The sequence below is a fragment of the Dysidea avara genome, chromosome 6 (assembly GCF_963678975.1).
Source record: "Dysidea avara chromosome 6, odDysAvar1.4, whole genome shotgun sequence".
In the NCBI taxonomy this organism is placed as follows: Eukaryota; Metazoa; Porifera; class Demospongiae; order Dictyoceratida; family Dysideidae; genus Dysidea; species Dysidea avara.
The window spans coordinates 11,635,861-11,707,949 of NC_089277.1; the positions used below are offsets into that span (position 1 = coordinate 11,635,861).

The 72,089-nt window shown below is 36.7% G+C and overlaps 2 protein-coding genes across 2 annotated transcripts; both read right to left on the reverse strand.

The window, feature by feature from the left end:
- Positions 1-9,975: 9,975 nt before the first annotated feature.
- Positions 9,976-26,980, reverse strand: LOC136257712 (protein dachsous-like). Its single transcript, XM_066051003.1, has 10 exons — positions 26,765-26,980; positions 23,356-23,518; positions 22,808-22,968; positions 21,719-22,035; positions 18,011-18,168; positions 17,476-17,665; positions 17,207-17,411; positions 13,400-15,744; positions 10,804-11,202; positions 9,976-10,202 (listed from the first exon to the last, which is right to left on the reverse strand). The coding sequence occupies exons 3-10, from the start codon at positions 22,844-22,846 to the stop codon at positions 10,124-10,126; spliced, it is 3,732 nt and encodes a 1,243-aa protein (XP_065907075.1). The 5' UTR covers positions 22,847-22,968; positions 23,356-23,518; positions 26,765-26,980; the 3' UTR covers positions 9,976-10,123.
- LOC136259237 (protocadherin-like wing polarity protein stan) lies at positions 23,339-54,840 on the reverse strand. The gene is made up of 10 exons (XM_066052725.1): positions 54,778-54,840; positions 41,798-42,000; positions 41,646-41,735; positions 40,992-41,062; positions 40,887-40,935; positions 40,548-40,660; positions 37,824-38,013; positions 37,268-37,499; positions 26,765-27,890; positions 23,339-23,518 (listed from the first exon to the last, which is right to left on the reverse strand). The coding sequence occupies exons 3-10, from the start codon at positions 41,719-41,721 to the stop codon at positions 23,339-23,341; spliced, it is 2,037 nt and encodes a 678-aa protein (XP_065908797.1). The 5' UTR covers positions 41,722-41,735; positions 41,798-42,000; positions 54,778-54,840.
- Between the last annotated feature and the right edge of the window lie 17,249 nt (positions 54,841-72,089).

A 72,089-nucleotide genomic window follows, 5' to 3' on the forward strand; every position in this document is an offset into this window, starting at 1 on the left:
GTTAGTAACAGTACTTCAGATTGTTTCAATACAGAAATATTTCTATTTGTATCCTTTGCAGTTGCCATTCATTGAAACACTTAATCAACTTGCAGTTGATTAAATTATTATCATTATTATAACCAGTATTAGGTACTCCTGGACCACATGCTATTTACAGAGTGAAAGCACAACAGGCAGCTGGCAGTTAGCTGCCTATATAAAAGACTTCTCTACATTTGCATTGCTACGTATACTTGTTTTGCAATTCACATGCTCTTGTGATTGACATGCATTTTATAGTATCCCACTGTCATGCGTGCACTAAAAGGCAAATAATTTGCATCAGTACTGTTCAATTTTCATGCATGCACAAATGTTAAATAACCAATATACTGCATAGTGTGTTTATTTAGGTATTTTACAAGCTAGTATATATATATGGGGATTATTAAAAAGTGCTTTAAAAAGATAATTATCTATCACCCTAAATGTAATATCCATGCTATGAAATACCTATGAATAGTATAGTAATTTCATGCCACTGACAAATTATTTCATAGTACAGGAAAATTTCATGGGTGCAGTGTATATGTACTAGTAATAGCATGGGTAGCAGTGAAATTTGGGATAAATACCATGAGTGTTGTATTGGAAATGGGGATAAATTTCACGAGACGAAGCCGAGTGAAATTTACCATTTCCAATACAACACTCGTGGTATTTATCCCAAATTTCACTGCTACCCATACTATTCCCAGTTAATACCATACTCACTGCATATACGCATGCTATGTATGCAATTTGTCACTATGTACTAAACATGCATCAACACTAATTGGTGCTACATTGTTAACATAAATTCTAGCCAATGAAATTGCAATTACAACTTTTTCACTACTGTCAGTGAAATACGGGATAAATTTCACTGCTACTATTGAGACTTTTGTATGGGCAGTGAAACAGGTATGGTATTAATACTTAAATTACACAGATATAAATAGAATATAATAGGAAGTTATATAGTGCATGTATGCGCATGAAAACTAAGTATTTTATGGCATATAGCTACCTTTTACATGCTTGCAGTTGTTGCATGTGCTAGGCTATTCTTGGCTGAAACTGTCAATTATTTGCCATGCAGGTTGAAGGAAACATGGCTGATAGGGGTAGCTACCGTGCATGTTAGTAAATGCAACGTGTTGCACAAAACAAGCTATAGGGCACACATCATCACATGCATGCATCAGTGCGCACAATAATTAGCTATTTAGCTACGTATATTAAGCTTACACAAGAATTATGCTTGGCGGTCTATACAACTACATATAATTGATCTACAAAATGACCTTAGGCAAATATAGCCATGCCTAAAAGAGGCAATGTGGGCAGAACTGATAAAGCCTTATTGGACGGGCATACGCCCCATTTGAAAAAAACTGATATACGGGACCTGAAAAGACCACATCAGATTCTGCGTGGTTATCTGAAAGTTATCTTTCCGCACGTAATCTAACTGTCGACAAATTAACTTTACTACAACAACTGAGCGGGCATAATACCGACTAAACCCGGCCCGGAACCTCGCCCGGAACGCCCTCCTCAACTACGGAGCGAACAAAAAGAGAGTAAACCTCAGGATCTCCATATAACAGTACTAATATTTCACAAACCTGTTTGCTTTAGCTATCCACAACTGTGATCCACTCGATGCAGGGCTGCTGGTAAACTGCTGATCTGTTCTGCGACCCGGGGCTCGCGCAATTAATGGCACTGTGTAGCCGCACGTGCCATTAATTAGCAAGGCGAGTCATAGTACAGTGGAACCTCGGTTATCCGAACCCCTTGGGACCAGAGGTGGTTCATAAGTCTGAAAAGTTATCTCTGAAACTGTGCATAAATAACCTTAAAATAGCATGAAGGAAATTTTTGAAAATATCAGTCAGATTTTCAACTACTCTAATAAAACAGTCACTACTCTAATAGAGCAGTCATTTCCGTGGTTCGGTTAACCGAGAATTCGGATAAGTGGGGTCCGGATAACCATAGGCGGATCTGAGGGGGGGCTAAGGGGTGCTATGCCCCCCCTGGCCCTTCTCTTGCCCCCCTTGGACTCACAGTACTATATTGATACTATGCAGAAACTGGAATCATGCATTCATACTGTATTCAGAAGTATAGAAAGCCAATGGGCAAATAGAAGACAATAGTTATAAATGTACTTTACAGTTATACTGTACATTGTAAAGAAAGTGAGGCAAATATGTTTAAATTTTTGTGCCAAGATCGAGATACTCTAATAGAGCAGTCACTACTCTAATAGAACAGTCATATTTCTAATGCCATTATAACACCTTTATATTTTCATTTAGTACACTTTACCATCAAACAGGTTTGCCCTAAGGCTAACTAATATTTATATGCATTGCAAGCATACACTTTTTACAGCTATCAAAAATGTCCCAAATTCAAACCTAGGAGGTCTAATTTTAAAAATTTTTCTCTAACTACAGTCGTAAACTGTATGTCTATCATTCATCCAGCTATACTGAATAAAGTTATGCAACTGAATATATATATAACTTGTGTAGCTACTAGAATTCCTCTTAGTGGAGTAAACTTGTACACTAAAACTTCTTGCCCCCCCCCCTTGCAAAGGGTCCGACACCTTCGCAAATCTGTACGTGATTTGAAATTATGATTATGATTATGATTATGATTATATACTGGGTCGAGACAGCACAGCTGATAATTGACCCAGGTAATTACAGACAAAAAAAAAACATTTAACATATACATGCATACATAAAATTATTTATTGTGTGATGACAAGGTGGTTGGTAAAAAATTCTGTGGATTGCTCTTCAATAAAGTTGTTAGGTAAAGTGTTCCATTCTCTTAAAGTATTCGGAAAGAAGCTTTTCTGATACGATACAGTGGAACTGACTGGGATTATAAATCGATGTTGATGGAGCTGTCTAGTTGGATACTGAGTTGGTAAGAAATAAGATGGTAGCTGTATGGAAGGAGTAAGCTGATGAACGATTTTGTGAAATTGGCTTAACCTATTAATGTGTCTTCTCTCTTGTAGAAATCATTTTGTGATTTGAAACTTGATTTGTGATTTGAAATTGGATTTGTGATTTGAAACTTGATTGAAACGTCACGCGTGATTGCCATAGTGTGATTTCTAAGGCTATTACTGGGTTCTGAAGGACATTAGTTCTTGATTAAGACTAGTATTGTATCACTGTATTGTTTATAAATATATTTTCGAGACTAGTTTTCAAGTAGCATTAATTACTTGCGTGGGCGAATCGCTGCAGATTTGTGATTTGGAACTGAAGGGCATACGTGATTTGTAGAGGTGTCGTACCCCTTGCCCCCTTGGCCCCCCCTGACTATGCCTCCTAGATCCGCCTATGCGGATAGCTGAGGTTCCACTGACAATTCAGGGGCGTAGGGAGGGGGGGGGGGGGGTTCCGGCTGAACCCCTGTAAAATTTAGACTTCTGCAAGCAGGATCCTAACACACCATTTAGTGTGGCAGGACAAAATGAGTGAGCAATATAGTGCCCGGTAATGGCACAGCACAACAATTGATAAAACTTACATTCATCTCTCAGGGAAGGATTTACATTTACAGAGGTAACATGAGCCCTCTTCAAAACTTGTTTAAAAGATTGATATACTCTAATAGAGCAGTCAGGTATATACTCTAATAGAGCAGTCAGGTATATACTCTAATAGAGCAGTCAGGTATACTCTAGTAGAACATGATGTAAATATCCATGTCCATATGAAGTTTTTTAGACATTCCAACATTAAATGCAAAACTTAGCATGACCTTATACTGCTATAGCTTTGGTGTGCAGTGTTTAAAGATATAGAGCTCCAGTAATTTATCACTCATGTTATGCAAAATGAATTCATGCTATGCATATTTGTATAGTTATATTGTTTTGATTGTCATTTGTATCAGTGGATTCATGGCTCCTATACCACAGTGAGATATAACCATCACTTACAGATTACTATATGTGTGTCTATGTGTTATGCTGTCTGTTTCCACTATAGGTGACTTTATCTAGTACTACCTTCATCCCAGGGGCACTTAATGCATCATAATTAATGTACTTTTTGCATAAAATATAGCAATTTGCTGAGTTTTGATTTATTAAAATATTGAAAGTCTCTCAGTGGCTGGGGGCTGTGCCCCCAGACCCCTGCTTCTAGTAACTCAATGCTGGTGCTGGAACCCCCCTTCAAAAAATCCTGGCTACGCCCCTGACTGTAGCTCGCATAGTAGTGAAGCTTGTGGCAAAGCGAGTCATAGTAAGCTGCCACCTTTATATAGCTACCTATATAAGCTAAGGTAACAATTTTATAGAAAAATGATGCAGAATCAATACACATTTTGATTAGGTTTTGTAAGTAGCGGCCGGTAGTTGCGACTGCTAGAGTAGTTGTTGTTTGTATCCGCGTAATTTAGACTAGTTACTTGTAATTAGTTTGGTAGCTTGTAATTGGTCTTTTATTCTTAAGTGTTGAACCGTTCCTTTAGGTTTTATTCAATGAGTCAGTAATTTTAACCAGGACTCGCCTTGCTCAGTTCTTCCATCTCATTTGCTTGACTGTTTTTATTCCGGCTGTGGGCAGTACGCCGGTCCATGCAGGGCCGCCGATTGGGGGGTGCAATTTGCCTGGGTCCCAGGTCCCAAAGCTACATTAACTATAGTTATAGGGCCCCACATTCTTGATTTACCTCGCGGCGGAGTCGGTCCCTACATTTTCTTGGAGAGTCTCTTGGTGGCCCTGAGCCGGCATAGATATGCCCTGAGACTGTACCATGCAGTACTACTTTACATAATAGTCCTAACAGTGATTTAATGAATGATTCCCTTTTTATGGTAGTTACTTTAAACTGTCAAAGCATTTACAAGAAAGACTGAAGGCTATTTTGGATAACTTGATACACACCTGACATAATCATATAGGCACAGAATCATGGCTAAATCCCACCATATCATCCACTGAGATATTCTCACCTAATTTTGTAGTATTTAGACAAAACAGATTGGATGGGCATGGTAGAGTCTTTTTGGCATGTTGTACATCTTACAATTGGGAGAACTTACCCCTGGTTAATAATGTGGAGGCATTAGCTTTTAAGTTGCAGTTGAAAAATAATGTGCTCACAATAATAGCTGTATATAGACCACCCAATAGTGACTTTACCTTATTGTTAGCTATAGGTCAAGTACTGTTCTTAGGTTTCCAGTTTCAGTTTGCTAGGTTAGGTAACTGATCCAAAGACTGCAGCACATGTTGTTGTCAGACCTTCAGTGCTGGTCACTGTAAAGCTTTAATAGCAATAACTATAATGTACCTCCAATCAATGTGCCAACTTATTGAAGGGGTGGTCCATAGTAACCCCAATGCTATACAATCTGGGTTGGAGGAGACCTAAATTTACCCAACATATACTGGACAACTAACTCACTTTCATGCAGGGAACGATTATCCATTATCATTTTGTAACTTAGTACTAGACTTATTCTCTTATATTAATTTTACTCAACTGGTAACCTTTCCTACCAGAGAATCAAACACATTGGATATATTTGCCACTTATAGACCTATCCTCATTCATAAATGCACCCCTGTACCTGGAATAAGTGATCATGATGCTGTTTACATAGAATCTTACATTAGAGCCAGGTACAAGAAACCAGTCAAATGTAAAATATACTTATGGAAAAAAACATATCTTAACCTTCTTGCTCGAGTTTTGTCAGAATTTTGTCAGTGATTTTATTGCTGTGAACACTACGTCATCTTCTATTCAGCAGATGTGGGATGACTTTAAGAATACATGTATCAATTGTTTAGAGCTGGTCCCAAACAAATATTCTAGTAAAACATTTCCCAGCCCTGGGTTACCTCCAACACAAAAAGAATATGGAAAAGGTTATATACCAAAGCCTGCTCCTCTGGATTAGCAGTTGGCCGGAATAATTATAAAGAAGTCAAAAAATTAGCTCAATGTCAGTGCCGTAATGCCTATTACGATTATGTTTCTCGACTATTCGATTCTCACTCTAACAGCAAGAAGGTCTGGTCCTTTATTAAAGGGTGCCGCAAAGATGATACAGGAGTTTCATCACTATTTGTTGGAGGTACCACAGTCACTGATGATATAAATAAGGCTAATGCTCTGAACAACCAGTTTGCGTCAGTATTCACAAAGGAAAATGTATCCACTATACCAGTTGTAAGTGGTCCTTCATTTCCTGACATGAGTGACATACAGATTGATGTTAATGGTGTGGCCCAACTACTAGATCCACAAAAGGCTACAGGCCCAGATAGAATTCCAACAAGGTTTCTTAAAATGTTTGCAATGGAATTAAATTAGCTCCTTGCCTCACATTACTGTACCAAGTGTCATTGAATCAGGGCATAGTGACTGTTGATTGAAAGAAAGTTTTTGTGGTTCCTGTTTACAAGAAGGGAGATCGCTCATTACCAGTAAACTATTGCCCAATATCACTTATGTGTGTCGTATGCAAATCACTTGAGCATATTATCTCAACTAATATTCACTCAAATCTTAATAGACATGACATCCTTATTGACCAGCAACACGGTTTTAGAAGTGGAAGATCATGTGAGACTCAGTTAATTGGCACTATCAATGACTTGGCAGAAACTTTAAATCATTCAGGCCAAATTGATGCAATTTTTTAGATATGTCAAAAGCCTTTGACTCTGTACCATTAAAGAGATTAAGTTGTAAACTTTCTCACCATGGTATTCGTGGATGTACCCTCAAGTGGATAGAAAATTTGCTTACTGGTAGATCTCAACAAGTAGTTGTAAATGGCGAATACAGTGATTCAACTACAGTGATTTCTGGAGTTGCACAGGGTTCAGTATCTGGCCCATTATTGTTCCTTTGCTATATCAACGACATTACCCAAAACCTTACATCTAAAGTTTGACTATATGCTGATGACATGTTAATCTATTGTAACATTTTGAATGAACAGGACATTGTTGCTCTTCAGAATGATTTGAATACAATAATGAAGTGGTCTATAGACTGGCAAATGTCATTCAACCCTGAATTTCTAAGAATTACGAACAAAGTCAACTGCATTTCATCTGATTCCTATTTGAGAAATTGCCTAATACCCTTAGTTAATCATGCAAAATATCTGGATGTTAGTGTTTTTCTAGTATACTAGAACTAGAACTAAAAGTAGTTTTAGTACAGCCTTTTCCTTTTTAGTTCTAGGAACTAGAATTAACTAAACTATAATTCCATTACAATCTATTTTAAAAAACTGAACTATACTAGAAAAGTGTTGTTTTTAAGTTTTTGAACAAAAACTAAACTAAATTTTTGAACAAAATTTAAACTAAAATTAATAGCTTTACAGTACCAATACTAGAACTAAAACTTTTAGTACTGCAATTACTCTATACTGCAACTGTTGTTTGAGGTTAGTAGGAACCTGACTAGTAAACTGACTAACTGGCACATTAAAGCCTGACTTTGAAGTACATATATATAACATGTGTAGAAAGAATATTTTCCTCTGGTGGAGAAGTGACAAGGGGAAAACAAAACCGTGTGACAGACAAAACTTAGAGAGGTCTTCTTACGTACAAACAAAAAGTATAATATTGTTCAGGTAGGATTATTTTTTATATATCTTTGATTAGGTTCTACTTCCCAAAGCCGTATAGGATGGTAGTTCTAATACACCTAGTTAGTGATAATTTTTTTGTAAAAGCAATGAATAAGTATGACAACATCAGTACTGTATTATAACTAACACTTACTAAATTGCAGGTACTATAATACTAACTAAAATTGTTTCAGCCATGGATACCAGAACTAATACTAACTATTATTGTTTCTAACAAGGAATAACTAATACTAACTAAAATTGTTTTAAACAATAAATATACTAGAACTAATATTAGTTTGAAATATTTCTGGCAACTGAACTAGAACTAGAACTGTACTAGAACATTATACCTGTATTAGAAAAACACTAGTGGGTGTGATTATTGACAAGCATTTAAACTGGGCTGAACACGTTAATATGATAACAGCTAAGGCTAACTCTGTAAGAGGGTTTCTACAACATAACTTATGTAAATGTCCTAGTCGTGTTAAAAGCTCCTCCTATACTACTTATTTTCATCTCATATTGGACTACACCTGCAGTGTATGGTCACCATACCAACAACACAAAATATCTAAAATTGAGATGGTACAGGGAAGGGCAGCACGTTTTGCTGATAATTATGACTGGAATGTTAGTGTGACAGATATGTTACAACATCTGCAGTGGGAGCCCTTACAAGATAGATGAAATAGCTTTCGTGCCATCACAATGTATAAAATAGTTAACAATTTGATTGACATTAATCCACCTGAAGGATGCTTACAGCTAACTAACAGTATTACCAGGACTCCGATTCGCACAGATGCAAACCAATGTAGACTGTTATAAATATTCATTTTATCCTCATGCTATTAGACTCTGGAACAGCTTGACAACTAATGCAGTAACATCAACTAGCCTTGAAACTTTTAAAGTAAATTGAACATGTATAACTACTTTAATTACTTAACTACTTTTCCCTTTTTCTTTAATCATACTCAATTTTGAGTTTGTACAGTAACGATAATAAATAAATAATGAATTCAATACAGCTGTTAGTACAGATCACTAGCAGACCTGAGTATGTAGCTACATGCACTAATATTAGCTTGTCATTGCTTGAACTTTGGCCAGAACTGCCATTTGTTGTATTTTACATTCTAAAAGCTCAAAAAAAATAAATAAACAAAATATAGAGCAGTTTGGCTGGTGAGACTATGGTCTCACATGCCCTAACTATACCACCATGTCACAGAAATGATCATCATATTGCAGCTGTCTTACGTATTTTAAAGATCTGCTGCAAAATACTGAAAACAAGATTTAGCTACCAAACTGACCTACACGTATAACTATATAAGTTGCTAGCTATATTGTGGATGCAGATGACTACATGTACCATGTTGCATGTATTATATGTACTTCTGAATTTACAGTATGCATGCCCGGTTGTGCATAATAGTGACATTGATGATTGTGACAGTTGTAACTTTACAATCACTGTATATAGTGGACTCTCTTTTTAATGTCTATGCATAGATAACTGGTTGCTATAGTACTAGTGAACGCAGGTGGAATTATGGTAGTCCTGTGATACCTACACACACAATAAGTAATCTGGTCATGCACAAAGTGATGACTTATCAACTTTGTCCAGTTTATTGGAGTCTTATATACACCAATACTGTAGATAGAACAGCAAAATGGTATAATTATATAATTTTGCTGCTGACTTGGATGAACATATCTTGTGTTAGGATGCATAGTACCATACAAAGATACGTACTGTTTAAACCTCTTAATAGTTAAGAAGAATAGTACACTGGAGATTCATTGTTGATCACATGTCAGGAAATATATTACAATATTTAAACTCAAATATGATGTATATAGATAACTACTCTTTATGCATAAAGCCCAAGAGATAACTGATAACTCCTCAACAAAATAAAGAAGTTGTTACTGTTGCACAATCCTAAAACAAACAGGCAATGCAAAGTTGAAAAGTCCACCCACATATTCTGCATTCAATTAGTTGCCCAACTGAAATGTGACTGAATTTTAGAACATCATCCATATGGATGTATGTGAAACAATTAGAATTTTTATATTTAGTTGGTTGCTGATAAGAGCAGGGCATAATTTAAAAGAGTTCTGGTAATTTAAGAATGTCTTATGATCATTAACAAGTAAGATTTGCACTACAGAGTTTGTTGTTTGATCAATAAATAATAGCTATTAACTTTTAAGTGTCAAATGTGCCATTTTCCAAAATTTAGTCACAGATATGCTAAACAGAAAAAAACTGAAATCCATACAGTTATTCATACAACCTGTTGTGACTTACTCTTAACACAATAAAAATGTGTGTTTTAATTGTATCACAAAATACATTGACAAATTAGTTAAAAAAACATAGAACAAGCAGGAGGGTGTGACTATATACTTGCCGTGTGCACTGTTTTACGCTGGCTGGAAATCAATTAATTCTATTTCTTCAGGATTGTCTTTGTTACCTTGAGGATGAATCTTCATCTGTGAACTGTAAAAAATAAAAATCATAAAATTAATATCAGTGTGCCACGGTGTGCAGTAAAATAAGGCAACCTTTATATTCCAAAGCATTGAAGATATATATATCTAATAAACGTACGTATATATATTTGGAGTCTACTGATATGACCATCATAGCAGGGGCATACTGAGGGGTTTTCCAGGGGTTTCAGGAAACCCCTTTGGATTTTACACACTATTTGAAATTGAAACTTCAGATTCCAGAATCTGGAATCTATCATGGAACAGGACACATTGTAAATTTTTATCTTAGTTAAATAATAATTTCTCATATGATAGCAACACTTACTGCTTATGATTTTGGTGAAAAGATCAAGATATTCTAACAAAGCAGTCAAGCAATGCAATTAAACTACTCTAATATAACAGTCACTTAACTGTAGTGGAAACCCCTTTTCAAAATTCCCGTGTATGCCCCTGATAAGGTCTTATGAAGTGTCTGCTAAACAAGAGTTATAGTATTAACAAAACAATTAAGAACAAAAAATTTAAAAACAAAGCAGTTGACCACATCCCAAATAATTATATCCTACATGTAAATTGTACATTAAAAGACCTTTAGATCTTACCTAGCCCAACATTTCCAAACCAAAGCCAATATGATCAGCAACACAGTAACAATAACTAGTAAGTTAACAATGGTAATAGCAATCAGGATAATGCCCCAAGTAGGTATATCATCATTATCTGATGATGGTGGTGGTGGTGAGTTGGTACGTAATGTTGAGGTAGTGGATAGTGTAGGGCTAGTTAGTGTTGTGGTAGTTATTGCTGCTGTAGTTAATGGTGTTGGTGATGATATTGAAGTAGGTACTGATGATGGAGACACATTGTTATTTGTCACTTGCTCAATGCCATAGTTTAATTGATCACTCAGAGTTTCATTAATTGATTCAATCAACATTTGCAGATCATTTGGAAAGTAAAAATCACCACCTTGTAGTGCATATATTGTCACAATAGTAGTTCTGTATAGAAATTGTAAAAAAATAATATATATCACTGTACAACTTTACATCACATGACAATAACCAACCCATGCATGTATGGTGCTCAATATTAGAGTCTTTTAGACTTTAATGGATATTCACTCCCTGCATGCTTTTACCTTTCACCTGTAATTCTTACTGTATAAAAATTTACTCTTTTTTTGCATGTACACCATGCAGTATTACATTACCTGTAAACTAAGTTGATGGCTGGACATATAATAATTGCTTTTACTGCAGAAACAGAACACTAGACTTTGAACCTTAATGTATCATGTGATAGCTCCAGTAGAGGCTCATCAATCTGCTGATGTAAACAGTAACATTGATGATTTTTTTTAGGCAGTGATCCTTGCAGGAAAATTTAGTGCAATGCACCATTAAAAATAGAATTTCTCATCAAGTGAACTGCAGTTTACAACTTGTACTTTATTAACAATTCAGGTTTTTATTTTTCTGCTTTTTGATATAGCATATATCAAGACACACGATAGTGTGTCATGCGGCCCAAGAAGCCGGCGCGCCACACCGTGGGTATATTGACAAGAAGAAAGAAAATATCATTTTCACACTTCTGTATCTCGGTGATCCATTATCCTATTGGAACCAAATTTGCTACAGAGTTGCCCGCTATCCAGGGGAGTCTACATACCAAATTGGAAGGAAAAGAGCTCAGCTATAAACAAGTCATGCACCCAATAGAGAGTTCAGCTACAAACAATTTACTCTGTAGAAGTTCTGCTTCAAACATGTCTTCATTCAGAGAGTTTAACAACCAAAATATACCATGTAAAGACTTCAGCTAGACTAACAAGTTACTCTGTAGAGAGATCAACTAGAAATAAGAGATAGCTCAGCTAAAAAATGTCACCTTGTAGAGAGTTCAGCTACAAACAAATCACACTGTAGAGAGATCAGATAGAAGAAGCCACCTTGTAGAGGGTTCAGCTGTGAAGTGATCACCCTAGAGAGAGTTCAGCTACAAAGAAACCATCCTGTAGAGAGATCAGCTAGAAACAAGTCACCTAGAGTGACATCAGCTACAAAGAAACCATCCTGTAGAGAGTTCAACTACAAAAAAATCATCCTGCAGAGAGTTTGGCTACAAAAATTCACTCTGTAGAGTATTCAGCTACAAACAAATCACCTTGTAGAGTGTACAACTAGACACGAGTCACCCAGTAGAGAGATCAGCTACAAGAAGTTACATTGTAGAGAGATCAGCTAGAAGAAATTAGAGTTCAGCTACAAAGAAACTATCCTGTGGAAAGTTCAGCTACAAACAAATCACCCTGTAGAGATATCAGCTAGATACAAGTTACCTTATAGGATCAGCTACAAACAAATAACCCTGTAGAAATATGTGTTGGAAACAAATCACCATGTAGAGAGTTCAGCTAGAAACAAGTCACTCTGAAAAGAGTTCAGTTACAAACAATGGGAGTTTCAGCTACAGTTCAGTTATGTATATAAGAAGTCACCTTATTACCTACAGTATGATTATCTTTTATTGCTAAATATACAAATATTTTTAATTAAAAAAAACTGTACACAACATTTCTTCCTTTGTTCCACAATTCCTGCAGAAAAGAAAAAAAAACAAGTTAGAAGGAAGTCCTAAAGCCAGCCATAGGCTGGCTTTGGGGTATACAAATACAAAAAGAAGTGAAATCTAATCCAAAACAGCCAAGCTGTAAAAAAAGAGTGTGATCCTCAAAAAGGCTATAGTGAAAAAAGATGTGAAATCCAAGGTGACGGCCAAGAAATGGCTGTGATGGTAGGTTAATGGCAAAAATTTTAATTACGACAATTCAGGTGAATTTGCTTGGATTAGATATATATATATATATATATATATATATATATATATATATATATATATATATATATAGCTATGATGTATGTGACTATTGTATTAGAATACCATATATGGCTGCTGTATTAGCTATTTATAGACTATTAGAACATCTCAGAAAGGCAAAAGGCATCCTAACATCTCCTTTGCTTTGCAGCCTGACACAGACAGTGAAGTGATACAGTAGCTATACAAATTCTTGCTTTGAACCACAACTATATATTTCCACATAGAGCTATATTGTGATATCATAAAGTGCCTTGTTTTGCATTTTAGTGTATGGATATTTAAAACTGAAAATACTTTTTAAAAATAACTGACCTCTCTTTCTCTTCTCCTGGCGTGATGTTAACTACAACAACTGATGCATTCAGCTCCTGTGTAAGAATGCGTTGAAAGGTTTCCTCCACAAAGAGGTTGGTGGCAACTTGCAGGACAAGCCTAACTGTGTTATTTAAATCATAATTGCTAACATCAATCACTAACACTGTTGCAATATCTGATCTTATACTCTGATTAATAGAGTCTACGGCAACTACTTGAAATGATCTCTGACTCATTTGGTGAAAATCTAGTGGATTATTCACTGTCACTGCACCAGTCATATTGTCAACAGCAAATACAGATGGTGCTACCAACTGGTAATTAAACTCTGCATTGTTTCCAGTGTCTGCATCAGTTGCCAATAAGTGTAATTGTTGTTCATTGTTCACATTCATAACTGGAGTACCCACCGATCTATTTTGTGTTACTCTGCCATAGTATTGACTCTGACTGAATTCAGGTGGATTGTCGTTGATGTCTGTAAGTGTAATAGTCACTGTGGTAGTACCAGTCAGTGTAGGAGGCCCTTGGTAAACTGCTATCACCTCTAATTCATGTTGAGAATATTCTTCTCTATCAACTCTGCTCCTTATACTAAGTACCCCTGTTTGTCCATTAATATCAAAATAACCTGATGGGGAAGCTGATTGTATAGAATATGTAAGCATTTGAATTTCACCACTGTTAGCGGACACCATTCCAATACTTAATGCCAAAGATGATTCCTCAACCACACTGATGTTGTAAGTAACCTGTTGAAACACTGGTGTATTGGTATCTAGTACAGTAACGTGTACCATAGAGGTATCAGTCCGACCACCAGTATCACGAACTACAATACCAAATGTATACTCCATTGTAGTCTCATAGTCTAATGGCTCAGCTAGTGATAAGATGCTATTGATGTCACTATCAAACGCAAAAGTTGTAAATGTACTATCCTCTAAAGAGTACTCCAGAATATACCCAACATCAGGATCATTAGCTGTGACCCTTAGATCTGCTGTACCTATTCTACCACCTTGTAACATTGTTTTTACAATACTGCCAACACTAGCATTCTTGTATATTGCTCCCTCAAACAATTCACTACTAAATTCTGGAGGATAATTATCTACATCTATAATGGTGGCTACACTGAAACAGGAAACATCTCTTGCAGTAGACAAGGCTGGGTCTTGATCATGCAGTGTCACACTGTATGTGATACACCTCAATGAAGAACCACCACATATGAGGCCACTCAGCAAACCTGTAGGATTTCTCAAGTCAAAAAGAGTCTCAGCATAAATACTGCCATTATTATGAATGCTAAGATAATTTGCAATCATCGTGTAATGAAAACCAGGATTACGATCACTATCACTTCCTATGACAGTGTAGACTATCATACCCACTGGTGTGGTTTCATTAATTGTAAAACGCTGACAAGTTGTTGTAAAGAAAGGATCATACTCATTCACATCAGTTGGTATGACAACAACACGTGTATAGTCAGTGATATTAGTAGAATCTGCTGAAGAATATGCTACAACACATAGTGTGATATTGGGATTGGCATGTTCTGCATCTAACATGCCTGAATCCAGTGTAATTTCACCAGTGGAAGAGTCAATTGTAAAGTTTACCTCATTTTCTGTAATAAATGTGCTGTAATCTGTAGAGCTGTTACATCCAGTAACAGGTACAAGACCATATCCAACAGTGTTACCATCAATGTCAAAGTCAAATGCAGATACAGTAATCACTGTAGAACCAGCAACATTATATTCAGACACCAGAGCTGGATACAAGTTCACTTCAAATTCAGGTACATTGTCATTGATATCTATGACCCGTATTGTCCCTGTTATCACTATAGATGTGTTACCATCGTTACTAGCTTCTACAGTTAAATTGTACAGGGCAGTACTTTCACGATCAAGTGGTTCATTTGTAGCCAAATATACATATCCAGCAATAGGATCCACATCAAATATTCCTTGACCTGTTCCGCCTACAACATTGTAGGTGACATTAAAGACACCAGCTGTAAAGACACTAACTGCTCTGAACGCAACATTAGTGATCGTACGTCCCATTGCAGCATTTTCAGGTATTCTAAATTCAGTGTCTGCCAGTGGTGTTATAAATTTCAGTGCAGTTTCATCAATGTTCAAGATTGTAACAATGACGGTGACATTAGAGCTCATGGATTGGAAACCACTATCTTGAGCTATGACTGTGAGGACTAGAGAAGTGTTGCTCTCCCAATCAATTGGTTGTGATGTTATTATGACACCTGATATCTCATCAATGGTAAAGAAATTAGCAGCATCAGTTTGATCAAGTGAATACCTTACCTACAGTAGATAATGGCATCATGTTATTTCTCTTACATTTATATACTCGTCTAGCCAGTGTTGGGAGTAACGCGTTACTTATGTAACGTGTTATGTAATATTATTACTTTTGTGGTAACTAAGTAATATAACAAAATACACTATAAAAAAAGGTAATATATCTCAAATTACTTTACTTACAAATGTGACACGCTACCTAAGTAACATAGTTACTGTAACGAATGTAATATATTACTACAAGTAACGAAGTTACTAATCTTGTTAGTAATCCACTGAGTAACGCCTAGCCACTACGAAGTAATGAAGCTTTACTAAATGAAGCTTATTCGCCAACTTCTTACTTATAACCAAGATTTGCACATTGTCCAACAACGCAATCATGCATGTCACGTGATAACGTGGTAGTTTCACATGTGACAGCTTAAGGTTGCGGACACAAAGTAATATAATATGTAATAATATAGTTACTTTATTTTATGAGTAATATGTAACTGTAACTAAATAGTTCAGTTGCAAGTAATATGTATTATGTAACTAGTTACATTTAAAAAGTAACTTGCCCAACGCTGTGTCTAGCTTTGGTAATATGTATTTGTGTTATATATGTACAAGTATAGTCCAATACTAAATTAGGGATTAAATATATGTCCACTAGTATATATGCAGGTGTATATAGACAACTTTCCTTGTTTCGCTACTTTTTCTCTGTGATTGAACTTAAAAATTCTTAATTTTGTTTTGTAAAATTTTTATAACTGGTGAACCCATACATACTGCATCAAAAGAAAGGATGGCACCAGAGGTAATGTTTTCACTGATTACACACCCCAACTATCAATTACTGACTTGAAAGTGAAGTGGTGCTTTCAGTTTGTTTCACAGCATTTCAAATGAAGAACAGTAGGAGAAGTGTGACTCTACAATCAGTCCAGTCAGTACAGAAATATGGACAATTTCTATTTGCAAATGTATGGAAGCCATCAAGGTACCATGAAGTGACACCTAGGGCTGTCAGCAAAAAGAATGGAGCACAAAGGAGGACAAAGTAAGTCCAATGTGTGTGCAGTGTATGACTGCGGTATACCAAAAGGAACCTGTTGAGCTGAAGTGACATTGAACAGTGAAAAGTCAAGCTAGTAGCCTTAGCCATTATCTAGTTACACTTGTCTGAAGACATCAGGCAGGCAGGTAGTTAGTCAGTCAGTAGAAAATTATTTTAAAAATCTGTAGCAATCTATTGGAAGTATTTAGGGTCACACTGATAGCACTTGGTTATACCTAACCGATACTGTCAAGGCTTCAGGATGGCACATAAAGCTGGTTTTTGGGTGATTTTTTGGCCAGGAAAACCCAAATCTCCATAACCCTTTAATATACAGTATGGTAACACAGCACTACTGTACTGTATAATATTCATACAATGTACATGTATATGTGGTTTGGACTATTATTAGCTTCATACCATTCCATTTTGCAGGTAATCTGGATCAGTAGCATATACTGTTCCAACCACTGCATTTTCCTCCTCTTCAGTTACACTCATTTGGTAGAGTGATTGGTTGAACACAGGGACATTATCATTCTCATCATTAATGGTGATTAATACACTGGCATTGCCTGTTCTGCCTCCTCCATCAGTTGCAATAATAATCAGTGTAACAGTTTCCCTAATTGCAATACATATTATATATTGTATCAAATTTCTCTTTATTTTTGCCTAACTAGCCTTACATATCTTCTCTGTCTAGTGGTACAATTGCAGTGACCACACCAAAATCACTGATGGAAAATGAATCAGAGCTACTCCCTGCTTCTATACTGTAGCTCAAGCGTCCAAATCCTGAATTTAAACTGTCAACATCAGTGGCAGTTACTGTTACAAGTGGTGTAGAGGTTATTCTGTTCTCATTTACTTCAGCAGCTTAAAAAATACATGAAATGTATAACAGTTTATGTAATGCAAAAATCCTCAATCCCATGTTTTCACATTCGTTATCACATTAACTTAAGGAATAGTATAGTTAGTTAACCAAGAAAACACAGCCGTGAGTGCTATACAGCAAGTGAGTCTACTGATAGTTCTTAACAGTTTAGTACTGTACATTTTTAAAGGAATTTCAGGCAATGCTATGATTATGCTCACCACATGTATGCAGTAGTAAATAGTTCTCTATTATAATTAACAATTAACTTTCTTATACATACATATCAGGAAACTGCTTGTACAGTTGTTACATACACATATGCCTCATTCTTATGTGCTTACTGTATTCCATAGGATCAAACACTGGGTCATTGTCATTAATGTCCCTCACAATTATATAAGCTTGCCCAGCTGGAGTGTTGTGATGAGATCTTAATCCTCTGTCATTTACTGTCACAGTGAAGTCATATGATGCTCTACTCTCAAAATCTAGCACTGTGCTAAAAGCATATATAATAGAATCCATGACAGTACACAAATCAAGTTATAAACTATCTCCTAATACTGGAAGCACACACACACACACACACACACACACACACACACACACACACACACACACACACACACACACACACACACACACACACACACTTGATCCTGATTACACTGCTCTTGCGAGTTACGTAACTTACGTGTCCAATTGGGGGAGCAAAAACACTTAATGTGGATTGCATGATCTACGCCCCCTACACTCTTAAACCACCATTGACATGTATCACACTGCACTGCTCTGTGTTGTAGGTGCACAGGCTTACCTCTCTCTGAGAGGCATTTGTGTCCTTTTAAGTCACCTGGCCTTCTAAATCTTCTCTTACATACAGAATAGAATACTCCTTCCTTACTGCACCCAATGAAACTCCTCTGGAAAGTAGTTTACATCACACTTGTGAACTGCCAGTCTGCCACTGCTCCTGAACCATCTCCGACAAGCAGCACACTGAACTGCACCAGATATTGGAAGTGGTCTCTCTGGGATACACTCATGATGAGCCCTGTCAATCTACCATCTAAATGTTCTGTAGCAAACAGTGCAAAACACGGTATTAACCTGACTGACCTGATAGTCCTGCTGGTCAGATTTGCACTGGCTCCATGCATCCTTCCATCTTAATGCGTCCCGAGCTATCTCATGCCAACAAGCATCACTAATTTCCAGTGAATTTCCAGTGATACTAAATCATCCTCAAGAACATCTCTCCACCTCTTTTTTGGCCCATGAAATGGACGTGTCATAGACAACCATGCAAACAAACACATCCAAGGGATGCAATGATTAGGCATTCATGCCAAGTGGCCCAGCCATTCCAAGTGTCTCTTCCTAAGTTTAGTATCATCAGTCTCTAGATCACCCCAAATCACTCTTACTGCACCCAATGAAACTCTTTGCTCCTATAGCTGCCAGTTTGTAATACCTAACACTGATCTCACACATCTATGATGGAAACTATCAGCTTCCCACAAAGTTGTAATACCTAACACTGATCTCACACATCTATGATGGAAACTATCAGCTGCCCACAAAGAGGTGTCCAACACTTACTGCCATACAACAGTACTGACAAGACACACGCCTTATATATGTATATATGTATAATAAACAGTCAAGTAGGAATTCTTAAACACAGCTTGTCATAAAGCTCCAAAAGCTTTAGAAGCATTGGCTACATGTCTGTCAACCTCTCCACTGATTCTTCCATTGTCTGAGATCGATGATCCTAGATAAGGGAACTGTTCAACCCATTTTATTAGACAATCACCCACAACAAGATGACACTTCTCCTCATCAGCCACTATGTTACCAATCACCATAAACTTGGTCTTTGGGAAGCTCACTGTCAACCCTAGAGAACCTGCTACCTTGACATAAACTCTGATAGCAGCACATGCAGCATCTCTTGAGCGAGCCAGCAATACGACATCATCAAAAAACTCTCCCTTTTGCAGCAGCACTTCATTGGCATTCCTAGTCAACCTGCGAAACAACCGATTGCCCTGCTTATACAACAGTAATGTTCCCATATCAGCAATCTCCTTAACTCTTTCCACCCACCTTTCAGCAATGATACAGGCATAAAGATTAAATAAAGTAGGGGCCATTGTGCACCTTGACATAGACCATTAGTGACCTCAAACTCCTCTAACAGCTCCCCATCCACTCTCACGCTAGCCTTCATAGGTTGTATACAATCACTGGACAGGACTGGTGGACTAGACTATTGGACTCAGGTTTTTTCTTTCTTCTGTGTTTTAACCACAAATTTGGACAATTGGTTGTAGTTATTGCTAGCTACATTTAATGTAGAATATACAGGTAGACCAGTCTACTTTGCACTACCTGTGCATTTTAGCACAATTAACACAATGAGCAGGTATCATTGCCAATAAATCTTGAAAGAGACTGACTGTTGTCAGCTAAATCAGAGTCCATAATATTTAAGCCCCCCCCAACTATTATGAATTCTTGGTTTTACAGTCAAACATTTCTTTCATGGCATGACCTCCAGAGAGTCATGCATGACATGACTACCATTCTTCTTATCATGGAGTATAAATCATACAGTATACAAGCAATGGTCTTTGGAGTCAGCAAAATTAAGTGACTGTCTTGCTGTTCCATCTGTAGGTAGGCAATACACACACCCTATATAGCTGCAGCTGGGTAAAGCTAACATATTCTGGCATGGCTACACTGCTTTCTTTTGTGTGTGGAGGTGGGAGTGGTCTAACTACATAAGATTACATATTCTATATAACAAACGATGGCCAGTTGACCAATATTTGGTGAAAAGGAAAAAAAACCAGAGTCCAGTAGTGCATTCCACCAGTCCAGTCCACTAGTCCAGTCCAGTGATTGTATACAACTGTCTTAATATTATCATGCAATGACTTCACAAGCTCAACCAACATCTCAGGCACTCCTAATTTCAACAAAGCCAACCAAAGTGCCTCTCATGGGACAGAATCATATGCCTTACGATGGTCCACAAAAATTAGCTACTGCATTGTATTATGTTCTATTGCTTTCTCAACTAGTTGTTTAACTATAAAAATTATATCGGTACAGCTACGACCTTTCCTAAATCCACACTGTAACATCTACTTGACCAACTTTTGCAACCACACGCACACACACACACACACACACACACATACACACACACACACGCACACACACATACGTACACACACACATACATGCATGCGTGCCAAAAATTATCATTAGCATTACTTAGCCATGTGCCATGACTAAATTTTCAACCTTTTTGTCATAGTAGTAGTAGTAGTATTCATGTATAAAAAATGCTTTTAATAAGTATCCAATGTGTATTTGACCCTTTTCAAACATTGCAATAGGCTAACTACCTGGCTTATAAATTCTGCATAATGCTGATAACTTCATAAGTCGAAACCAAAATAAAATAATTTTAGTTTCTCACACCTTGCTTTTATAACCTGTACTTTATAGTAGTACTAGAATATCTTATTGACATAAGTTTGAGGACCAGTTGGAAATACTTTCATAACTGATATTTGACATCTAAAAAGTTATGCATACTGTCAAGGGTGTATGCAGTAATTTTGAAAAGGAATTTCTACTGCAGCTAAGTGACTGTTAATTCTATTGACTGTTTTATTAGAGTATATCAATTTTTTCACTAAACTTGCCATAATATTACTAGAGCACTAAATTGATAATGTTACTATGTGTGATACCATTACTTAACTAAGATAAAAGTTTCATGATCAATCCAAAATTCTGGAGACCTAAAGTGCCATGTTCCAAGCACTGTTTAAAATCCAAAGGCGATTCCTGAAACCCTTGGAAATTACCTAGGTATGCTCCTACTGTATGTATGTACATAGTTGGCTGTTGTCAAAGTTGTGATTGGTTCAGAGATTATACTGTGCGCATGCACTGCTACATAACAATACCCTCAACAGTTTTGGCAAGGCAGCAAACTACACCTAAAATAAAATAGCACTTACTTAAGGATGACATGTCCCAGAAAGTTGTTTGTTTCATTTTGCACAATTCTGAAGTAAATGCTATCAGGACCAGTCAAAGTGAAACTGGCTATTTGACCATTTATTGTGGCAGGGTCATCTCCATCACTTGCTGTCACAGTAAAGATGATATTGCCTGTGGGTTCATCCTCTGCTACAAAGAATGTGTAGTTTGTTGTATCCAACATGGGACTGTGGAGGTTGTTGTTATCAACCAGTGTCAGTATGAACTGTGTAGTACCAGATCTTGTAAAATCAACTCCATTGTCAGTAGCTACTATTGTAATGTTATAAGTGCCCTGAAATATGTTAATGGAACATCACCATTTGTGACCAGATTTGTAAAAAGGGGTCTTCCACACACATCCAATTTACCAACTTTGATGATTCAGTTAGGAAAAGGCCATTAACTTGAAATGCAGTCAGTAGTAAGCACCACCATAGCTTAATGGATGGAAAATTATTCTGGTTAGATATGTTTCTTGAGTACCGAATTATGGTCTTCAGAGTTTATAGAATTGGATGTGTGTGGAAGGCCCCTTTTCACAAATCCAGTCACATTTATTTCTGACCTAATTACTGTATGCAGTTAGTAAGCATTGAAATTATCTAACTTTTAGCTTTTAAATTGACAAACAACTAAGAGCCTATAGGGTTGGCATGTAATAAACATAAAAACAGAAATCAGCACAGCATAGGAATGTAGAATTTGAAGTAATTCAAGCAACATACAAGTCTGGGTGTGGTCATAATGAAATGTGGACCTTGCTCACAGCCATTGTACGCTTTGAGGAAATACATGTGAACTAGTACACGCACGCAGGCACACACGCACGCATGCACGCCAATACACATGCACGCACACATCCACACACACATGTGTGCGTGCGTGTGCATGACACACATACACAGTAAAGCAAAGTTCAGCAGCTGTGACATGGCATTATACCCAGAGACACTGAAACAGTTCAGGTACTTATAGAGCCTTATCTGTTATATGTAATTTTCATAAATAAATGCCAAGGAATCTGGAACTTGACCTCTACCAACCATATTACTCTAATCACTTACAGCAGCTGGAGCAGGTACACTGGCATTACTGGTCCTCATAAGTACACCAGTAGATTGATCAATGACATATGTTCCACCATAATCATTATCCAGGGAATATGTTATAGTGTTGTACAATCCATCAGAGTCAGAAGCTGATACAATGTTTGAATACTCTGCCCCTATATGAAAATGTAAGTAAGATACCAGCCAGTGTCTTGGAATAAATAATTTAGCTTATTTATCAATGGAATAGATAAAATTCCATATTTGTATTATTATTTTACCGATATATACAGCTAAACTGTTTTATTTATACAGTAAACCAAACTATGATAGCAGACTTGTTGTGTTGTCATGAAGTAATATACTACTACGTATGTATAACTGTAGTAGATAACTTTTTAGAAAATGTATTGTAAGTAGTATTACATAAATTATTCCCAACAATCATTATGGTTAATTGTACTTGGTCATAAAGCCTATAAAATTGCATGTGCATATGGTAGCTAACACAGTATGCATGTACGTGTGGATGTATTCTACATTGACTTATTTTGTGTTTTCACCTGGCTGAGTATCTGTGAGAGCAGTGAGGTTGTAAAGAATTTGTGTAAATTGAGGGGTAAACTCGTTGATGTCATTAATGTTGACTTGTACACTAGCACTGGATGTATGGGCAGGACGTCCATTGTCAATGGCCACCAATATGAGCTGGTGAGAATTTAAGGTCTATAACAAAATGAAATATGCATATCAAACATCCTTCATGTTCTTAAAGTTTAGCATCATGGGTATAAACTAATCATTATCCCATATAATGTACTGTATAGCAGGTCTGGGGGATTTTTTTACATATGGTCCCAATCTGTGAAAATTTTCTCTCTCAAAACTTGCAGCTTGATCAAAATGAGATTGCTTATTATTATAAATCTAATCCAAAACAGCCAAGCTGTAAAAAAAGTGTGTAGCCCTCAAAAAGGCTATGATGAAAAAAGATGTAAAATCCAAGGTGGCGGCCAAGAAATGGCTGTGATGGTAGGTTAATGGTAAAAATTTTAATAATGACAATTCAGGAGAATTTTGTGCCATTTCACAAAATTCACCTGAATTGTCATTATTAAATTTTTTACCATTAACCTACCATCACAGCCAATTCTTGGCCGCCACCTTGGATTTCACATCTTTTTTCATCATAGCCCTTTTGAGGGCCGCACACTTTTTTTTACAGCTTGGCTGTTTTGGATTAGATTTCATTTCTTTTTGTATTTGTATACCCCAAAGCCGGCCTATGGCCTGCTTTGGGACTTTTTTTAACCTATCTTTTTTCTTTACTACAGGAAGAAGAAAAGATGAAGTAGATGTACTTCAAATATTTTACCAGTAAATGTACAAATTATATATATATAATACATAATATTATATTGATTACAGAAATCTCCATGGTGGTTTCTTTGTAACTGAACACTCTACAAGGTGACTTCTTCTAGATGCTCTCTCTACAGGGTGAATTGTTTGTAACTGAACAATCTACAAGGTAACTTCTTCTAGCTGATCTCTTTACTGGGTGATTTGTTTGTAGCTGAATTCTGTACAGGTGATTTGTTTGCAGCTGAGCTCTTTACAGAATGGTTTCTTTGTAGCTGAACTCTCTACAAGGTAACTTCTTCTAACTGATCTTTCTATAGGGCAATTTGTTTGTAGCTGAATTTTCTACAGGGTGATTTCTTTGTAGCTGAACTCTCTACAAGGTAATTTCTTCTAGCTGATCTCTCTACAGGGAGATTTGTTTGTAGCTGAATTTTCTACAGGGTGATTTCTTTGTAGCTGAACTCTCTACAAGGTAATTTCTTCTAGCTGATCTCTCTACAGGGTGATTTGTTTGTAGCTGAATTCTGTACAGGTGATTTGTTTGCAGCTGAGCTCTTTACAGAATGGTTTTTCTGTAGCTGAACCCTCTACAAGGTAACTTTTCTAGCTGATATCTCTACAAGGTCACTAGTTTGTAGCTGAACTCTCTACATGGTGGTTTCTTTGTAACTAAACTTTCTACAAGGTAACTTCTTCTAGCTGATCTTTCTACAGGGTGATTTGTTTGAAGGTGAACTCTCTACAAGGTAACTTCTTCTAGCTGATCTCTCTACAGGGAGATTTGTTTGTAGTTGAACTCTCTACAGGTGACTTGTTTGCAGCTGAACTCTCTACATGATGGTTTCTTTGTAGCTGAACTCTCTACAAGGTAACTTCTTCTAGCTGATCTCTCTACAGGGAGATTTGTTTGTAGCTGAACTCTCTACAGGTGACTTGTTTGCAGCTGAACTCTCTACATGATGGTTTCTTTGTAACTGAACTTTCTACAAGGTAACTTCTTCTAGCTGATCTTTCTACAGGGTGATTTGTTTGAAGGTGAACTCTCTACAAGGTAACTTCTTCTAGCTGATCTCTCTACAGGGAGATTTGTTTGTAGTTGAACTCTCTACAGGTGACTTGTTTGCAGCTGAACTCTCTACATGATGGTTTCTTTGTAGCTGAACTCTCTACAAGGTAACTTCTTCTAGCTGATCTCTCTACAGGGAGATTTGTTTGTAGCTGAACTCTCTACAGGTGACTTGTTTGCAGCTGAACTCTCTATGTGATGGTTTCTTTGTAGCTGAACTCTCTGCAAGGTAACTTCTTCTATTGATCTCTCTACAGGGCGATTTGTTTGTAGCTGAACTCTCTATATACATGGTGGTTTCTTTGTAGCTGAACTCTACAAGGTGATTTCTTCTAACTGAACTATCTCTTTCCATAGTTGCATGAACTCCCTACAAGGTAACTTCTTCTAGCTGATCTCTCTACAGGGTGAATTGCTTGTAGCTGATCTTTCTACAGGGTGACTTGTTTGTAGCTGATCTCTATACAGGTTACTTGTTTCTAGCTGATCTCTTGAATTCTCTTCAGGGTGACTGCTCTATTAGGATGACTGCTCTATTAGAGTATCTCGATCTTGCACTTGCTGCACCAAGTTGGATTTCGTGTTATAACTCCGATGGTTTTAAGTCTAATTCTTCTACACCATTGATGAGCCTTTCTAAGATGATTACTCCATCTGTGGAACGATTTTCAAAGCATTACCCCAAGCGGTTTATCTGGTAGGTGTGGCAAGCAGTTGTTTTCTTATTACCTAATCTCGATTGCGTAATTGTTACACACTGTTGGTTTTTTCGTTGCATCTTCCTGGTTTTTAGCTCGATTTCTTTCAAACCACAAAAGGTTTGAGGTTTAATAGTTAACCTATTCACCCACCGATTTTCAGCTTCTTCCCATACGCGGTTTACGCTGTAGGCGTGACAACATATTGGTGTTATCTTTCGTGAATAATTGCTCATAACTCTTTGCCTGTTTATCGTATTCCAGCCAAAGTTGGTACCGAGATGCGCCTTTATACCCCCATTCTCTGTGCCAAAGTTCAAGGCAATCGGATAAGGTGTTCACAAGAGGAAGAAAAGTAAGAAGAAAAAAAACGAAGAAACTAAGCCAATTTTTGAAGTCGCATATCTCGGGAACGCGTGAAGCGATTTCGCTCAAATTTGGAATGTGGAGTACTGAAGTTTGAGGGAGTGTCCACAGCAAATATCGTCTTGTTTCGTCAAGGCAGCACAGAGCTACGGAGGTGCGAAAATTGCGTTTTCTTTCTTCCTGTCAATATACTCACGGGTGTTGCGCGCCGGCTTCTTGGGCCGCACGACACACTATCGTGTGTCTTGATCCAAAAAATTTCTTCATTTTGAATGGTGGTGATCCGTGAAATGTAGTATTTCCCCTAGTAAAATCCCTGCTATACAGTATATGGACCTAGAATATGGTATCACTATATACTCAATCAGAACACTAACTTAATTCTTTATATTGGATTCTTGGCCTGTATAGCTAGGCCCTGACAAACAAAATGTTTATGGCAAATATATTGTTATCATGCTTATTATAGATGCGTACCTCATAATCAACTGCTTGATTTAACCTAATGGAATTTCCATCAAGTAAAAAGTAGGAGCCAGTTTGTTGTAGTTCTACCTGGAATGTGCCTGCATCACCCCCATCATCATCTGTCACAACAAAATCCTGCACTATTAGGTTATCCACAGGAAGATTTTCACTAATGTTGATGGAGCTGGGAAGGTTGCTGAATACTGGTCTATTATTATTGGTCTCTGTAACGATGATATTAACAACACTATTGTCTGAAAGTGCTGGAGATCCTCCATCAGTAACTGTGACATTTACAGAAAAGACATTACCTACAGCATCATTGATTACTCTAGTTGTTGTAATGTTGCCACTTTGAGCATCAATGGCAAATGGAAGGTCAGTCATGTCCACACTCTCAATGATAAATGATAATTCAGCATTTGTTCCATTATCTCTGTCACTGGCACTGACTTGATACACAACATGACCACTGGCAGTTTCTTCAGACACAGAAATATTCATACCATGGATAAGGTTCTCATTGACAGGTGGATTGTCATTGACATCTTCTACTGAGACTGTAATAGTGATTGATGTTGTTAGCCTGAACATGGCAGCACCACTGTCAGATACAGTCAATATCAACAATAGTGTTTCCTCTACTTCACGATCTAGTGGAACTGTTGGCGTCAGCACAAATTCATTAGCTGTTGATCCTTGATTGATGGTAAAATTGCTAGCAAACTCTCCAATTATAACAGGAGTCGTGGGTATGCTTTCATCACCAGAGTCATCATCATTAATGGTAAATGTGTATGTCTCATTTTCATTCTCGGTAAAACTTATGTCATCAAGGATATCAAATACTGGAGGATGATTATTACTGTTGACGACATCAATTGTAACCATTGCTGTGGTGCTCTGTGATGGGGTACCACCATCTTGTGCAACTATTGTAATGTTGTACTGATCCACAGTAAGAGCCATGCTGGAAATAATGGTATGGTTCATTACTGCAAACTGTCCACCATGGTCGCCATCTAACATCAATGTAACTTGAGAGTTTGGTGTATTAGGCTCATCTCCATCAGTGACATTAACTGTTAGTAACACTTCCATTGCTGGTGTACTGTCTTGTATGACAACATGTGCTCTGTATGCAAAATGATTATTGTATAATTATTACATGATGCATTTCACAAAAGTTTTATAATTGTTCCTTCTATGCATTTTCATAATTATGTTACTGCTCAGTGTAAGTTCACACTCAATAAATGTTGAGTTTTAGGACCCAGCAAGATCCAGCTTGTTTGGAGTAGCACTCAACTGTGAATGTGAACTTGTATCTGAGCAGTACAGTAGTTGTCCCACACCATGTACATGCACATCAGCACATGCCCATTTGCACAACTTACAACATTTCTCTAAACTATATACAGTTATTAGTTATAACAGTCTGCTATCAATCTATGCAGTATAAAATTTTAAAACCAGTACAATTTTGTTGTTACTAATGTATACGGAATGCCACAAAACATTAAAACATCCTTGATCCCTGCTACATGGGATTCGCTAGCACTACATGCATATTTCGGGTTAAACTGGACAGCCAAGGATGCTAGGTGCCAAGTGTACTTGAATCTGCCTTTGTGAGGAAGCTAGCTACTGCATCCTTTATTATTATTATTATTATTGTTGCTGAGCAGGCAGCACAGCTGATATGCTCAGGAAAAAAAAGCAATCATAAAATGAATTTAGCTACGTAGTTACAAAGATTACAGTTATTGAGTTCTATACAATGTTTGCAGTTCCGCTGAAAAAGAGTCAATATTGTTGCTCTCAATGATGGAAGATGGTAAGTTGTAGCAAGTTCTAAGTCATATCAAGAAGTTTGACTGCGCTCATATCCTGGGTTGCCAAATGTGTTAATCTATAAATAATTTATACAGATTACATGAGCATAAGTGATTACTTTAGTTTAAGCTAGGATTTGAAATGTTAGTATATAAACAAGGGAGGGGTGGGTGGCATGCTTATGGTGGATTCGACCTCTGTGACAGGATTCAGCACAAGCAATTCCAAGTAGCACCTGTTGCCATGAGTAATAACCACATGATCAATGTGTGCACATGCAATAGTATTATAATATTATTATGTTTATATTTCATCTCCAATATTTTCAAGGTTGAGCAATGTTACCATGCAAATTTAAAAATTTCATGGATCTGCAGACAATCCCAAAAGAGGTCTAAATATTTCAAGGATAAAAAAGTTTTGCTGTTAACCCAAAAACCTCAACAATTTTCTACCTCAAAATTGTACCTTCTAATTGTATTTTAAAGATCCAAATTCCCAGCCATAAACTGGTTTTAGGGCTTTTTAAACCACATTTCTTTATCTGCAGGCAAAATGATCATTAAGATGATTCTGGAAGATTGTAGATTTGACCATGGGTATAAGTTCTGATCCTCAGCTTACTTTATGTGGGTATTACATGTGGTAACCATTGGGTTAGTAGGTGGCGTGGTGAGTAGGCTTCTTATAGGAGTACAAAATTCATTAAGAAAACTAGTGGATGTCAGAGGTCAAATTTAGGATCTCTAGTTTTACCACCTCACTTACTATATTATAAATACCATTCCAACAATGCCATGGCCAATGAGTGGCACATGGTTTATACAGTCAGAGAAGAGCTGCTACAGATACTAGACTTGCTAGTTCTGAAGAAAGAACATAGAAATTCATTAGGTTAGTAATCAATCTGTAATAAAAACATTGGTTTGATTTTGTGTAAGCAACCTAACAAAATTCTGTTCTAAAACATGTTGATATTTGTAATTCTTATTTTGTTAACAGGCGATGTGTGGGAAGGGGGTGCACTATGGTAGGTTAACTTGTTAGCCTATATTATGTAGAGGGAGGGGTGCAACCCCCCAGAAACTAAAAGTATTGTTTATGTTTCATGACTGAAATTTTTGATGTAGAGTAGTTTTAAGCACAATATTGAATCATATATTAATAATGTTTTCTAAGTGGTCAGCATTGCTCATGAGATGTAGGGACCATGCAGAGACAGCCATATGTAAATTTACATAATAGAATATGGCATACAAAGGATTAAATTCCTAACAGGCTATATAGCTAAGTATGTCAATGTCCACAGGTTGGCACTGCTGTTGCAAGTGTTCATACTCAATAACTGTGGAGGATCTCAAGTATTGTATATGGTGACTGCTCTATTAGAGTATTCTGGTCCTTTGTATAAATTTCTTTGGTGGTTGTGGGGGGCACATTCCCCCTGTGTCCCCCTCTGGATTTTCTACTGGTACATTATATGTCTGCCATTGTAACTTGTCAGAAGGTACTTTCTATGCATCTATGTAGATAAAATCCATGCAAAAACAGCTAAGCTGTAAAAGAGAGCTCAGCCATCAAAAAGAAAGTTGTGAAATCAAACAATGGCAGCCCAAATGGCTGCAATGATAAGTTTTAACAATGCACACCTGGCCATTATTAAAATTGATAGGCATTAACATCATTGCTGTCATCTTTGATTCACTGCTTTTTTTTTACCCAGGCCATTCCTCTTTCGTGGATTTCGCTTCTTTTTGTACTTTATGTAAATACCCCTTTCCCAGCTACAAACTGGCTTTGGGATTAATTGTTTCTTCTTACCTAGTTATGATGGTTAACTTATGGCAGACTGATTTTTCAAGCTATTCTCTCTGGCAGTTTACCCTTCAGGTGTGACAAAATGTCAATCACACTAGCACCTAGAGTCACTCGTAGAAACAGTATCAAATTTGCAATGTCTTCAATCACTGTTAACCCCTACAAGTTTAGTTTCTTCACCAGATCGATCAGCAAATTGAACAAATTACCCCATTGTGATTATTGTTCCACAGATTGCTTCAAGACAATGCTAAAATCAATGAGTGAAACACATTGTATTACTCATTTATGAGGTTTACATAATAATAATGTTTTGCAAATAATTGTACATGAATCTATGAATGTCTAATAGATTCACATCAACATGATTCAGCTCAACACATCCTGCCAAATTTCATATAGCAATCCAGGTACATATTTTGTGGTTTTTGTGAAGTGTGTGAAAAGAAGAAAATCTCACAAAAAACAAAGAAAAAACCAAAAAAAATTAAACCAAACTTTGTTTTACAAATGCATAAGGTAATTTAGATGCTAAATGTGGCTGGAAGATTTAACGCAATATTCTTTTGTTTTCAAGAGGGATCATAGTGCTAGCATGTATAAAAATTGTGTGTTTTCTTTCTTACTGTTAATATGTGGAAAATATTATTGGTCTTACCAGTAAACCCATGCATGATAGTAGATTCAGTTTCTCACCAAGAACACAAGCAGTGGCAGATCTAGGAATTTAGGAATTTATAAAGGAGGTTTCCAGCTTAGAAGGTGGACATATACACTGAGTTTGCAAAGCACACTCACTATGCATGTGTTAGGGGGGTCTGGGGGCATACCCCAAGGAAATTTGTGAAGTTTAGATACTCTGAGACTGAATTTGGTAACAATTTGTGTGAAATTATCTGTAAAATAAATATTTATGATGCAAATAGCTTGTTATATAGGCACATGCCACAATGATTTAATTAAAATACTCAACTGTTGCACATTTGTTTTTCAAAGAGAGTTTCCATGGAAACCTTGAAAGCCCTCTAAATCTGCCACTGACAAGAATTAATTTCATAATCAAAATCAGCTACACTTGAGTGGTCTGCTTTTGCTGATCACTTTTGACCACTTTTCCCAAGCACAGTGGTTATCTGTACAGCTCTGTGGTTTTAAATAAAATATAAATGGCCTTTCATTTTAGCAAGTTTTGATACCTAACTGACCCATAACTTGGCCTAATTCATCTCAACACCTTCCTCTTTAATATATAAACAACCTTTTGCTCTCTTCTGGCTCCCACTGCCCACTCCTTTTGGAACTTGCCTAATCAAGACACACGGTAGTGTGTCGTGCGGCCCAAGAAGTCGACGCGCCACAAAATGAGTATATTGACATAAAGATAGAAAATGCAATTTTCACACCTATGTAGCTCTGTGATCCCTCATCCGATTGCAACCAAATTTGCTAGAAATGTGCCGCCCAGTTAGGGAAGTCTACATACCAAATTTGAAGAAAATCGCTCCAGCTATTTCCGAGATACGAGTGAACAAAATTTCTTTTAATTTCTTCGTTTTTTTTCTTCTTCTTCATCTTCATATCGCACACTTCGCAAAATTCGCCATAAAACCATAATGCGTGCTCGGATTGGGCTAAAATTTGGCACACTTAAAGGGCTCATTAAGGCGGATCTTCGTACCAACTTTGGTAGGAATCAGATGAACATTCACGGAGTTATGACCGATTATTTGTGTAAAATAAGATCGAAGGTCTGTCACACCTACAGGGTAAACCCCTTGGAGGAATCAGTTGAAAATTGATATGTAGATGGAGCAACCATCGTAGGAGTGCCTTTTTGTGGTTTGAAAGGAATCGAGATAAAGACCATGGAGATATGACACAAAACCCAATCTGTGTCAAAATTACGCGATCGATTTTTATAAATAAAAAAACTATTAGTTTTCGTGTCTACCAGGCAAACCGCTTAGAGCAACGAGCTGAAAACCAGTATGTAGCTGGAATAATCATCATAGAAGTCCTTGCTGTAGTACAGAAGAATCGGATTACAAATCACTGAGTTATGATTCGAAAGGCAACTATGTGCAGCAAATGCAAGATCGAGATACTCTAATAGAACAGTCACCCTAATAAAGCATTCAGCTGCATTTATAATTTACTCAGTTATATTACATTGCAAGTTATTCGCTATAAACAAGTCACCCTGTAGTCAGATCAGCTAGAAGAAGGTACCTAATAGAGAGTTCAGCTACAAAGAAGCCATCATGTAGAGAGTTCAGCTCAAATAAATCACCCTGTAGAGAATTCAGCTACAAACAAATTGCCCTGTAGAGAGATCAGCTAGAAGAAGTTACCTTGTAGAGAGTTCAGTTACAAAGAAACAATCATGCAAAGAATTTAGCTGCAAACAAATCACCCAGTAGAAAGTTCCACTATGAACAGATCACACTGTAGAGAGTTCAGTTAGAAACAAGTCATCCTGTGGAGAGATCAGCTAGAAGAAGTCACCTTGTAGAGAGTTCAGTTACAAAGAAACAATCATGCAAAGAGTTTAGCTGCAAACAAATCACCCAGTAGAAAGTTCCACTATGAACAGATCACACTGTAGAGAGTTCAGTTAGAAACAAGTCATCCTGACAGAGAGATCAGCTAGAAGAAGTCACCTTGTAGAGAGTTCAGTTACAAAGAAACAATCATGCAAAGAGTTTAGCTGCAAACAAATCACCCAGTAGAAAGTTCCACTATGAACAGATCACACTGTAGAGAGTTCAGTTAGAAACAAGTCATCCTGTAGATAGATCAGGTAGAAGAAGTCACTTTGTAGAGAGTTTAGCTACAAAGAAATCACCATGTAAGAGAGTTCAGCTGCAAACAAATCACCTGTAGAGAGTTCAGCTAGGAACAAGTCACCCTGTACAGAGATCAGCTAGAAACAAGTCATACTGTAGAGAGTTCAGCTAGAAGAAGTTACATTGTAGAGAGTTCAGCTACAAAGAAACTACCATGTAGAGAATTCAGCTGCAAACAAATCGCCCTGTAGAGAATTCAGCTACAATCAAATTACCCTGTAGAAAGATCAGCTAGAAGAAGTTACCTTGTAGAGAGTTCAGCTACAAACAAATCCCCCTATAGAGAGTTCAGCTAGAAACAAGTCACCCTGTAGAGAGATCAGCTAGAAACAAGCCACCCGTAGAGAGTTCAGCTAGAAGAAGTTACATTGTAGAGAGTTCAACTACAAAGAAACTACCATATAGAGAGTTCAGCTGCAAACAAATCACCCTGTAGAGAATTCAGCTAGAAACAAGTCACCCTATAGAGAGTTCAGCTAGAAAAAGTTACATTGTAGAGAGTTCAGCTACAAAGAAACTACCATGTAGAGAGTTCAGCTGCAAACAAATTTCCCTGTAGAGAATTCAGCTACAAACAAATCACCCTGTAGAGAGTTCAGCTAGAAACAAGTCACCCTGTAGAGAGTTCAGCTAGAAGAAGTTACATTGTAGAGAGTTCAGCTACAAAGAAACTACCATGTAGAGAGTTCAGCTGCAAACAAATTTCCCTGTAGAGAATTCAGCTACAAACAAATCATCCTGTAGAAAGATCAGCTAAAAGAAGTTACCTTGTAGAGAGTTCAGCTACAAACAAATCACCCTGTAGAGAGTTCAGCTGGAAACAAGTCACCCTGTAGAGGTATCAGCTAGAAACAAGCCACCCGTAGAGAGTTCAGCTAGAAGAAGTTACATTGTAGAGAGTTCAGCAGTTTAGCTGCAAACAAATCACCCTGTAGAGAATTCAGCTACAAACAAATCACCCTGTAGAAAGATCAGCTAGAAGAAGTTACCTTGTAGAGGGTTCAGCTACAAACAAGTCACCCTGTAGAGAGTTCAGCTACAAACAAGTCATCCGGTAGAGAGATCAGCTAGAAGGATCACCTTGCAGAGAGGTCAACTACAAAGAAATCACCCTGCTTCATCTTTTCTTCTTCCTGTAGTAAAGAAAAAAATGATAGGTTAAAAAGCCCTAAAGCCGGCCATAGGCCGGCTTTGGGGTATACAAATACAAAAAGAAGTGAAATCTAATCCAAAACAGCCAAGCTGTAAAAAAAGAGTGCGGCCCTCAGAAAGGCTATGGTGAAAAAAGATGTGAAATCCAAGGTGGTGGTCAAGAAATGGCTGTGATGGTAGGTTAATGGTAAAAATTTTAATAACGACAATTCAGGTGAATTTTGTGTGAAGACCAAGTGGCACCAAATTCACCTGAATTGTTGTTATTAAAATTTTTACCATTAACCTACCATCACAGCCATTTCTTGGCCGCCACCTTGGATTTCACATCTTTTTTCACCATAGCCTTTCTGAGGGCCTCTTTTTTTACAGCTTGGCTGTTTTGGATTAGATACAGTTAACATCAAGTTAAAAATATCTATCTAAATTGGCATGTAACATAGCTGTTGGCCACTTGTACAGTGGATTCTCTGGAAGGTAAGGAATTGGTGTAAAACATGTGAAAATTTAGTAAATGTACAGTGCACCAAGCCATTAACCTCCAAAACGAACCAATTTTTTGTAAAATTCATAGCTCGTTAACTACTACTGCCATTTACCTGAAATTTTAAACAGAAAGTGATTTACTCATACTCTTTACAAAAATTGAATTTTATGGTTATACAAGTACATCCTCTAAAGTAGTGAACTCCATCTTTGTTAGATATAAATTTACATTAAAAATGCATCAAGTTGGTCAATCTATAGGGTACCTCATGCATACTTCATATGTGGTTTTATTTCAGGTAAAGAATAAAGTTACATAGCCGTTTGTACAAATGTACATTTTCATGCCCATTAAAGCCATATTTGTGTTATTTTAAAAACGCATCAACTGTACACCATGATATCTCAACTAAACTTATTACATAAGTTACTGATGTTATGTTTAATAGAATTACATAGAGTTATTTAGTTTAAGTGTAGCATAAGGTAATGGCAGGCCCATTTGGCTGCATCAGTCATTAATGCCAACCCTTCTATGAGATTTGTATTGTTTCTTGTATTTCTTGATCAGAGATTTTCTAGCTTAGGCCCCGCAGTTAATCCCTCCAGATAGCCAAACATATAATTCCTGGCTTTACGAAAGAAGTTAACGATATTTTATTTTGTTACTGAGTCTAAGGCCAGTGGAATATTATTTCGAAGGCAAGGAAGAGTATAGTTTGTATGCGCTTTAGTATATTACTTAGTTTGTCCCCAACATCTCTCTATGGGATTTAATTCACAGTGAAACTTTGGCAACATTATGCAGGCATGCCCAAGATCATTCAAGAAGTGCTCTAATTTGGTCTTTTCTTCTTTAAAATCAATTGGTTAAAACATAGCGACGTATATGCAAGTGTCAGATTAAGGTGATTCTTTTTTAAAAAGATTTGCCTGGCTCTGCTGAACACATTTTTCAATTGTTGCTATGTTATAAAGTGATGTGCTATTAAATTATGATCGCTTAAAATTTTGGAAGTTTATGGCTTGGCGCACTGTAGCTTCAACCAATGGCAAGTTACAACACACTAAATACTTAAAAGCAGCACATATACCCACTTTGTGGCATGTGAGCTTTCTAATTGACCATTGTGGCATGCCAGATTTCTTGGCTACATGACATGTGTGTGTTGATTCATGATCTGTTTTTTTTTAACTATCATTATATATATGTGTGTGTATAAGTTTCTGATCCTCAGCTTGTATTTTATGCAGGTAGTAATACATGTAGCAGCCATAGGGTCATTAGGTGGTGCAGTGAGTATTGGCTTCTTATAAGAGTACAGAATTCAGTAAGAAGATTAGTGGTAGCCAGAGGTCAAATTTAGGGTCTCCTCCAATGATATTATATATTCCAGCTGATGAGGAACAAGAGCCAGCATTTCATGGTTATACCACCTCACTTGTTTACATAAGCACCATTCCAACAATGCTATGGCACATGGCTTACACAAAGTCAGAGAAATGCTGCTGCAGAAACTAGAATTGCTAGTTCTGAAGAAAGAATACAGAAATCCTTTAGGTCAGTAATCAAACTGTGATAAAAACATTGGATCGATTTTGTGTGTGCGTGTGTGGAAGCAGAGTTATCTCAAATCTGGTCACTTTTAGTTTAGAGTTTATATTGGACACATTTAGTTTAGAATTTTATGCAGAAATTGTGCTCTACAACATGTTTGTACCTATAAATCATTATATTGTTAACAAAGCAGATGTGTGCATCAGGGACGGATCCAGGGTTTGGTAAGGGAGGTGCACCATGACCAGGTAGTATAGTAGTATGGGTCTGGGGGGTACAGCCTCTAAAGCTATATATATTTTACATGTTTCACAACTGAAAATTTTGATGTAGAGTAGTTTTAAGCACAAAATATATATTTAAATTATAGCATGTTTTCTACTAAGTGGTCTGCATTGATCAAAAGATGTAAGGATCGTGTAGTGATAGTTATGAGCCTAAAGTAAATTTTCATATAGAATATGACATACAAAAGAACAAGTGCATTTAAATTCCTAACATCCTAAGTGTGTCCATAGGTTTACACTGCAGTTGCAGGTTTTCATACTCAGTAATAACTGTGGAACATTCTTAATAGTGTTATATGTGGTGACTGAGCATTTGACTAACTGCTCAATTAAAATATTTCAATCTTGATATAAATTTTTTGTTAAGGACACATTCCCCTGTGGTATGATACAGTGAAATGATCTACCTTCTGTCAAGTTACAATGGCAGACACATAATGCACCAGTGGTGGATTCAGAGTGGGGCACTCAAGCCCACCTTTGAAGATATATACGTCATGTGAACGTTATCACCTATATGTACACTCACCCATCATTGTGCACAACTGGGCTCAGATCATTGTAGTCAATCAGGTTGATGATAACTGTAGCAGTGGAAGTGAGGGCATTGTCAGCTCTATCTGTTGCAGTCACTACCAACTCATAAAACCTTCTTGTATCAAAGTCAACCCTTTCAGCGTTGACCACTATTAGAGTGCTGGTACCAGTTAAGAAGCCAAATGTAGTTGTAAAGGAATTCAGGGTTAGGGATGGTGTTGATCCTATAATTGAGAATGCATGTAGTCATATTTGTATGCGTAATTATTCAATTTTGAAAATTATCACTGCACACTGATGTAATCCTGCTGCATGGTTTATAGCTAAACTTTTCATGCACATATATAGGACCAGAACTACCAAATATAGGGTGTCATTTTGTAAGCAATGAACCTATTGAATTACAATAGCAGCCATTTTGTTTCTTGTTTCTTTACCAAACATTTCAGTACTATATATAACAACTGACAGAATAATCTGATGTGATCATGAATAAAACATATATTATGTGCAATGCGTATATTCATACAAGTTACTAGCTTAGTTACTGTCATTATCTGTAACAGTCAAAGTTCCAACTTCATATCCATTTGCCACATTTTCACTGATAGTAAATGTATAACTGGTCATGCTAAATTCTGGTGCCTCATTTCCCCCCACTGCAGTGTCCAGTACAATGACAGTATATGTGATAGTATCATCATCAGCAGGTACTACCATTGTCTCTGTGACAGTGACCTATTATTATGTAAAATATCATCATTTAAAATACACAGATGTCCCACTAGGAAGCAATGGGAAGTTCTGGGATCATCCACAATTTTCAGCCTTTATGCAAGCATACAAGAAATCCTCCCCCTATATAACACAAAGCATGCTGTACAAATGCTGATGTATATGTACTATGTGTGTATAGATAATGGCTTGCCCTACCCTAGTATATTCTTTGTGCAAGTGCATGAAGGCTGAAAATAATGGATGATCCCTAAACAGGGACATGTCCAGGAATTGGAAAGGGGGTATATGAGCTGGGGCTGCTATAGACATATAAATTTTAACATTAAAATTTTTTCATACATAGTTATTATGTACAAATAATTATTTAAATTGTATTCTTTCAGAGTGGTTTTCATTAAACATGAGTTCTGTCCTGTGAATGTAATCCCACTAGGGACCTGTAAGAAGGCTAAAGCCTGTGAATACAGGAAGTCAGAAACATGTAACTGAAACATTGAAGAATGCAGAAAAAATTCCAGACCCAGTGGTGACTTGATCCCCCGCAACATGCGGGAGTGTATAAACTGGAATGGTGAAAGAATGGTGGAATAAAATTTTTTAAAGTTCAATATCATTTTTTCCATCCAAATAAGTACAACTCCTCCCCTTAAGCAAGCAAATAAATAGGATTCCCCAATGAAGTCAGCTCATTTAGCATACTTTTCCTCACTACAACACTTATATGACTTATAACTCAATACTTAAATACTTATCTGAAACTAATTGTTTTAATGAAGGCTCAGTTTAGTATGCAATGTGGCACTGCCACAACAAACTTTGACTTAAATTTTTTTATACAATTGTGGAAAAGGCCCATTGTGAATGCTTTCGAGATAGTCCTGTTTCACTTTACTCAAAGATTTTTGCTTAGGCTCCTAGTAAACTCCTCACACAGGCTCTGCCTTCTGTGTTTGCCCTCCAGTGCCTAACTGGTAGAGTTGATAATAAATAAATGAATACTTCATTATATAGTAAATGTACTTTTACAATGCATACATGCAATTGTAGATACTAAACTTATAGTATCTATGATGCAATCAGCTAGCTAGCTAACATTTTTTTTGTATCATTTGGGAACAATGGTTAAGTCAGGAGCCTTCTTGGTATTCCCAATAATCTACTATTGTGTATGTTCATAACTGACTTTACAGTACATTACATTGGTAAACTTTGTCTATGGTGAGGTAAATTATGCTAAAAGAGCTGACTTCAAGGGGAATCCTATTTATTTGCTTACTTAAGGGGAGGAGTTGTGTTATTTGGATGTAAAAACTGATATTGAACTTTAAAAAATTCCATTCCACCATTCCAGTAGTCCATTCCAGTAGTCCATTCCACTATTTATACACTCCTGAAACATGTAGTATGCATATGGGCATGCACCAAAGGAGCTACAACAGCTGAGTTGTAATTTACAGTATGAATTATTAAAAGTAGTTTGTGTCATTATGCTTTTCAAAGGATATTCAGTATAAAAACTAGCATTTGTAGCACAAATGAGATGGGCATGTCTAGTAATGGGAAAGGTGTAGATTGTATGCATTGATTGCTGCATTAGAGAATCTGACTGTTCTATTAGGATATTTTTTCGTGTGCAATATTTCTTTGGTTTTGAGGATGGGCATGGATGGGGACTGGACACATTCCCCTCCCATTTTGAGTTCATCACTGAGTAGCTTTGATTATAAATATCACTAAGCTAATATTTAGTATGTTCATGCAAGTATTGTAAATGGCTCTATATAATATGCGTTGTAGGTTTAAGAATAGGAGGAGAAAGAGGTGCACTTACTGCCTATGTGCCCCTTCCTCTGCTAAATACAGAGAATCCAAATTTAGACATAAATTATTTGTAGTGCATAGTTCACAACATCACATAATTATTATGTTGTTATCATAATCAGTCATGCACCTTGAGGGTATAAAACAGTTATATTACTTTGCACACAAGTGAGGTAAATTTTCATTGCTTTCAGTTTAGCATAAAGCCAATGCAACTTGCTAAAGAAAAATAAGTGATTTGACTAATATCTTAACATATCTAGTGGTTATATTTTGTTTAATATTATATGTTGTATACAAGTCATATCTACAAAAATGCGACTGAGCAGGCCTGAAGACCATTGCCTTTTTGCCATATAGTAACAATAAATAAATAAATATATAAATATACAAATGTCTGATAGTTTGAGGACTTTGTAGACAGAGATCTACTTTGTCATCTCCTGGTCCCAAATTTTATGTTTGCGATTAACTTTAATTTACAGTACTGCATGACAAATTAATTCACTAAAAGTCCACATAATATCATAGTCATTTGGCAGTTACACTTTGTTATTGCATAATATTATTATCTGTTGTGTAGCCTGAGCTCAAAAGCAGTATGTCTTTATGAGTTGTCATTATGTATACAATGGACCAATTACGAGCCATTATTGTAATTTGCTAGACAGAACTCTATGTAGAGTATAATAGGACAAGCACATGAGACTTACTTCTATAAGAAAAAAGCTCCCAACTGCCACTTCAGATTCCAGAATTTGTCTTACAGTCAGCAATCCTGTCATTGAGTTTATCATCACATCATCTTCAACAATTGTAGGAGAAACTGTAGGATAGAAAAACAATTATTGATTCATATTGCTAGTCTACTGTGAATAGGTCTAGTTATTTATGCACATACCAATAGAATTTAGAAACACAAAAGGTAGTTGGGTAGTATGTTACTGATTGCTCTCCCATAACCAATAATACAAGTGCGTTTAAATAGTTTACACTTCCATTGTTATGGCATCACCATGTAGGTGAGTATAGCTGTCACATCTCATAATTACCTGATGTAATTTCATACAGCAGTCCAGCATCTGCATTATCAGTTGTTGCCTACGCACAAAATATATTTCTGTAAAATATTTAATCTATTAAATGTAGTTTTATACCATGACTTGATATGTAACATCCTGTATGGTAGACACTTCAAAAGATGATGCACCAGAGATTGTTACCATGCCTGACAATGTATTAGATATTAGCAAATCAACAAATGTATGCATATATAATATTGAAACAGATATTTGATGGACAACAGCTCTGTGTGTCATCAGGTAACTGCAGTTGTTCAATATCAATCAAGAAATTACATGCTGAGCTAATGAAAATTCAATTATCTCTTAATGTTGCAGTAATTATCACAAAAGTTGTATGCATTTAAAAATGGCACACTAAAAGGAAATTGTGCATAACGTACTTGTGTTATGCATATTGTAAGCAATTGGCAATGCCATCCTCACTGTAGTAGTTGTAAGCAGTCAGACTCTTTTTTGCTTACATAATAATCAGCTCTGAAAGGTGTCATGGAGAAAAGGGTCAAACACACAACACTGGTGTTGTATGGTGTACATATTTAAACTTGTTGTAAGCTGATGTAAAAACCGCAGAGGTATTGTAGGGTAGAACAGTTAAAGTCATCTATGCATGCATGCATGCATGTTGTGGAAAGTGGCCTATTTAATGCTTTAGCTTATGTAAAAATCTTCACCATGTATAAAATTCTACAACATTCAACACATTTAATTTCGTAACAAAATCCTCACCATTGGCTATGCGAACAGCTTCTAGTAGAAGTAGAACATAGAGTGTAGCAGCAATCTTCTTTGGCTGCTGCTCCATATTAGCTGAGATTCCTGCAAAACAATGCAATTTAATGGAATAAATAATCATATCTACCACTCATCAACCACAATACCTCATTCTATAATGGAATTGCCTTCATAGGAAATTGCTATGTTGAAGAAGCAGTTATCGCAACACTTTGAAGTACACAATCACATAATGCAATAAACTACAAATCAATATTCATTAATCTGTCTTGCTGGAAATGTAACCACATCCACAATGCAGCCTAGCTTTACTTCTGATTGATTTTATTTTTGTGGTACTTGCATTCAACTGCAGCTCCAACATTGATAAAGACAAAAAAATTAACACAATAAGAGCAAATGTACACTACTCTCCATGAACAATTTATGTAATAATAGAAGGGATGAAGGAATCTGGAGGTAATTTTAGTTGTGCTATTAATTATTGTAATTGCAAGGAATGCCCCTATTTAATAAGCAATCCATTAGCTGTAGGTCAGGTCATGCATGACACTGGCTGATAAGTATAGTACTACTGCTTAACTAACATACTATTTTCAAGTTACATGCAGTATCATAAAGAGTTAATATCTGGATTATAAATCTTACCCCACATACATGTATAGTGGTCTATTTGGCATATCTTCTGCTCGTTGTAATGATTCAATATTAATAATGTGGTGGTTAGCTAACTAGCACAAAATTGACCACCGTTTTAAAAAAAAGTATTAACTGTGACTGTTGATTTTATGAAGCAGTGATCTGGCATGGGGAATATCTTAAATCATGCACAAAAGCATATCAGTTTAATCACACTTTAATCACATATTATATAAATAATAGTGTGTGAGACATCAATCTTAGGGGTGACACTCTTAACAAACTTACTTTCAATACAGAGATTTATAGGCTGGAGGGTAAATCAGCTAAAATGCAGCTCAGCAGCAAGTTCTGAAGCATAACTCTCCATAACAAACATTCCTCATGCTTTTTTTGAAAAACATTGATGATAAAAGATGAATCAACTTTTGCCTGGCAATGTGTGCTTGTGGTCCACAGCAAGTTTTAAAATTGTAGCCTGTTGAGTGGGTAGAAAAGAACAACTAGTGTATCACCTAAGTATATTTTAACTTTACCACCTCCAGATTCCACTATTGAAAGTATTGAAATAGGTATTGATTTCTGTAGCTATGTAGGTATAGATCCTATAACTCGACACATGAGTGTTGTAATGATGACACACTGCATGGAATAACCATGTGTACCTCATGTAAATGATTACATTAGCAAAAAACCCCATTTCAAATATTTCAAATATTTTTTGTAATTTAAGGTATCTATGGTTTATTCTATGCATATCCTCAAATGGGTAGGAATTTAACTTATAATGCTGTGTTTCTGAACTACACATTTAATGTGTTGACTTTTCAGTCATATGTAATTCCACACACATCACTTGTTTTTGTTTTGTGCCATGGCTATCAATGGTGTTCAACAGTGAGAGATGTCTGGAGAACTGCCTACTTATTTAACAGTCGCTAGCTATTACAAAAGCAAACATGGCAAACCTATAAATCAAACTATAGCAATTTTCATGCTTTACAAGGTGCTGTAGCTTCGAGTTTATTCTATTTTTAAAAACCATGTGACCTCACTACCTGAAGGAATGATGTTGTCAAAGCCAAGGTGATTATTACATCATTCTTGAGGAATGTTTATCCACTGAAGAATCCTCATAGTGCATGTCTTTATTTGTTTAGTCTTTAGACAATAATGGCCTGTGTGACTGGAATCTTGTTAGTTTTTAAAAGTCCCCAGGTCAAAGTTGTCTTACCCAGTAAGACACCTATGTATATATGCAGATACAAGTCTCTTACCTAATAAATCCCTGCATACTTGAACATATCAAAACATTAAGGCTGAAACAGATTCCTTCTGATAACTCACTGGAAACTCCCAAAAAATATCATTAGCTTTACGATGTATATACGTAAATGGCCAGTTATGTCTGTCTAATGATTTGATTTGATTTGATTTGATTATAATTTTACAGTACTGCATACTGGTATAGAATAACAGATGTACAATTAATGAAATCATTAGGGTACAGTATTGATGGTCCACTAGCTCAGGGCTACTAGCCATTAAAAATTATTATTTTTTACTTACCGTACTACATTACTATTAGTACAGTGGCATAGTCCAACATATCAAGCATATTGTGCACTTTTTGATAAAAGCACCAAAATTGGTACACATGTAGACTATCACCTTATAAACATATTTGGATATGGAGGTGTTCAAAATTGTACCCATGGTAGCCATAGCAATGCATTAAAATGAGTGCCATGAAAATTGCTATTTTTTAAATAGAAAAGCATCAATCAATAAAATTTGTCACAACTGTAGTTATAGTGAAACAAATAAAGAAGGAAACAACAAGCAAACATGAATTAGCCACATGTAGAGACCATATAACATTTATTTTAAATGAAGTACTGCCATAGTGCATGATAGGTGATGCACTGCATGTGCCACTCAACATTTATTGATAGTGAAAGTTGCAGTTCCAGAAAGGTTTGTAGGTGTATTAATAGATGCCCTTGCTGGTAGCTATGTAGTGCACTGGTTGTAGGTCAGTCTTTGTTTTGTCAGCACAAACATGCATGTTATCCATTTGTATGCTCTGACTTTATTGCATCATATCTTCATCTTGATAGCAATGCATCTGGTAGAATCTGGGACCTTTTATTTTAAATGCCAGAATGTGACAGCAGAGCCCTTTACTTCTCCTTTGAATTAGACATCAGAAGAGATATTTAAAAACCTACATGATTTTTTTACTACCTAAGACTTTGCGTTGTCAAAATAAATGATGGAAAAGTATTCAATGAATACCAATACATATGATATGTACAGCAGGCTTTGCTACAACAACCAGCTGCTATGAAGGAATAGGGAGGAAAAGAGACGATCCATTCCACAAGTGTACAACTTTCACGTAATCCTAGTAGGAAATAGTGTTTTTTTTGTGGCAAAGAAGGTGGTACTGATGCATGGTCTACATGCAATGTTAAGTGCATTGGTCATAAACTGGAGCCATTTGGCAAAACAATGCTTAAGCTTAATATGCAGGACCACTGAAGCCTATAGGGGTGATACTATTCATCACAGCAAGCTTCTATAGTTTGGCATCTCACATCTAAAGCTTTTTAAAGAAAATAGCTGATTCCCTATAGTGTGATATTCAACTCTTCTTACAACTGTATATTGGCTGTCAGACACATGATAAAAATTTCCACCATGAAAATCAAGCATGTGCCCAATCATTATCTGTTGCAGAGACTATAGGTACAAAGAGTGATATACTGTGCATCTTACACCACAACCTCTATAAATTAACTGCAGCTCTATCGATGGACAATTCAGACTGTAGCTATATACCTCAGAACTACCATCCAGACACTAGCTATATAGCTGATTAGAGGTCCACCAATATGACTTTTTTAGCCAATATTCTGATAACTGAATAAACTAATATCAACAAGTTGATTAACATCGAGGTGACATAAATCTATTTTCAAATGATTTTCCAATTATAAAGTAACAGTATAATATCTTCTGTAGATTATACACAAAGTTTACATTACAACCTTAAACATAAACATGCTTTCCTACTTGCACAGCTACCCATAAAGATGCATTTCTATATCTGTATCTGCTGCATGTTGCCATTCCAATATTGATACACAAAAAGAAGGAAGATATAGTCAATAACTGATACATAGCCAATCCAATTGTCGGCGCACCTCTATAGCTGACTCTCTCAAAGCAACAGCCATAGCCATGCAAGTCAACATCATGATTTCGTACACACTATATACTGCATCTGCAATATTCGGCTTCTCTCAATGACACTTTTAAATTAGAGTTGACTATCACAGATGGACTTGTGTGCCTCCACTGCCACAACAAGAAGCCTGAAAGCAGTCAATTGTGCCATGCTCCATAAATCTAAAAATCATTATGATATGTAGTGCATGCATGATGTAGATAAGAGTGACAAACTCTCCATATAGTTAGCATATATGTGGCTGTCCAACAGATCTTGACAAAGTAACACAGCCAGTTAGCACATGAAAGGGAAGTCACTGCTCTGATACAGATAATGGTATTTGGAAACTGTGCCAAATGCTACTTAAATTTCATTTTTCGATGGTGCTGCATTGATATGATGATTCAAACTGGCATGATAATAACAAAAAAGCTGAAAAACTATATAAACAGCTGGACTGATATAGTACAGCATCTCTATCTTTCAGCAAACATTACTACGAACTTGATTGTAAAGGACTATTTCAGCTTGTTTGTAGTGATAGCAATACCTGACAGTACTTTCAACCAATAATAGCAACAACCAAGGGAATCCATGCTGCTGTTTGCTGCACAGACACAGACATGTCAGAATTTCTAAATATCTATCTATCTATATATTATATATATATACAGCTTTTCTACCATGGTACCATGCACTGTAAAAGATAACTGGTAAACATGTAACAAGAAGATCGCGACCTTCACTAATAAAGGTCCTTAAGAAGTCCCCAGATCCAGTGACTCTTTGCTTAGGATTTCTTAAGGGAATACAATGATCAATGATTGCATTACTCACTTGAACAAAGACTTAGCATCACATTTTGTTGTCAAAAACCATTCGCTGGATTCACAGAGTTTCTAATTGTAGTTTGAAATCGCTTGCATGATGGCCATTTTGTAAACCATTGCTATGGCTACCATGGGTACAGTTGTGAGCGCCTCCATATTCAAATATGTTTATAAGGTGATAATCTACATGTGTACCAATTTTTGTGCTTTTATCAAAAAGTGCACAATAATTTTGATATGCCGCTGCACTATATAAAAATTACATTACTTATACTTAAAGAGTTACATTAAAGGGGGGAAGGGTGTGTTGGAACATCTACTACATGGGCATAAAAAATGAAATGTACAAGGGTTGTCATGTCTAAAGTTTGATAAAAAATGCGACCATAGAAACTTATATATTCTTGTCTTGTTAGTTTTAATAGATAAAGATAAGTCAATAGAGGGTAGGGCATTCCACAATTGAGGGATTCTATTGAAGAAAAAATGTCTACCAGCATTATTATTGTTTCTAACATGCCATTTGAGGAGGACCTGGTATTTCCATCAACAAAAGTTATGTAGTCTGTGATATTGAAAGAAGGAGAGGGATACTTGAGTGACTTTAGCGTAAACACTATTTTGTTAAGCTCAAAGGTGTACATTAAAGGTAGTAGGTTAAGTTGTTTGAGTCTTTCAAAGTAATCAGAACTGTAGTCATTTAAACTAAACTTTGTTGCTGTCCTCTAGACCTGTTCAATAAGTGTGATGTCCTTGATAAGGTTAGGTCTCCAAATCACTGAACAGTATGTGACTTGCGATCTCACTAAAGAAAATACAAAGTTCTCTTGGCTGTTGCTGTTTGATGCCTACTGAAGCTGCGATGGAGCAGTCTCAACATTCTGTAGGCCTTAGGAATTATGTTATTGTAGTGTTGATCCCAAGATAGGGTCTGATGATATTGTAATACCGAGATCTTTATGTGAGCTGTTTGTTAAAACCTGTGTGTCAGCTATTTTGTAATTAGTGATGGCTTTTGTATTAATACTAAGGTGGACACTCTTTTTTTTGGATTAAAGCACATATTATATCTCTTACTCCACAAAGTTGTTGAGTCTAAATCATTTTAAAAGGCTGAAATGTCTCCGGGGCTACAAATAGCATTATAAATCTTGGTGTAGCAACGTTGAAACCGGGTCACTACTGCTGACCCGGATGACCCACTGACCCGGATTAATTAAAGCCGAGACGTGTTTCGGCTAGTCTCGAGCGAGCGAACGAGTCTACATTTTGAGCGTTTGATTCGTGTTGAGTAAATATTGCAACTTCAGGCTAGCTGTAGGTTGAAGACCAAAAAAAAAAAAAAAAAAAAAAAAAAAGGTCTTCACCTACTGACAATAGCTACCCCTCACCATAGATACCCTCAATTTCGTGCTACATACTACACTTACTAACAAATGAGCGTGGCTGAGCGTATGTTGGTAATGCGATAAGTGGGAGTGGCTCACGAAAGAGCTACGCGATAGCGTTTATAAGTTTCCACGTCGTCAAACGAACAATTTCGTTTCTCACGTGATCCAATCCGGGTCAGACCCGGATGACCCGACCCGGTTTCAACGCTGTGGTGTAATCAATGAATAGTAAAGTTTTACTGATGGTAACACAAGATGGTAAATCGTTCATGTAAACTGATAAGGAAAAGTAAGGGTCCCAAAATACTCCCTTGGGGAACTCCAGATAGAACCAGCAAGGGGGCAGATGATGACTGGTTAATACAAACATGTTGAATTCTACCAGATAAGTATCTCCTGAACCACTACCACAGTTTGCCCTGAATGCCAAAACTGTATAGCTTACAAAGCAACTTATCATGGGGAATATTGTCAAAAGCTTTCTCTATATCCAAGTAGATAACGTCAATTTGCTTGTCATGGTTGTTGTGCACAAAGTTTAAAATACTAGCAATTTCTGGAGAGTTGACCTGCCTTTGAGGGTACCAAATTGCACTAAAGAAATAGATTCGGATATGAAGTTGATAATTTAATCATATACAAGTTTTTCAAGTACTTTTGATACATTGCATAAAAATGATATGGGCCTATAGTTGTTAACTAAGCTCTTTTCTCCAGGCTTGAATACTGGGATGATTATGTGAGTTGCCCATTCAGTTGGTATTGCAAATTTCTTCAGACACTTTTTAAACAACAGGTGTAGAGGAAACCATACAAGGAACAAATATTGAGTATTCATGACCCTATTCCATCTATCCCTGTGGCCTTTGTGACATCTAAACTATCCAGTTCTGCAAGCAGTGTAGGCACATCGGAAGTAAGGTTGTCAATATTATTTGGGTTGATGGAACTTTGAGTAAAGGTTGAATAAAAAACAAGTTGGCATTCTCTTCATCACAACTCCCACATTGAGTGTTGAAATACAGCAACTCAGATATGGATCTTGTTTTTGTGTTGTTACGAATGTATCGATATATATATTATCATGTAGTTATTCTGTTTTGAAAAATCATTTATCAATTTATTTTCAAAGTTAACTCAAGCCGTGATAATGGAACTATGAAGTTCGATTCATTCTCACAGTGTTTCAATTTGTCCAGGTTGAACCACTACTTAGTTTTTCTTCTCATAGTTCTTAGATATTTTACTTGGTGTCTTATAGTATTATTAAACCAGACTGGTTGGGTGTTATGCATAGCTGTTTTGGTTTTGGGAACAAATAAATCAATGGCACCTAAAACAGTGCTCTTAATTGTGAGCCATGACAGTTCTATGTCTAGAGAGTTAAGGTAGGAAAAGTCAGTATCTAATAAGTGAGCACACATCTCAATGTAGTTTCCTTTGGTAAAGTTAATGCTAGCATTTCAGAGGCGGATCCAGGGGGGTTCAAAGGGTTCCATGGAACCCCCCTTTTTGGAAGAGCCTCTTACTCGAGATACTCTAATAGAGCAGCCAAGATCGAAATACATTCTCTAATAGAACAGTCACAGTATTGTTCAGAGGAGCAGTGTAGCGAGTTATGTAGTTATAAATAAGGAGATAGTGTTGGTGAGGGTGAGGCCTTAGGGTGAGGGGCACTGCTATTGTCAGCAGGTAATGACTTTTTTTTTTTTGGTCTTCGACTTACAGCTAGACTAAAGTTGCAATTCCTTGTAATTCCACAGTGGAACTGGAACCCCCTTTTGAAAAGTCTGGATCCGCCTCTGCATTTTGGTAAAATTAGGCTTTTGGAAATTCAGTTGTATTTTTTTATACAGCCTCATACTTTTAGCTACTTGCGGAAGTAATAGGACATAGTTGCCTGCCCCTCAACACAACATGGAAGTAAAGTACGCGCATTAGGTACCACAACTTACGATTGTACATTAATAATGGAACGTACCTTAGCCACGCCCAGTAGCTGTTCTGAGATCACACAAATCACCAGCAAAAAAAACGAGCACAATGAAATTCTCAAATCACGCCTATTATAGTTATGCCCTATGCACTTAGTTAGAAACAATATACGTACATTCCAGGTTGGTTTACACTCAAGGGGATGGCCGACACGCGAGCAAACAATAATCGTGCTAATAATCTATATGCATGGGCGCGCGCCAATTTAGTTTATATAGTAAGATAGAGTAGGTTGCTTAGGCCACACTTATTGTATTATTATTATTAACACTTTAGACTCCAATGACTTGTAGCTAATAAGGTGTAACAGAAAAGGGACCAAAGTAAGGGGAAAAAATCCCTCCAACCCCAGGATTCGAACTGCAGGTCACCCAATGTCCAGTCGGGGCCACACTCAGTCTTTTATTATTTATTATTAGCACTTTACAGTCTTCCTCCAGGAGGGATGGATTTTCTTCCTTAAGCCTAAAGTATTTATTTATTATTATTAATACTTTACAGTGACCAGCACTGAAATGTTTCAAATCAGAAAGTTAGCTCAAATCAATGTGGGAAGGCGGCTCATTACAATCCTTAATACATGTACCTGACTGTTTTATTAGAGTTGGTTGAATCTGAATGGGCTCTATTAGAGTATCTTGATCTTTAGTTTGTTTATCATTATCTGTGGAGTGAAAGGGTTTAAGTTCCTTCTCCTGACATCTCAGCTTATTTAGCCTTCCTTTCCTTCTGCCTAACTATGTAAGCAAGTTCGTTTATAACATCATTAAACACTGAAATAATTATGGTGGTGAAAACTGATAATAGTTAGCTAATGACCAAATGCTGTGGTGAAACATAGCAATGTGGACGGGGAATCTGATTTTTTTAATTTACACCATCATTAATAAATAATGAGATAATACACATACATCCTGAAAACCTCGGTCACATGTGACCACAAAGACTGGTTCAGAATTGAGACCAGTGTGGGTGGGTGGAAAATACAAAGAAAAAGTGTCAGATTATAACTACATATACATGCATCTAAAATTAAAACTACAATAATTACATAAATACTAAGTAGGGCACAGCCACTCCCTACAGTCTCTTGCCATAAAAATCCTCTGGGGTGCCGCAATGCATATCTTTTGAGGCACCATCCAGCAATGGACCAGCATTCATCTCACTGAGGAATTGGTTATGGACAAATCCTTATAAAGAAAATGGAGTACATTGCAAGTGTTCAAAACAGAAAATTGATGGTAATGACCCAGCCAGCTGATCTCAAGGGTCTCATAATAGTTAGTGATATTTAGCCAATCAAGTTCTGATAGTATTTGGTGGTACTCGATTTTATACATAAAATTAACAATAAGTGGTCTTATGTTTGCTCGCTGACACAGTGTCAGGAGCAGGCTAAGGGATGGAGCTATATAAAGTTAGCATACATGTACAACAGACATGCCATGGTGTCATTCTGGGGGTCTGGTGCATGCCATTATGACGCCAGTGATTTTATATACTAATAATTACAAAATTTATATGATTCTGTTATGTGCATTTTGCACCATGCTGTAGTGTTAATTCAACTTAGTTAGCTCATTGGAAGCAGTATCAGCGCTCTTCTTAGAAAGTCGTATATATAAATAATGCATGTCTTTGGTTTTTCTTCCAGTATATTATGAGACACCATCTAAGTGCACTCATGAGGCCCAGCAGAGTCAGGTGCCAGCTTATTCACTGTTATGAATTTGATTCCCATAAACCATTTCCCTGAGTTTTTCTTCCTGCATGGAGTTACTACACAAGAGACCATCTAAGTGCACTCAGACTCTAGGCCAAGCTTATTCAATGTCATGAATTTGATTCCCATAAGCCATTTTCATTTTCACACAGAGTCCAAAGAAATGTGTAGTACTTGGTTACGGCATACGGTAAACTGAAAATAGCTAAAATACCGTATTTTGGTGATAACTCACCTTTATTTATTTTGTTTTTTATTAAGGCTTTACAACACAAGTGCTAAAGGTCTGCAGGACACCTGATCCTACAGCCTGTTTCTCCTTTGCTAATAAGCACACAACTTTACTTCCTGCTCTGTTACATTCTGTAGACTAGTCTAGTAGGTTGGGAGATTTGAAGCTGCTAGTGTTAATCGCTCAAGAGTTATAGCGTGGTTTGTGAAGGGCTTTGAAGCATTACTACACATCAAATTGCTGGTAAACTAGTTACGTTTTCGCCAAGGTGATTGATGAAAAACAGCCAGCAGACACATAAGCATAAGCAGGGACAAAAAGCTATTACGAATAGCTTTCACAAATCCTTGCAGTATCACTTAGAAAATGCAATTAAGATCACTTTTTTGGTATCTGTCCTTGCCCCCACTACTACTAAACTGTTCTAGGCCTAGCCTATCTAATATAGTAGTAAAACTGATGTGAAATAAAAGTATATTGTAGTGAAATTCAAAAAACTGAGACATGGCATTATTTAGGATGAAATGAAAGAATGTTTTATACAACTAGGTAAACAGGTAAACAAGGGTACAAGGTTACACATGGTTATAGTCAGTTGTGGTAGGTCAGAAGAATACCACCTGCTCTCAGCTATTAAGCACCGGATAATGCCACCATGTCTTATAAAACTTGAACAAATCAATGATATTTCATGAGGCATATAGCCAGCAATACTTATTATATGGTCCTGCATTGCTACTGCTTGTGGATCATGAGAATTGCCTATTTCCCACTCACAGATTCCAGATAGCTTGGTACACGTGGTAATCCATCATCGGCTGCAGCTGGTTTTGCCCCAGTTTTGTTCACCCACTTGAAATACTGCTGTCTTTAAATCGGTCGAGCTTAGACTGAAAGATCATATGAAGCAGCTGCTGGTCAACCAATTCATTGGTATTTGTACAGATGTGGTCTTTCTGAAAAGGTGGTCATTACTGATGATGTAGTTAAGTATGCCTTAGGCATTTTTGGGACCTAATTACAATGTGGTCTTTGTACATAGGTGGTCATTGAAGTGAAGTGGTATTAAGAGGTGGCCACTGAGGAAGGGTTTTACCCTTGTTTACTTGTGTTTACTCTTCTTTACCTGTGTTTACCCTTGTTTACCCTTATATACCTGTGTTTACCTGCGTCTACCAGTGTTTACCCTTGTTTACTTGTGTTTACTAATGTTTACCCTGTGTTTACCCTTGTTTTCCCTTGTTTTCCCATGTTTACCTAATGTAACCGTGTTTATCAGTTTTCCCTTTATGATCACATGATAAGGTCAATGTCAACTTAGGTTGCTCTCAATGAAGTGTTCTAAACTATATCTGTATCAAGGAAAATGAGATGACCTTAAATGCCTAGCATTTTGGACCAACCTACGTAGGTGTATTAATAAACAAGTCATGCCATACATGTTTGTAACTTAACTATGAAGTTTTTGTTAAGAAATGGTAGGTGGTCATTATAAAAATGCTTTTGTTTATGAGGTCATTAAGTATGCCTTAGCCATCTTGGGACCTAATTGTAATGCAGTCTTTGTACAGAGGTGGCCTTTATAATGAAGTGGCCTTTGAGAGATGGCCACTAAGTAAGAGTTTTACTCTAATATACATGTATTATATGACCTGTTCCATTTTTCTGTTTCCGGTTTCCATTTCCACTGTTTCCAATGCCCTGCCAAGTAGCCACAAACATGCATTGCTCACCACAAGTTCTATGATGTTTGAAGTTTTTGACCTCACTTTTTTAAAGAGTATAGTACACGTACATGTACATGTATGATAGAAATAGAGCAGGTACTACTTAGAATTTTATAGCTTGTACCTGTGTGGTAAACACAGAGCTCAGATCAAAGGAAAGCCAGTGCATATATATCACATATTGCACTGACTCAAAATGTTAACGAGATATACGCACTGCTACCAGTGTGTATATCTTGTTAAGGAAGTGCGTATATCTTGTTAAGGCAGTGTGTATATCTCGTTAAGGCAGTGCATATATCTCGTTACACACTGCCTTAACGAGATATACGCACTGCCACCAGTGCATATGTCTCGTTAACTTGAGACATTGCACACCAAATAGGAGTGCACACTATATCTAGAAATCATCAGATTTCTTTGATGTTACACTGTTATCCTCTTCCCTTATATAGGGAATCAAGCAAGCTGTGATTGCGGGACTGAATTTTGCCAAACAACCTGTGATTGTGGGATTCAATTTTAATACATCAACAGTTGTTTGTTTTTTACTTTTGTAAATGTAGTAATTAAGGTAACATAATTAACACTAGTCTCTTAAAATTGCTATATTAGCAAAAGTAAAATCAAACTACTGTTTGATGTATTAAAATTGAATCCCACAATCACAGTTTGTTTTGCAAAATTCAATCCCGCTATCACAGTTTACTTGGTTCCCTATATAAGAGAAGGGTATAGCAACTAAAGATTTTGCCAATTAGGTGAGTCTGCATACTAAAGTAGAACATATTAGTTATACCATGGGCACTCGTGCTTTGCCTGTATATACGCACTCGCACTCGGGCCTGCAGCCCTTGCTTGTGCGTATATATCAGGCAAAACACTTGTGCCCGTGGTATAACTATTGTATGTACCACTCTGCTTGGGCAGTTCAAAGGCACCGCCAGTGCCATAATTTGTATATTGCACTGCTGCAGACTGCAGCAAGTGCATTATAACTTATAACACACTGGTTTCGGTTTTGCAGACCGCAACGAGTACATTATCCGACTGCAGTGCAATATACAGATATTGTACTGGCTGCGGTTTTGTGCAGCAATGCACAAGTGTCGGCAGCCGAGACCACTATGACACCTCACCTAATAGGTGGAAAGACACCTCACAGATCACTTGAATTCTTTTATAGCCTGACATGTAAAGGTTGATTGTGGGCCATAACGTCACCAATACGTATAATCTTAGCAAGCAGCCAATGGCAATCGAAAACGAAGCCGATGCGGTGGCCACAAGCCCACAACTCTAGTCTACATATATATATATATATATATATAAACGTACTTATACACCTTACTAGTTTGGTGCCATCTGAGCACAGATTAAACTGTAGTCCACTTCGACAATGACTCAATAAAACTATTGTATTCTAAGTAATACTCACCTTTACATTTGATTGTGGTAACCAGTTTTTGTCATGCCACCAGATTCGAGTTTAGCCAGTGTGAATAGTAAGAATTAGACTAGTATCATTTAGTAGTTAGGTTTGTTTACTTAAACCGTCTATTAGCTGCTTTTTTTCGCTCAAGAGAATCACTATGGCGATTAGTCTTGCACTTAGTCTGTATGGCAATTGAGTGATCACCCTGGCATGCTGAGCACTACATGATGAGAGTCGAACAGCGAATGCAGGTCAGTGATATAACCCATAGCATACTAGCTTTCAATATCTCGGGTGGCTGCAGACTGTAGAGGGAACGTCATTGCAATGTTCGGCTTGGTTACCCACAATCGATGTTAGAAACCTGGCCTTTATAAGTGTTACAGCTGTCTTGTGAGACTCTCCCCACCTATTAGGTGAGTGGTACATAACAGTTATACAACGTGCACTCGTGCTCTGCCTGTATAAACGCACTTGCCTTCGGGCCTAATGGCCCTGAGGCTCGTGCGTTTATATCAGGCAGAGCATTCATGCCCGTTGTATAACTATACATAGGAAGACTTCAAGATATGGGCACCAACAAAGGCTTTGGCCTATCCTGGCAATTTATCATTGCCAAGGCATCCCAGCCCAATTAAATACTAATACTAATGATGTCTGCTCCCATTGCTGTGGGCCTACTTTGTACGTAAGTTACTTGATTTCCGAGGCCGGAATCTACAGCAGTTTTGTACAACTTTTGCCACTGCTCCATTGACACATTCTTATTACTTAATGGAGCTTAAATGATAATCCTTTATTACTATCCTCATCAATTCAATACAGCTCTTTGGATATGTTTAGAAGAAGCTTTCTTAGTGTGATCACTAACATATGGGCGTCTACTCCCTGAGAGGCTCTGAAGAGGGATGGTCTGCTGTTTTGAAGCTGTACAGAGACATCTTTGTATTTAATTGTATGTATGTTGTGTGCTCTTGTAAATAATAAAAAAGGCTGTTAAACATCATCCATGCATTAATAATTGAAAGCTTTTGCAATAATATCGGTCAATGAATGGTTTTGTAAAAGCTTACAAAATGTTTGCTGATTCAGTAAAAGACCAGGGTAGCTAAATATTTCAAATAAAAATAGACGGCTGTATATATAGGTCCACTATATTGTTACAGTCAAAAAATATATATAGCAGCCACAGCTCAGAAGTCTCTATACAGTATGTTATGATAATACTATATACTTCAGCTTTATTGAGTCACTGTAAACACAATGTATTCTAGTTGTGTATATACTAGGATTTGCTGTTGTGGCCATATGCATTCAAGAACTGAAGCTGAAGTTGTTGACAATTACAATCAATACAATATTATATGTCATATTTGTATTTCAAAATCATTGACTGTTGTATAAATATTATATATACGTGCCTTGAAATGCAGTCTGTTCATGCCTCATTGCCTTTATGTACAACATGATCATGTGATGATAAATTGATGACAAGGAAACAAACATATAATATGTGACTGGGCCTGCAAAAATAGGGAATTTGGGCACATGATTTTTGCCTACTTTTTCAAACTTCAATCACTCATAACTTTTCGTACCATTATGCTATGGCAATGGAACTTTCAGCTCTTAGTAAAAATTTAATTGTCTTTATGATGCAAGTTACAGAATGTACATATTCTCTTCCACTACTGTGATATTACCTGTAGCATGACGGGGTGTAGTTTGTGCCCACGTGCCCTGTTTTCACAGGCCTGATCACATATAAGGTTTGTCATTGCACATCTGTAGCTTTAGTAAATGCATGTCACAAAAAGCTGAACAAAGCTGTAATGTTGTCAATTGCTCATTTGAATTTTTTTTATCCATTAAGGCTTTACATGCAGTACAAGTGCTAAAGGCCTGTAGGACACCTGATCCCACAGCCTGTATAACATATAAGGTATAGTTTTGTTCTCTACATGTGTAAAGTGGATACATAGTTACCCTACTTTGCCCAAAGATGCTCATTTCTCAGATATTTATCTTCTTTTCTCCTAAATGGATAATTTTAGGAGCATTCTAGCACTAGTGATTGATTTAAGCTCTGACATATATTAAGGACACAATAGAAAAAACCTCCATAATAAGGACAAAAATTTTGGTCCCAACAGGTCTGGTTAACACATTTTTTATCTCGAAAGAGAAAACCTATATTACAGCATAAAGTGGCCAAAATGTCTGGGTCCCAAAATGTCCTTAATAGAGAGGTTCCACTGTAATCTGTTTTTTTGGAATGATTTCAGGTAAAGTTCAGATTATTTCCTTGCATGTCATCAATGTATTATTTACTTTCAAGTGTTGCTAAGAAGCTTCCATAGCTATACATTATCATAATTTTCCAATGAAAAATGAGTATAGCAACTTATTTTGCACCACAAAATCTAGCTGGCGGTTCTGCTATTGCTACACACAGTGAAACTGGTTATCTTTGGGCCAAAACTTCCTGACCTTAGTAAGCAGGTGGCTGCATTAGGCAGGTCACTTTGTACACAAATGACACATTTGGGGATTGTTATAATGGCCAGTTTAGGCATGTGACCTTATTATACAGTGACCTGATTCGACAGGTTTTTCTGTACATATATTTTATATAGTATAGCAGCCATGCACCTGTAGAAATGTGAATGCCAGTCTTTTATAAAGTAACATTCACATTGCTACAGGTGTATGGCCTTTTGTATCAAACTCACTACCTTATAGTAGCAGTTATATATTATAGCATTTTGAAATAAACATGCACCAAAAACTATACGTATGTATATATGTATACATATACATAACATACTAGCTATACGTATAATGAACAAAGTTACACTTTTGAATGTAATATATGTGCTTGGAAATTCACAAGCAAGGTGAGGTGCTGGCTTGTATGCAGATGCATATATACAGTATATGGGTAAAATGACTAGCTGTTTTATAGATGAAGATGATGCTATGTCTACTACAAACACTGGTGATATATGCAACAGTCAATGCTTACAGGTATTACTTTATACCGGAAGATCAAGATGTATCTGAGTGTCCTTCTCAACCCTGTGCTACATTAAATCATTATCGGTTCAATCCGACCTTGTTTATGACATCAAACACTGAATTTTATTTTTTGCCAGGTAATCACCAGTTTAATATTAATGTAGTAATCACATTAGTTCATAATGTGTCACTTATTGGTATCAGTTCATCACCAGCTGTAATGCACTGTTTTGGTGGTATGTCCATTACAATAACTGATTCAGATAATATTATTGTTTCAAACCTGGTATTTAAAAAATGTGGCGGATACTATACTACACCAGATATTTTTTATCTTTCTTCTGATTGTTTTAGAGGATCAAGGTATTACACAAATTTATTGGTTGATACTTGTTCTCATGTAACAATAACAAATATTTCATTTTGGAATCACACTGGATATGGATTAGTGGGTGTTTCTATAACAGGAATGCTTCACTTGGATAACATATTCTTAAGTGTAACTCCAAAGATACACTTTGACATAAACAGGTGTAGCAAAGGAATTTTGTTATGTATGGAAGATGAGGATGATGTGTCATATAGAACCAACTACAGTAAAATGTTAATTTCAAATTTGGTGTTCAGTGCTAACAGTAATTATGTTAACTTGAGTGATGAAATAGGTGACTTGTGTGTTCTCACTACCACAATGGGGTTGGAAATATTGCTGAAGAATCCACCTTTTGATGTGTATGTTTCTATCAATAAATCCTCATTTACCGGTATACACATTTCAAAACACTCACTCTTAAAAGTTCAAATTTACACAAACAAGTTTTCTACTAATGTTTTTATTAACAGTTGCTACTTATCATCCAGTAGAAAGATTGTGTCCATTCATCAACCAGAAGAGCCAGTTATTAAAATTGACATTCCATATCATCATGCAACTGTTGTTTTCCACAAAGTTACTTTTGATAGAAATGAGATCATGGGCTCATTACTCGCTGTATCGGTTACAGATGATAAAAGAAATGATTGCATCTTTGTCAGTAATGTGAGCTTTGTCGACTTGACTTTTGTTCTTAATCATAATTACTTTAATACAAAGCTGACAAAGCTGGTAGTTTGTCATGGTATTAAAAGACAATCAGCTTGCTTGATAAATGTTTTAATCAGTGGATATTTCAATGTCAAACGAAATGCTGTTGATGAGCTTATAGTTCTTAACCATACAACACTTCATATACAAGGAAAAGTTCTCCTATCATACAATGTTGTTGAAATTATTGTTTTTCTTTACTCAAGTATCATGAAAGTTTATAACAATATTACATTTTTATCAAATGAATGTGCAGAAGTTATCATGCTTACTTCATTGTTTCCATATATAGTTATATTTGAAAATACCACGATTGTGTTCAAATCAAATAAATGTTACAAACAGTTGATCACAATCAATATTCTGGAAAACATACACACTTTATGCCTCTTTCAGTATTTTATAAAAGATAAATTAGTGGCTAAAACCATGTTGGACAATGGTCTGCTGTTGAATATACAAGAAAGTTATAATTTTGTATTTACTGATAATATCCAGGAAGAAGTATCAAACAGGAGTAAGTCAACTATAAATTATTTTACATCTCACTGTCAGTGGCTGGATGGTGCTGCATTTAATGGATATGATCCTGGAGTCATTAATAGAAACATATTAAATATTCAAGATTCAGTCAAACAAGGATTACTATTAGGTCATACTGGTGTGTGCTATTGTCCTCGTAATGGAACACTTAATTGCAGTGTTGACTTATTAGGACAAGTGTATCCAGGACAGACATTACAAATAGATATGTGTGCACCATATCTTACTGAAACTGATATTTCTGTGATGTTGGTTGATACACACAACATAAAAGTTCAGAACAGTACTTGCAAACTTGCTCTTCAAAATGAACTCACTATTGCAGTCACAAGAAAGTACAAAACAGTTAAACTCACAATTGTTTCAAATGCTACTGATTATTGTAGTTTATTTTTCACAGCTCAACCTGACTTATATAAATATTATGAAATATTTCATGTGCAAATTTTGCCATGTCCAATTGGGTTTACATTACAAAATGGTATCTGTGAGTGTGATCCATTACTTGTCAGTAGCAGCTTACGAATCATTACTTGTTATATCAATGAAATGGCTATTGAACGTCCAGCTAGTTCTTGGATTACTTATTCTTTTAATACTTCAAAATACCAAATATCCTCTCACTGTCCATCTGATTATTGTAGTCCACAAATATCAAAGCAAAATTTAGCTCAACCTGATTCACAGTGTCAGTTTCATAGGACTGGCTTGTTGTGTTCACAATGTCAAGCTGGACTTAGTATGGTAATTGGTTCATCAAGATGTATGAAATGTACTAGTACATATTTGTTGCTAACCATAGTTATATTAGTAGTTGGAATTTTGCTGGTGTTGTCTCTTTATTGTCTTCACTTGACAGTCACTAAAGGAGCAATTAATGGAATGATATTCTATGCTAATGCTATAAGTATAAATGATTCTGTTTTTCTGACAAACAGTTATGCTCATCAAGCAATGAAAACATTTATCTCCTTTGCTAACTTGGATTTGGGTATTGAAACATGTTTCTATAATGGAATGGACAGCTATGCTAAAATGTGGTTACAACTATTCTTTCCTTTCTACCTCATAATGATGGCCACTTTACTAATCGTAACAAGTCGATATTCCACTAGAATACAACGACTCACATTCACTAGATCACTTCCTGTACTAGCTACATTGTTTCTCTTATCCTATACTGGTATTCTCAGAAATGTATCAACAGTGTTATTCTCTTATTCCGCTATAACTGAACTACCAAGTAACCATCAACACTTAGTGTGGTCCATTGATGCTAGCGTTCCATTATTTGGTGTAAAGTTTACCATACTCTTCATAACATGTTTGATATTGTTCTTGGTGTTGATTCCTTTTAATATGATCTTGCTGTTTACAAGGTACATGATGAGATTTAGGATAATAAGTAGGTTTAAACCAATGGTGGATGCATTTCAAGGTTCATATAAAGATAGACATTATTACTGGATGGCAGTACACATCTTATTGAGGAATTTGTTTTTTGCTTTGTATGTTCTTCCAACAGAAATTAGACTTATGATTTCAACGATGCTTTTAACCATTTTAATTGCCCTGTTTGCATACACCTGCCCAAATAAAAATACTCTTGTTAATGTCCAAGAACTTCTTTTGTTAATAAATGTTACTATCATATATGCAGTTTCTTATCAGTGTAGTAGTACCATATCATCTGCTGTTACTAATGTGATGATTGGGATAGCTTTTATCCACTTTACTATAATAATGCTTTACCATTTCCTCACCTTCACATGTCATTGTGATATAGAGAATAAGTTATGGACTGTGAAAGAGAAAGTGACTAGCTTATGTTATCAATTACGACTCTCTCATCATCGTAGTTGTGTCAACCACTCCCTTGAAATTCCTGAAAGGACATACGATTATGCAGAATATAGAGAGGGACTTGTTTCAGATGATTTCATTAGGCAAAGGTGACAGGTGCAGCATACAGACAGAATATGTGAACAGACATTTTAAGGTGTAATTAAATCACTTTATATAGCATAACATCAATAAAGGTTTTCAAGATATAATTACAATAATAGTTTATTTTGACATTGTCCTTAATTGCAATTCATTATCATTTAAAAGTTAAACCTACATATCAGGGGCGGATCCAGAGTTTGAAAAGGGGGGGGGGTTGCACTTTGCTGAAAAGTTGAAGACCAAAAAAAAAGAAGGTTACAGCAACAGTGGCTAACCTTTACCAAATGTATTTACTATAAAGTATATAAAGATCCTTATTTAGATCCTTATTCATAGCTTCATAGTTAAGCTACACTGCCACATGGACACTGTGACTGCTTTATTAGAGTGACTGCTCTATTAGAGTATCTCAATCTTGTATGCAATTTTTATTGAAAGGGATGGAGGGGGGCAGGGGCATGTGCCCTCTGCTTATTATCATGTTAGCTATCCATAAATGGATTTACAAAAAGTAAACAAACTAGTGTAAAAGTAATTTTAAAAATTAAAACATGGAAATAGAGATCGCTGAAAAAGTAAAGTAACAAGTCTGAGTCAAACAAGCTAGACTAGCATGTTAAGCACACAGAGATCTCTAATAAACATATATACAGAAGCATTTGCAGTACTTATCTGCCCCTGATTTATGGAGAAACTATTGTTTTTACCTTAGTTTCTACCGTATTAAAACTATCATTAAGTTTGGATCCCTTCCATCAATCTTAGTTAACGATTCTGTAAAAGCTGTGTCAGATGAAGATAAGGCTGAACTGTTTAACCTATACTTTTACTCTGTTTTTACTGATACTACCACCTCCTTACCAAACTTAGAAGAGGCGTCCATTCCATCTACTACTGTTTCTGAATATATTCCACATATTTGAAGAGTTAAGATCTTTACAGATTTCTAAAACCGTTGGTCCAGACAACTTTGGACCTATAGTCCTAAATAGTTGCACTGACTCATTGACTGCACCTCTACATTATCTTTTTTCTTTGTCTTTGATAAAAGGTGTGGTCCCTAGTGACTGGAAATGCCACAACATAATTCCCATCTTTAAGTCTGGTGATAAATCTACTGTCAAAAACTATCGCCCTATCTCTTTACTATGCAATGTTTCCAAAGTCTTACAACGATTGGTATATAACAAAATCCTTGATTTCTAGTCAGACTCCGTATCATGCCATCAGTTCAGATTCTGTAAAACAAATCTTCGTTGCAACAGTTGTTACTATGTTTTGATGATCTATGTTCAAACAGAAATCAACTGACAGTATATACCTTGATTTCAGCAAAGCTTTTTGACAGTGATTCTAACCTGCTGTTGAAGTTGTGGTCTGCTGGAATCACAGGTGGAGTATGGTCTTGGCTATAGTTCTATCTGTCTGATTGTAGTCAATGTCTTCTGGTTAATAACAGTATATCTCGCCCTTTACCTGTCAAATCTGGTGTACCCCAGGGTAGCATCCTGGGTCCACTACTGTTTATAATCTATGTTAACGACCTATCTAATAGAGTTGATAATTCAACAATTTTCAAGTTTGCAGATGACCTCAAGTGCTTTAAAGCAATCCATTCTACCACAGATTCCAACCTACTTCAAAGCGACTTGAATTCACTGTATGAATGGAGTCTTGATAACCATCTTTCATTCAGCATTAAGAAATGTGTCATCTTAGATTTTAAAGCCACTTCACATGTTATCAATTACTTCATCAATGGCATTGAGTTATCTAATGTCACAGAACACTGTGACCTTGGAATAGTTTTCTCTGATAATTTGACATGGTTTAGTCATGTTGATTCTACAGTAGCCAAGGCATACAAGACCTTCGGTTTACTTCACAGGACTTTTAAGAACACCACTTCCATTCAAGTTAAAAAAAACATTATATCTAACATTAGTGAGGTCCAAACTTCTACTGTATATTGTTCTGCCTTATGATGACCTTATCTCATGAAGGACATTTTGTTGCTTGAGAGAGTCCAGTGTCGCACAACCAAATTCATTTTGAACAGTTATACTATGAATTATAAAACATGCAAGATTGACCCATCTTAAACTGTTACCTTTAATGTATGTTCTTGAGCTACAAGATGTTATTTTTCTAGTAAAATCCCTGAATACCCCCACAAACAGTTTCATTGTATCTACCCATGTTTGTTTTAATAATGGCCATACCAGATCTTCCAGCAGCAAGTTATGCCACAGAAATTCTGACTATGTTACTGTAGCGGCTAATTCGTATTTTTTTTTAGAATAGCTACCTAGATTGCGGAATGCACTGCCTATCATTGACTTCTCCTTCTCTCTCCCTACCATCAAGCAAAAGCTGATCAATTTCTATGGAAAATTTTTATAAATACTTTTGACACTAATAATAATAATTGTATACTTTGCATTTTTATGTGCTTGTAGAAATTGTAGTAAGCTCCAATCATGTAACTTTAACACTTTGTAATGTAGTTAATTATATAGTTGTAAGTACGTAAGTAAGTAAGTATACTATTAGTAAGTTATTATGGCAGCTGGCACTAGTTGCCAGCTGACCCTCAGATCTTGTAATTTTTTTTCACCCTTGATTTCTCCAATGTTTCTGTACATGTGTTAATTTGATCTGTAAAGTATTAAAATAAGTAAATAAAATAGAGATCTCTATGTGTTAATTAATTAACATGCTGGCTTGTTTGACTCTTGATTCTTTACTTTTTTCAGCGATCTCTATAGGTCTTTTTTCTTTTTTTTCCCGGGGTAACCAGCACCCCTTGCCACCACCCCTAGCACTAGATGTTGAAGTGCTAGACAAAAAATTGGACTGAGATTAAAGGGAGCAATTTAAATAATTAGGGGGAAGGCACCCGACCCTCTGATAGTACAAGGTCAAGTGCCCTATGGCTGATGGGACAACCACTGTGGGAGCGCGCCCCCCTAAGGCACGCAATCGCTGAGCGGAGCAACGAGAAGCTGATGCGACAACGTAGCCAAGACATCACGCTGCTGTAGGGAACTTCTCTCTTCAGGGACAGTAAGTAGGCTAGACGTTTGTAAAAGATGCTGGTACATCCACTGATTCCACCAAACGTTGAAAAGACTAATGGGGTAAATGAACCCATCTCAACCTCCCTAATCCTCTGCTCATATTTCCTACGTTTCTCCTTTTCAAATCTCCGATACAATGAAGCCACTGGTGTAGCACGGTATGACGAAGCAGTTGGATTAAACACCTTAACATCAAAGAAAGCCCGTTGGTGGTGACCACCCCAGAATCCAACAGCTGAAACATCCAATCGTGCCAGGGGCGGATCCAGAGTTTGGAAAGAGGGGGGGCACCTTTCTGAAAAACAGTTGAAGACCAAAAAAAACTTGCTGAAAACCAGTTGAAGACCAAAAAAAAAAAAAAAAAAAGGTCACAACAATAATAGCTAGTTATTCTTACCAACTATATCACGTCTGTTATGTAAAATAAAATCCTATTTATAGTTTCATAGGTAAGCTACACTGCCTCATGAACATTGTGACTGCTTTATTAGAGTAATTGACTGCTCTATTAGAGTATCTCGATCTTGTATGCAATTTCTTGAAGGGGGGGGCATTTGCCCCAAATGCCCCATCCTGGATCCGCCATTGCGTGCTCCATCCTCACGATTTGCAGTAGCGTATGTGAGTGTTTCACCAGAGAGAGACTGTAAAGGGGGCTCAACACACACATCAGTACAGACTTCTGACAGGATGGCAGCAGTAAAATCCCTAAGTTCGTTGTGCCGAAGGGTGGGGTAGCCACCTGTAGGGCAGTTCATGGAGTGGTCCACAGAGAATCCTTGACCACAAACACACTGGGTTGGCAAGTCAGATGGGAGCCACCCATAGCATAAGCAGAGAGCATCACGGAAGACACCCTTATGCAGAGCAAAACCATGCTCCTCTACAGGCAAAGCGGAAAGCCAAGAGGAGGCCCCTTTCTCGCTAGACAGTGTCACAATCCTCTGCAGACCAACTGGTAATGATTGACACAAAGTGGCAGCGACCTCGTCATGCGCTCGATGCTTCATTCGCACAACTTCACACTTAGCCGAGCGTTGGGCCTCCAAGGTGTCAATGCTAAATGTTAGCTCCTGCTGAACAATCAAAGCAACAAGCGCAGAGGTAATCTTCACAGAAGAATCAAACTCAGCATCAGAATGAGATTTGGGATCACAGATACCAAGACCACCCAGTCTAACAGGTAAGGAAAAAAGAGCCCTCTCCACATCACTATAATAGATCTCCCAGTCAGTGCGGGCAAAAGTTGAAGAGAGATGATGTCTTCCAGTGGTTCGAGAAGGGAGGAGATTGCTGGGATGGTACGCACAAAATAGGTCCACTTGCTACACAGTTTTAATTTTTAAAACTGTGTAAAACTGTGATCTCTATAGGTCACAGTTTTTGATCTATAGGTCACAGTTTTTAGGTCACAGTTTGATCTATAGGTCACAGTTTTTTGATCTATAGGTCACAGTTTTTGATCTATAGGTCACAGTTTTTAAAACTGTGATCTCTATAGGTCACAGTTTTAATTTTTAAAATTACTTTTACACTAGCTAGGCTAGTTCATTATATTGCCCAGCACTAGCTATTAGCTAGCTACGCATAATGACTCATATCTTTTCACTGTCTGTATAAAGGTAAGTTTTTGGTTAAGTTCGAGGCGAGCTAGGGTTGTCCCTTCGCTCGCTCAAGCCCTAGCTCGCGAAGCGGGGCCAACTCTAGCTCGCCTCGAACTCACCAAAAACTTACCTTCATACAACTATACTATAGCTAGTACGTACCAAGAGTTCATAATATAAAGAGGGAGGGAGAGTGTCCAACACTGTATTAGCTACCTGGTCAAAACACACTGCGTTCAAAGATTGCGCAATGACTATCAGCACCAAAAGTTATTAAATCACTACTGAAAGTGTATTAATTCTATTAAAGCAAAGCACTAAGAATGCTTCCCTTCGATAAATCAACACCTATCAACGTTCTTCAGTAGGTGAAGCCAGGTGACGAATCTGTATGGAATTATACTGAAATAGCTAGCTATTCAGGATATGGTGCAATCTTTGAACGCAGTGTGTTTTGACCAGGTAATACAGCGTTGGACACTCTCCCTCCCTCTTTATATTATAAACTCTTGCTAGTACGCATCAAGTTGTGCTGTATATTAATAAAGTAGTCTGGCGCCGCCCGCCCCTTCGCATAGAGTAAGGGTCTGGTATGTTTAGTATAGTGGAGTTGTACCGGATTACCAAAAACTGGTGCAACCAATCAAAACGCTCCACGTTTAATCAGCGCATTTTTGTGTATGTTACGTCAAAAAAATGAATCAAATGCCCTAACAAACAAAAGGAGTTAACTAATAAAGAACAAAGAGAAGAAAGTGTTATTTAGGGAAGGGCTTTTCGCCTTGTTTGATACGCGAAAAACCCATGTTACGCTCTGATTTCCTAGGTAGGGAGACATGTGTGTTTTATAAAAGTAGACCAATCCACTTTCGCCTGTGTAAAGGCGAAGAAAGTTCAATATCTCTGCCACAGTTTTGGGTGAAGCACTTCCGTTAAGGCAATTTTCGTTACGTCATTACATTCAAATTAAATTCCTCCAGAACAACTCGGTGATACTAAGCATACCAGACCCTTACTCTATGCGAAGGGGCGGGCGCCGCCAGACTATTGTATAAGCGTGTCCACGTCGCGGTGTCAATATAGCTAGTGGGTGCATGGTTCTTTAATATTGACACCGACCTGTCACACCCGGCCCGTCACACCGGTTAGTGGGTGGCTCTTATTGGCACCAGTATAACTGAGCCACTGATATAGCACTAAGTAATACAACACTACTGAGCATGTATGTATGCACAGTATGAAATCAGTATAAACACATTTTTAATGTTCCATACAACATAATATCAGGCCATGCACATTAACATATTGTGCTGTATCCGAAGTTGTAGCTACTAGCTAGCTGTTTTAAAAAATACAGAGGACCTATAATAAATTTAAACAGGAAATGATGTCATGGTTTTAAAAATAAATGAATCTGAATTACTGTATTTACTAATTATATAATGCATTAGCTGAAATCATCAAAAATCCATTAGTGTACAGGAAACCATTTAGCTATGTATTACAACACCAGCTGTTTCTAATGGATTGTTGGCTTTTATCAATATAACAATTGGCACTTAGCTAGATGAAATCACTAGCTAGTTAATTATGGCATAAAATAGCACTAATTAGCATTAGGTTAGCCCTAAACCCTAGTTATTGGTAATCAATCTGTTTGGTCAAAGTAAGCACTGGTATTTATGAAAGGCTGGCTGAAGCCTATGTATTCCCAACACCACTGAGTTATGCAGTACCAGTACTACTTGCACATTATATGTACTACATGTGTGATGCATTGTTATGCAGTTTGAGCAACTGTACATGTTCGCCATATAATGTTGAACCTTGACTCACAGTATGGATACCTGCCTGAAGCTTATAGCTAGCTATTTGTTAAATCCAAGTTCCATGTGCAGTCATCAATCCTAACAGTTATTCATACCTCCTATTATACTGTACATAATATGTTCCCACATAATAGCTCAAATGTGTTTAACTATGATGGTATAATTAATTATATATCAGTGTAGAGAAGTTAAAAGTTGATTAGTCAGATCAGTGGCGTATCTAGACTCTCTGACTGGTAGGGCACCGAAGAACAAAAATGGTAACTTTGACTACCAGCTGACAATGGGTGCCCTCCACCAAATTTATTGATAAGGTACATAAAATTCTTATTCACATTGTTTCTCTGAATACTGTGACTGCTTTATTAGAGTGATTGACTGCTCTAATCGAGTATCTCCATCTCACTTTTGGTAGGACACCAGAACTCTTTGGTAGGGCACAGACCCCACTAGGCCCATCCCTAGATACACCACTGCATACTGAAGTATAATAGCTACTTGAATGTATGAGCCTATAACATTAATATTAATGATACTAATGTACATTAGATGAAGTCAAATGAGACAACCACTATGCACTTAGTAAATATTCCATTAAGTGACAGGAAACCACAGTACAATTATTGTTCTGTAAAACAGTGTGATGAGATGGCAAGGAGCAATTTTCTTCTCAGATCAGTCAAATGCATTACTTCAGTTGTCTTTTATATATGTAATTTGCTGCATGTTAGTTTCAGTGGTTAACTCTATTTATGCATATTAGACATAGGGAATGGATACATTATATGCACTTCAGATGTGTTTTTAGTGCAAAACTCTCTTAGTATCTTTGTCTGTGGTTTTATCACCATGCAGCTTTATTACACATAATAAATATTCTAAAACATCTCTCTCAATCTTGGATAATTAAGTTTAATGTGCACCATGCAATCCATTCTGAGCATGCATATATATTGTGCATGTACAAAGTAGAGCTACAGATCAAGCAGTTGGACTTGCACCATTAAACTGTACTTTTTACTGTAATCATGCATAATAATTAATAAGTGCATGGTTCTCCAAATGCAACAACTGCATTTAAGAACAATTTGTAACTTAGCTACTGTACATAGCTAGCTATAACACTATGACACAGGATCACTATCTTAAAAATAGCACACAAGTTTATGTACAGGTTGTGTGACTACTCAGTAAGTCTGAGAGTACAAAGAACACTAATGCTTTGCTGTTGTCAAAAACTGTGTCTTTAAATTCTGCCAGATGTTATTAATGCTTTAATTGTTCATGTATTAATATTAATGCTTTACAGTGACCAGCACTGAAGGTCTGACAGCAACATGTGCTGTATATAGTAATGACATTTAGATACTGAACAGATTAAGGTATTTGTTATCTTAACTGAAATCATCATCATGCACTCCATTAACCTGCAGGCAATGGTGTGATTTTGATACATAAAGGCAGATGGTGTGATTTTGATACGTAGTTAACGAAACCACTCCATTTGTTACTTAACCACTTAGATCCCACGAGTGTGTGGTGTTCATGCATGTGTGCTGTGTGGTGGTGGTGGTGGCGGCGGCAGTGGTGGTGGTCTGTGTGTGTGTGTGTGTGTGTGTGTGTGTGTGTGTGTGTGTGTGTGTGTGTGTGTGTGTGTGTGTGTGTACATGTACTTGTGTGTGTGTGTGTGCAGTGTGAACATGTGTAGTTGGACAATGCATTTGAACACTTTTACACTGTAAATTTGGAAATATACAAAATTGCCACAGAATTTTGTATGATATTCATATTTCCAAATTTACAGTGTACAGCCATACAACAATAATCATGCTGTTCTCAACTTGGCCCTCCTGTAGGTCAGGTCTGAGAATCGTCACTGGCACTGATATAGCACTGATAGCACTAATATAGCACTAGCATGTATGTATGTGTACACAATGAGAAATGTGAACACATTAATTCCCAATGTTCCATACAGTGTACAGCAATATAACAACATAATGTCAGGCCACAATAACATATTGTGCTGTATCCAAAGTTGTAGCTGTTTAAAAAGTACAGAGGATCCTATAATAAATTTAAACAGGAAATGATGTCATGGTTTTAAAATAACACTATTATTATGAATCTGAATGTATTACTGTATTTACTAATGTATTAGCTGAAATCATCAAAAAATCCATTAGTGTACAGGAAACCATTTAGCTATGTATCACAACACCAGCTGTTTCTAATGGATTGTTGGCTTTTATCAATATAACAATTGGCACTTAGCTAGATGAAGTCATCTAGCTAGTTTATATTATGGCATAAAATTAGCACTAATTAATTAGCATTAGGTTATATAGCACAGCCTAAACCCTAGTTATTGATAATCAATCTGTTTGGTCAAAGTACTGGTATGACAGCTTAAAGCACTGGTATTTATGAAAGGCTGGCTGAAGCATACTCCCAACATCACTGAGTTATGCAGTACCAGTACTACTTGCACATTATATGTACTGCATGTGTGTGATGCATTGTTATGCAGTTTGAGCAACTGTACATGTTTGCTATATAATGTTGAACCTTGACTTACAGTATATGGATACCTGCCTGCAACTTATAGCTAGCTATTAATTTGTTAAATCCAAGTTCCATGTGCAGTCATCAATCCTAACAGTTATTCATACCTCCTATTATACTGTACATAATATGTTCCCACATAATAGCTCAAATGTGTTTAACTGTGATGGTATAATAATTTATATATCAATGTAGAGAAGTTAAAAGTTGATTAGTTAGATTAGTGACGTATCTAGACTCTCTGACTTGGTAGGCCGGGCACTGAAAAACAAAAAAAGGGTAACTTTGACTACCAGCTGACAATGGTTGCCCTCCACCAAATTTATTGATAAGGTACATAAAAATTCTTATTCACATTGTTTCTCTGAATACCGTGACTGATTTATTAGAATGATTGACTGCTCTAATAGAGTATCTCCATCTCACTTTTGGTAGGGCACCAGGACTCTTTGGTAGGGCACAGACCCCACTAGGCCCACCCCTAGATACACCACTGCATACTGAAGTAAAATAGCTACTTGAATGTATGAGCCTATAACATTAATATTATTAATGATACTAATGTACATTAGATGAAGTCAAATGAGACAACCACTATGCACTGTGTAAATATTCCATTAACTGACAGGAAACCACAGTACAATTATTGTTCTGTAAAGCAGTTTGTTGAGATGATAAGGAGCAGTTTTCTTCTCATATTGCAAAAGATCAGTCAAATACATTACTTGTCTTTTACATATTTTACCAAATTTTGGAAAATCACCCATATGGGTGCACCTGAAATAATTAGAATTTTCATATTTAGTGAGTAGAGCAGGACATAGAATTTCCTGGTAGTTCAAGGTATTGATATGACTTACAATCATCTACAAGTAGATTGCACCATGAAGCTTGTCATTTGATCATTAAAAATTTTAGGTGTCAAATGCACCCATATGGTTGATTTTCCACCAAAATTTGGTCACATATGTATGTAATTTGCTGCATGTTAGACACAGAGAATAGATACATTATGTGCACTTCAGATGTGCTTTTAGTGCAAACTCTTTGTCTGTGGTTTTACCACCATGCAGCTTTGTTATATTATATAACCATTCTGAATTAGTCTAAAACTTCTCTCTCGGTCCTCTCAATCTTGGATAATTAAGTTTAACACGCACCATGCAATCCATTCTGAGCAGTCACTATACGTATATTGTGCATGCACAAAGTAGAGCTACAGATTAAGCAGTTAGCTATGATCAGGACTTGCAACATTAAAGTACTTTTTTTACTGTAATCATAATAATTAATAAGTGCATGGTTCTCCAAATGCAACAGCTGCATTTAAGAACAATTTGTAACTTAGCTACTGTACATAGCTAGCTATAACACTATGACATTTCAGTATCTTAAAAATAGCACACAAGTTTATGTACAAGTTGTGTGACTACTCAGTAAGTCTGAGAGTGCAAAGAACACTAATGCTTTGCTGTCGTCACAAACTGTGTCTATAAATGTACTGCCAGATGTTATTAATGCTTTAATTGTTTTTGACGTAATGACATTTAGATACTGA

Excerpts from the sequence above, each read along its gene's own strand:
- LOC136257712 (XM_066051003.1), bottom strand. The coding sequence starts at position 22,846 with ATGAGGACCAGTAATGCCAGTGTACCTGCTCCAGCTGCT. Across the intron at positions 17,666-18,010 it reads GTTTGATCCTATGGAATACA|CTGCTGAAGTAAATGAGAAC; the intron begins GTAAGCACATAA and ends GTATTTTTTAAG. Across the intron at positions 15,745-17,206 it reads ATTACCTGCAAAATGGAATG|GTAAGGTATTCACTTGATCA; the intron begins GTATGAAGCTAA and ends TATCTACTGTAG.
- LOC136259237 (XM_066052725.1), bottom strand. The coding sequence starts at position 41,721 with ATGGAGCAGCAGCCAAAGAAGATTGCTGCTACACTCTATGTTCTACTT. Across the intron at positions 41,063-41,645 it reads AGCTGTTCGCATAGCCAATG|GCATGGTAACAATCTCTGGT; the intron begins GTGAGGATTTTG and ends ATACATTGTCAG. Across the intron at positions 40,661-40,886 it reads GCTGTATGAAATTACATCAG|TTTCTCCTACAATTGTTGAA; the intron begins GTAATTATGAGA and ends TCTATCCTACAG.